This window comes from Tenrec ecaudatus, chromosome 7 (assembly GCF_050624435.1).
Source record: "Tenrec ecaudatus isolate mTenEca1 chromosome 7, mTenEca1.hap1, whole genome shotgun sequence".
NCBI lineage: Eukaryota > Metazoa > Chordata > Mammalia > Afrosoricida > Tenrecidae > Tenrec > Tenrec ecaudatus.
The window spans coordinates 76,705,230-76,777,318 of NC_134536.1; the positions used below are offsets into that span (position 1 = coordinate 76,705,230).

Sequence of the window (72,089 nt, forward strand, 5' to 3'; positions counted from 1 at the left end):
ATCCTTGCTGGCAGTTTGATGAGAATAGATCTTACACAGTAAGCATGGCTTGCTGGTACTCTCTCTACACCTGGTAAAGGCGTCTACGAGCTCCCACAGACTAAGTCCCATCGAAGTTTTCTCCTGTGGCAGAATGGATGTGTTCCCTGACTACCAGCATAAAGGACAAGGGCTTCATAATAAAACAAGAATACTTCACAAATTTCTGTGGTCAAAGCACTCTTTGAACACCTAAGGGGTTTCTCTTTTTTCTCTTTTAAAAAGCACAATTTAAATCCCTGCCTAAACTGAATAAATCTAAGATTGCCACAGGCAACCCAGTAAGAGAACAAATGAGACCTTTCCCTGGGATGAAAGATATCAGAAATTTTATTCTCTAAGTCAACATCTAGAAAGAAAATAAACCCAAACTGTATAATTAAAAAAATTATAATGTGGACAGGAGGGTCCTCGTGGAAAATTACTTTTACCTGAATTTTGGGGGCTAGAAAGAGGTATCACAGGGGATAAGGATTTGTGAACTGATTTTTTTTTTTTTAACCAACTCAGCTTTAGCTTTGGGGAAAATGCTTACTACACAACAAAAGTCAATGAAGGTCATTGCTCCTCTGCGACAGAAGACTTTGTGGATTTGAGAACGAGGTCTTTAATGGCCGGAGAAAGTTCCTGAAGCGCCGTACGAGTGCAGCTGGCGGTGTCTTCTTGTTCTTCGCATAGCTCCTCACTTGAGGGGTCATCTCCACGTCCGCCTTTCTCACTCTGACTGACCAACTGCTTTACAACCAAACCTTGATACTTTACCAACAGAGCATGCTGATCCTGTGGAAAGAGAGTTGAAAAGTTAACAAATATAATGTATTTTCTGCAGGACGTAATGATTAAAGGAAGATTTGTTCAAGCAATTTACATTGAGGTTCCTCATAAAAATACGAGGGTTAAGTTCAAAAGTACTTCTACTAGGTTTCCAATTAATACATGGATGTTTGTTCCAAACAAAATGTGTTTAAACTTGTTTCTACAATCAGTGCAGGGTACACACCAGTTCTTAGTACACTTTCCTTAGTCTCATTAGGGTGCCTTCCAAAGACAGGTCCAATCCAAACAGTGGTTTCCAAGGGGACCCCTGGCTCAGCTGTATTCAAGGCAGAGAGATGAGCTGTGGGGCGATGAAGAGTGTTCTGGATTCCAAATGGGTAACCTTGGTAAGTTTGCTCAGAGGACAAAAGACATCCATGAGGCTAATCCCTAAGAAACTGTAAGAATTTTACGACAGCACTGATGACAAAAGGCCAGCAGAGGTGAAAGCAGAGCACTCAGTCCTTGATGTCTGAAAGGGACAGGGGAGGCCTGCACATGCAGTGCACTATTTAATGTTGTTCTTCCAGCCAGTCTCTGTGACGCCAACCCAACGACCTTTTCCTGGCTAGGAAGGTGGGGAAAGATACAGGTAGGATTTACCTGTGAGTATTGCTAATAGGAATCACTGATTAGCAATCTGCTGATTATAAAATGAGTCCTCTTTGAAACAGCAGGGGAGATTTCTCACTACCAGCAAGAGCCAGGAGTGGAGTGTATCCTTTGGACCATGAGATCCCTGCACAGTAACTCTCCTTGATCTAGAAGACAGCTGTAGCATCAAAGGAGCAGCAGTGGAGCCAGGAACCAGAACTGAAACAGACTCGGGGGCTACTCAGCCCACAGAGCAAACAAAGCCGAGCGTTTTGGACAGGAGGCTGGCTGTGGCACAGGGTGCCTCGGGCACTAAGTGGAGGAATTGGGCTTGCTGACCCATGGAGATGCAGCTGAGTGCCTTCAGCTTGTGGCTATTTGGAGTAGGGTGCCTCTGGGCACTAATTTGGAGCGGGGTTCACTGGCACCTGGAGCTGAATGCCTTTAGGGTGAGGCCTTTAGGGTGAGGCCTGCAGTGGAGTGACATATCCTTTGGGTACTGGCAGTCCTGAAAGAACTCTGTAACATGTCCTGAAGAACAACTGTATCCTGAGCATTTCTCACTTCATTACAAACTGTTAACTTACTAAATAAACCCCTTAACCATAAATATTGTCTCTGAGTTCGGTGTGCTCGTTACAATGGTTGCTTATATGGTCTCTCTCAATAGAAAGCGCTACAGGATGGAAGAGGAATGTATTCCATCACGTCCATGCATCTGCTCATTCTTTGATGGTAGCAGAGGCTGTTCTATGAGGATTTCATTGGGAAATATCACCCTACCAACCTACTGACTCTTCAGATTTCCTTCTGTTCCCCAAGTTCAAAGAACTTTTAAAGAACAATTCTTAAAAAATAATAATTTATAAATTATCAAGGGTTTGTGAGGGAGGGTTGGGGAGGAAGGGGGAAAAACGAAGAGCTGATACCAAGGGCTCAAGTAGAAAGAAAATGTTTTGAGAATGATGATGGCAACTAATGTACAAATGTGCTTGACCCAATGGATGTATGATGTATGGATTGTGATAAGAGTTGTACGAGCCCCAATAAAATGATTTTAAAAAAAGAACAACTCTTACCTGACTCAGTTCTTACCTTTCTGTTCCCCAATTCAATAATGTAAGGATGCCCCAGTTATCATTTTGCTGTAGAATCTACTAAAGGGTGCAGAGTTTTTCAGGGAAGGGCTAGAGCTATGGAAACACTGCCTTTAGAAGTGTACAGGCCTAGATGGAGACTATATTGAGAAACAATAGCTTCTCGTTTTGATATATACATATATTTTCAGTTAAAGGTTTCTATGATTTTGTAGCAGTATATGTTTTTTAAACTAACCCTCAAAAAAACCCCCCAAAGACAAATCTGGCAGTGTCTCTGCTCTCAACAGCATGTAGTTTAGGAGGCATAAAACACAAACACTGATCACTTCGCGCCAAGCTCAGCTGGGCTTCATCATCAAAAACGGCTGCCGTGACTTACACAGGACAAGACTCTTGAGCTGCTCCTTGGAGGTGGAGTGAAGGCGGGATAAGGTAACACCGTGCGATCAAGTGGAAGATCTCATATTCTGTGTCTTTTCCAATGCTTACATTCCCATTTCAGAATACTCTTTACCTTATGTTTCACAGGATCCCGAAAGACTCTTCAGCTATGCTAAGGTTTTAAATTCAATCCTCTAATTCACTGCTGGCAATTTTGGAGACAGTGGGTATTCACAGTGATTCATACTACCCACACAATATTCAGCATTGAAAAGCTTTAAAGGTTTCTACTGTGCTGACAATGTAATTACCTCTGGAATTTTACTGTTCAGAAAAGCAATGATCTGTGGAACGCATCTTCCAGGTGCATGGAGCATGCTGTGAGTTAAGAACTGAAATAACAAGACTGATGTGAGGTGCAGAATAAGAGCTGGGTCATCTGAGACTTTTAGCTGCTCTGCCAGTGCTTGTCGGTGTTGGAACAGTATCTGTCTACACAAAACAGATCCAGAGAAATGCATTATTATGAGATTCTCTTCCCCCTTCCCTAAATTCTTCAGCTGTACTTTTATTAAATACTTCCACAAACACCGTAAGTACATTTTAAATATGGGACATACGACCCCAAAACTTCATGAACTAGTAATGCTAGAAAATGATACACAATGCTGTAGAGCAAAGATAGTGTTTTCAGTTCACTGAGCTCAAATATGTCTGCACTGATTCTTTAAACCGTAAAGAAGACCCCAAGGTGAACGAGAAGTTCCTGGACTAGATCAACTCTAGGACTAAGGAATTCTGGTACCAACCAATATGGGCACCTACGTGTTTTAAAACTTTGAACATGCTTAAAGGCATTCAGCCATTTAGATCCAAGAGTTCTCCATGTAAAATCCATAGTCAAATTCAAATTTCATATACAAAAGGGCACACATTTACAGATTCATTGGTAAAGTCTATTAGTTTAGTAGTCCCTGGGCGACACATAGTTAAGCTTTGACTCTAGGTTAAAAGGTTGACAGAATCGACTTCTTAGGTGTCTTGGAAGACAGGCAAGGCCATCTGCTTTTGAAATGTCCCAGACCTGAAAAGCTTATGCAGCAGTTCCACTTTGCACATATGGGGACACTGTGAGTTGAAAAAGATGAAAAGACAACTAACAATATGAGAGCTTCAAAACATTCGTGTAAAAATAGAATTAGAAGATCATGGGATTTTTCTAAGTACATTTTGAAGGCCTTTGAATATTAAATGCAATATTACCTTTCTCTTTTTTTGTCTCCCTTTTTCACCATAATATCACAAGTTTCTGCTGCAGAATTCAGACAAGCAAGAAAGTCTTCTATGCTCTGAAAAGGTATGAAATATCATAGTTTACTACTTTATACTATTGCCAAAGAAACTTTGCCATCTAATGCTTTTCTGATTGTTAGTGGTTTTATTTTTTTAACCCTCTAAATGCACACATGTACATACCATATTTAAAGGTCTCTTGGTCATTCATTTATCATATCTTGTAATTTAGGACTAAAAACGGCAACATGGCTCAGCTTAGTTTTTCCCTTTGCCTCTCATGTAGTTATCTTAGTGAAGAATGCAAGTTTTGGACATGGTTTACAATCACTTTCATGATATCTAAATAGAATCAAACTTTACTTACCTTTTCATTCAGAGAGTTATGAAGCTTTGTGAGTGCTATTTTGGTTTCTTCTGATAATTTACTTAAGATCTTTTTTCTTACCTGTAAAAATAAAAACAATCAACGTTGGAACTGTGCTGCTGATGATATGCAATGGATACAAGATCAAGAAAAAACCCCAAAACGTATTACTGTAATAGAATGCTGAATGGAACAAATCCTTATTGTGTATTTTACACATCAAACTAGGAACAAATACATGCTACAAATACTCTAGAAAAAGATATATACTACAAACATAAGATCAGAAAGCTAAACCAACGGCCCGTCAGCAAAGAGGCCAGGTGCAGACCTAGGCCTCCAACCTCCTCACACACATGACTTGTGGGAAGTACAGGATTTGGAGGAAAAGGCTGTCTTCCCTTTTCTACAGGGGTGGGAAAAAGAACGCGTTCCTTCCCAGTACTAAGGGAGGGGTCCTACACACATAGATCAGGGAAGCCTGTGAGATTAGCACAGCGGGTTTCTGTTCCCCAGCTGGATGTTTATTATACTTCTGCACGGCTTACGGAGCCTTTTCAACATCCTTCTCGACATACACATGTCCCCTGAAGCTTGGTGACACACTTTTGACCAGAGGCCATTTGCTGTTTCCAGTGGAAAATTTCCAAAGGAAGAAGCTGCTGAAATGGAAAGAGATGAGGGATGGGGGGCTAACTACTTTCCTGCTCCCAGCCCACATCAATCCTGGGGGCCTTGGAAAGCATGGCAGACAATTTTATATAGTATTCCCTATAACAAGGCTTACCCAGGAGTCTGATACAGGGAAATGAGGAGGAAGTGGTGGATTGACTGCTCAACCTACAAGAAGAAAACGCTCCAGTACTTTGCTGGGGTAAAGTATCTGGGGGACTGGAGAGTGGTTCCTACTATGAAAATCATGTGAAACTCAACAATATGCAAAAAAAAAAAAAAAAAGCCCAAACAACCCATACCATTGATGTAGTACATGTCACATCAGAAGAAATCATAGCTGAGGTCTGAGACTTATGTGGCTTGACCTAGGATCAAGGGTAACGATAACCTGCTCCCCTTTCACCACCATGCCTAAAAAGAGCCTCCCCAGACCCCCCCCCCAAAAACAAACAAAACAACTGAAACCCAAACTCACTGCTATCAAGTCAATGCTGACTCACAGTGAGGCGACAGAACAGCGTAGTCATGCTCCTGTGGGGTTCTGCAACTGTAACTCTTTACGGAAGTGGAAAGCCTCGCCTTTCCTGTACTGATCTGCTGGTGGTTTCAAACTGCCAACCTTGAGGTTCAGCTCACTATGCCACCAGGACTCCTTGATATCTAGCTAGTTACATGAAAATATTTTGTTTTCCTAATTTTTCTCAATATCCCAAACCTTAAAAAGACTTAAAAGACACTGAGGGGAAAAGGAGAAGGAATTGTCACTGTCATCCTAAGACACCACTTAGGACAGACCAAAACTAAGCGACTGAGAGAGAAATAGTTTAAGTTACAATGTAAAAGTAGAAGTAATGAGCTCTGAATTCACTTTGAGATTAAAATTTTAAAGAATGAATTGGAACTAAGTCTCAATAATGAGATAGTATTACTACTTGGAAATTACTGCAAAGTTAGGAATCTGGCCAGAATGTTGTTAAGGGAATTGCAATCAGCAATAAAAAAGAACTGTGCCATAAGTAAGGAAAGATGTAAAACTGTTTATGTTACCAATCCTGCTAGCATCTGTATAGACAGTACACTTAAACTGAAGAGAACTAAAAATCTTTTAGGTTTTCCCCCTAAAAATTCCATACTTTACTTCCCTTTTTTCACTATTTCAAATGTGAGAAAAACAAAACATGCTCATATTTCAAAACAAAACACATCAAGAGCGACACGAACATAAATAACATACTTCACTTGTAATGGCTGCAGGATCGTCTACTGCCATCATTAAATCCGAAGCTAAGAAGTTGAAAATGAGGTTAGTGATATCAGTACAAATCGTCTTCAGCAAGTGCTTAGTGAGAGCGGCCTGCGTTTCCTCTGGAAAGCAAGGATACTTTATTAACACGAAGTCTTAAAAATGATGAAAATCAATTTACAGAATAGTAGAACGTATACCTGCAAACAATCTCATCCCTTTTTCAAACAATCTAATATTATTGTACAGGTTTGAAACTTCTTCTTGCAAGTCCTTGAGTGTGCATTTTCTACCAGTTCCAGTCGCAGAAGAAGTTGAAGATAAGAATACTGATCGTACCACTTCAAGATAGTTTTTATTAAGAGGTCTGTGTATAAGATAAATACAGTTTTTTAGAATGTACTGGGATTTAGCAATAAAATATTTTCCTATGAAAAGAAAGCTTAAGAAAAGATCTTTACTTTCTTTGAAGAGTAATTGCAAAAATAGTTAATAAATAATAAGTTCCCTAACCCCAGGAATTATAATATAAATAGCACATTATTTTCCCCAACTCTTAAAGTACACAAAGTTAGTGCATTAAAGACAATACGAGCAACAACTTCACAACTCACACAAATTTTTAGAGGTAATCTGGAGAATATAAAAGCCAAAAACCAAACTCAATGCCACCAAGTCAACTGTAAAATAACTCATCACTGCCATCAAATGATGTTTCTTTTCTTTATTACAAATGAAATATAATGCATCCATATACAAACAATTTTTAGTAAATTGTTTTTTAGTCATGAATACTAAAGCTGTTTATATAAACAGTAAAAGTTAGATGAGCTGGATTCCTGAATTGCATTTATGAACGCGAACCTGGTAGACTAGCTTGAGGGATGGCTACGTTAGGCACGGTCAGGTAGCACACAATTCACTTTGCGCTAGCTACATTTTGCTTGGTTTAAAGTAGTACAACCTCATCTACTCTCTTTGAGGGCTGTTTTCTCCGTAAGTGAAAACAAGGAGCCCTGGTGGCACAAATGGTTAAGCGTCTGGTTGCGAATCAAAAGGCTGGCAGTTTGAATAGAACAAGCTACTGTGCAGGATCTGGCAACCTTCTCACCCACAATTAATAGCCATGCAAACACTATGGGGCAGGAAATGCCTCGACAGACACTGGACAACACAAAAGCAGAAGCTGTGTGTCTTGACAAATCAAGACAGCACATGGTCTCTTCTTGACAAATCAAGACAGCACATGGTCTCTTCTTCCCTAGAAATGCGGTTTTTCATGCTATGGCGCTAAGTGTTTAAATTCAGTCTGCATTTTCCTTAACTGCAAAATCTATGAACAAGAAGACCTGTTCCTGTTCTTGTCATTTACTTCTCATCCTGCTTGTCTAATTCACTCACTCAAACAAATGTTTGTTGAACGCCCTCAATAAGGAATACAAATCTGGACTTTTGGTGGCTAGAGGGAGCCCTGGGAGTAAAGTGGTTACGCATTGGACTGCAATCTGCATGGTTGTTGATTCAAAACCAACAGCAGCTCCGGGACAAAGGCTAGGCTTTTTACTCCTGTAAACAGTCTACCACAGGGATGTGGGGGTTGATAGGAGTCAGCACTAACTCGATGGCACTGAGTTCTTGTTGCAGATAAATTCTACACTCTGGAAAGAAAAAGGTCAAAAGTGATGTCTTCCATGATCTTGGTGAAGACTTTATCTAACAGCCCTTTGAAATTTTACCATAAAACTGAAAAACCAAAGCAGTGTTCTACTTGCCTAGTTAAGTGTTCAGCAAGTTCGGAAATAAACTCTTCAGGAGCATCCTGTATACGCTTCCTTAAAAAATCTCCAACCTCTTCCTGGGGCATGAATGTGATTTCAGGCTTCTTTTTTCCTATAATAAATATTAGGAACAACAAAAAAACCCCAAACAAACAAAAAAGGTAAGGTTGTGTTAACACTGCTGTTAGAATTTCATTCACTGCTGGCATAAAGACTTTGATGCTTATTTTTGGTCAATAAAATTGCAAACGCTAAAGGTAATAAAAAAGAGTTTTAACAAGAGTATATAGTAGCATTTCTTTTGTCAAGTTTCCTCAAAATGACTGTTTTCGTTAACTCAGAGAATTAAATATGATAAACTTTTCCTCTACTCTGGAAACCGTTTAGAAAGAACATACCCACACAAAGGCCACCGGCAGACTTTCCCTCTGTAAAAATGAGTATTTATCAAAAATAAAGTTACTCTTGCAATTTATATATGCTCTTCAGCAAGTCATTATAATCCTGTGAACCACAGTGAAAAATTGTTTAAACTAAATCCTCGCTTTTTGAAAAGGCACAGATGAAAAAAATTCTCCTAATTTTATCATAATCTATTTTGATCTTGCAGAGGTAACTAACATGGGAATTCTGCTATAATGGAGGTAAACATTAATTGTGGAAATGACATGCCTACTTTGCTGACTTGGTACTGGTTGCTGATAAAAGCTAACAATATTACCACCAGAGATTGTAGAGGCATAAATGTGATTAGCTAAATTAATTTACTGATCCAAAAAGTTACACCTTTAGAATTGAAAATAAAACAGCTCAGAGATCAAATCTCTGAAACGTGAAGCTATAGGGAGCTGAGACCACAGTTTGAGAACAGACAAGTATTAGCCCTCTCCTTGGATGAGCCTCTCATTCCCAGTCTTCCACACCAAACAGTCCAGTGATTTCCCTGTTTGCATCCTACAGACATTTTACAAGTTGTTAAATTGTATTTCTTTCTAGTAATCCTTCACACTGAGCAGATCCTACAGTTCAGCTGAGAACTCAATCTCACCCCCCATGTCAGAGATTCCCACACAACCCTTTTTCAACAGCACTGAAAATCTACATTTTTGAGGAAGAACAGTTTTAGTATTTTAGAACCCCTTTCTATAATCTATGTACAAACGTATCATATGCCTCACTTAGCAATTACTTAAAAGTAGAGCGATTAGAGTGTCATTTTTTGTAGATCCCTTTCCCCTCACCTGCAGTACTCTTGGGGAAAGGAATGTCCATTTACCAATGAAATTTAAAACCCATGTGTGAAAACCAAACACTCTGCTGTTGAGTCCTTTCCAAGTCAAAGTGACACCTGCAGGACAGAGGCTTTGAGGCCCTCAATCTTGAAAGCAGACAGCCACTTCCTACTCCTGGGGGGCAGCTGTGAGTTCAAACAGACAGCCTTCGGGTCAGCAGCTGAGTGCTTCACCACCACTCACCCAGGAGTCCTACAACCCATATTCAAAATCCACTTCCAGAGATGTGAGTCTTCACAAGTGCAAATGACCGCCACCTTTCTCCTGTGAAGTAGCTCGCAGGTTTGGAGGAAATTGTGGTTGGCTGATCCCTTTAACCACTTTCCATCAGGACTCCTCAAAACCCACATCTCTTATTGCTATTGAAGGGCAGTGCTCATAGTTTCTATAAAGATTCTTCTTCTTGTTTCATAAAGATTTGATCTTTTAAATCAGAAAAGTAGCTTTCATCAGAGGGCTGTAAATCATGACGCCATTATTACAAGTAGTCGCACAGTAACAACCGCCATCACACCAGTCACAGGTGCACCTCCCAGCTGTACACTCCTTGTAATTTCCACTCCACGGAAGTGGGAACACTCACGGCTCAAACTATTATCATCTGTGGGGTTTCCCCTTTTTTGTGTGTGAGACTGGCGAGGCTATCACTGTGGGAGCCCTGTGGGCACAGTGGTACGAGTTGGGCTGCAATCTGCATGGTCGGCAGTTGGAAATCACCAGCAGCTCCCCGGGAGAGAGAGTGGGCTTTCTGGTCCCATAAACAGTGACAGTCTCTCTCAGAAACCCACAGGGGGGTTGCGGTGAGTCAGCAGAGACTCGATGGCAGTGAGTTTGTTTCTGAGTTTTGGAACACTGTTGTATTAAGTTAAAACTCTTAAATAAATAAAAAAAAGAACCTAATTAAATTTAGAAAAACAAAATAAGATGTCCTTCCTTCTTTTAAAATAACCAAAGATTAATCAGTCTAGGACAAGGTTCATAAAAATTAATTCTCCCTAAAAAGAAAAAAAATAATTCTCCCACTCAGATAACAGAAACCAACCAGGTATGTGTTACCACGAAAATTAAACGTGTATAAAGTGAATGTTTCCATTTTAAATTTGAAACACTTAGTTTCTATAAAGCAGTGCATAGCAGTAAGGGACCATAAAAACACCCATGCAAGCTGAAGCTGTGCAAAGTGTCGTGACCATCCAATGGAAACAGTCATGATTTGTGGCTTGTACAAATGTTTGTAAAAACTTTCTGAGCTTTCCCACGGATGGTTATAAATGTATACGGGCATGAAAAGATAATAAAACTAGTAACTCAGTACCCTGTGATTAACACTTGCCATAGTACTCGTTTCTAACTTTAGACCTATTTCCAACAGTTTGCTCCTTGCCCTTTCAATGACATGAATTATTTCCTAGAGTTTCCTAAAGTTGTTTTGCTGGGTTTGTGTACTCTGAAATATCTGTGTCCTTTATGTCTCAACCACTCTCCGTTGTGGCGTGGACAGCCCCAAACAAAACCAACCCCAACACTGTCATCCAGTCCATTCCCACTCATCTCTCCGCCATCAGGACAATTCCAACGCCTACAGCCTTACTGGACACAGGAGCGCTGCCTCCGTGGGTGCTCGGGACTGTAAGCCTGGATGGGCGTAGAAGCCCCATCTTTCTACCGAGGAGCAGCTGGTGGTTTTGAACTGCGGAGCCTGCCAGTTAGCAGCTCAACTACGCCCCCAGGGCTCCTTTCTCACTCACAGAGACTCTGGATTAGGGCTTCCAGGACTGCACATCTTCACCTGAAATTGATGCACATCGGAACCAAGTAACAAACATATTTATGTAGTTACATATTCTGAAAACAAGTTTAAAAGAAGTATCACACACCTACAAAGGAAGAGCACAATAAAATCACGAACCTGGGTGAGATGACTGAGACTCCTCATCACTATCATCATCTTTTCGTCCCTTCTTCTTCGTTTTTTTAATTTTGTACTCTCTCGCATTGCTCCCACCTCCTCCTCTTACACTTCCACTGCCCTCTGGTGGAAAATTACTTTAGTTAGTACTATCTAATTAAACCACCTCTTTTAAAAGCTCTAAGAAATTTTTACTATCTTCTAAAATGTGGTGCTTCGGTATAAATTTAATAAATGCAATCAATAAACAAATCTATAATCTATTGAATTTGAGGAACTTCCTCAGAAAGCCTATCTATTCTGAATGCATTCTTTCTAATTTCACCAAAACTGTAGCTTTGCTGACCCTTTCTTGATCAGATATATTCTTTCCTATCATGTAGCTCCCTTTTTTACCTTCCCCAACGAAATAGGCCCTCTTCTAATCATTTCATGACAGTCTAAATAATATCTCCCAGTAAGACACATATTTAACACACATTTATGTGCCTTCTATCTTGAAAGATGGCTCATGTTTATAGGGGTAGCCTGACTCATCTATCACCTAACCAGTTCATGAGGTCCTTGAGAGCAAAAACACACTGTCTCATTAATGTATGTGTCCTTGGGTTAAAGCAATGCTTAATACATAACGAGCCCTCAATAAATACTGACTGGGCATACGGAATTTCTTAAATAGAAAAATACCATTATCAATTACCTACTAGATATATAAAGATTAAAACATGACAACTTATGAAACAAATACTTAAAAAATTTAAAATGTTAGAGGTATTTCTCTGCTGTGGCACATCACATTTTAAAAAGCGTCTGTTTAAAAAGACCTTTATAGTATTTGTTCTACAAAGATTGAAAAAAGTTCCCATTATCCGCTTCTTCACAAAAGGTGGCATTTTCTCAATAGAGTGCTTATTAAGAAGCTTTTCTAAATGCTAAGTAGAATTCTCTTTTGATTTTATCTTATTCTATATTTAAATGTCCTAGTAATTTATCATTCCTTTTTATTATGGGAAAATACTATGTTCAAAAGTACAAGTCTAAAGCAAATCTGCTTTTATAGTTGGTGCTGTTTCTTATGGGAGGACTCTCATACTTGACATTATTCCACACACTGTAAGCAAATGATTACAATAGCACCATCAATGAGAACAAAACATCTTCAAGTAATATGATGCAATATACATGGTTACAAATGGTACTATGATTTATTATAGTGCTTGTTTCTTATTATTGCTTTCAGAGGAATAAAGAAGAATCCCAAACATAAGGTTTGGAAAGAAATTTTGACAGAGGAAAGAACTTTCCTGAGAGTAATGGGAATGAATTCCCACAGCAACTAATCATGTTCTTAAAGACTATCCAATGAAAACTGTTGAGTATCTAAATCTTTAACTTTCAGATAACATCAATAAAATAGTTTCTTCCATAAAAAGTATGGAAAAAATATATTACTTTTTAAATGCAAGTTACTAATAACCCAGATACCTAGAATAATTTACAGCGACTCCGCATTTTAAAAGAAAAGCACATTTCTTAGGAAATGTATTCATTCAATAAATATTTTCAGAGGCCCTAAACGATGATCACTGGAAGTCAAGGTATGGGAGCTCCAAGCAATGAAATACACGATGACAAATACACCACGATGACAAATACACCACGATGACAAAAGCTATGCAATAATCTTGCAAGATAACACAATGGAGAGTGGCCTTGGCTACTAGTCTGTACAGTTAGGGGGGTCCTTCTGAGATAACAGCACTTTAGTTGAGCTCTGAATGACAAAAAGGAACCAGCAAGTTGGTGTTCCAAGTAGAAAGGTACACTTAGTGTAAAAGTTTAACAGAAACAAGAGCTTGGCACGTTTGGAAATCAGAAAAAAAAAAAGGCGACTTTTTTCTGGGCTGGAAGTTGAGAATAATAAGAGTTGGGCAAGATCATAATATTAACTTAGTTTCACAAAAGAAAACAGCATAGTCAACATTTACATTTTAATAATTAAAATCTAATTAATAAAAGTTCAAATTAAAGATCAACCAAGAAAACAGAAGTCCTTCCAAAAGACCTAGGAAATGCAAAGTTCATTGAACTGAATAATAAGACACTACTCTCTTTGAATCATCTGGTTAGTAAAATTCATTACCTGTTGCTTTTCTTCTTCGTTCCTCTTTTTTATCCTTTTTACCTGTATTACTGCTTTCGAAAATAGAGACTTGTTTCAGATCTTCTTCAGTGATTAAATGGACAGGATTATTTTTCATTTCCTGAAATATAAGTTTTGGGGGGGGGGGGAGTGGCAGGGAGAGGGCACAGATATATAAATAAAGGTTATTTTTTTTTTAACACTCATATCCACTGTTCTCTTTTGATTTTGCTGTTCTGAAGAACCACAGAACGTTAAAGTCACAGCTGCTACACTGAGGCTGTTTCTGCTTGCCAAAAACCACTCTTTTTTCTTGCTGTTTTTGGCTTGTTGTGCCCATTACTGGTTAATGAGAAATCCCATCTGAGCACTGAACTATTTTATCTGATTGCTTAACATCAGATGCAATTTCTTCAGTTGCTATTGTTTATTACTTGTGAATAGGTGGCCAATGCCCCGTTCTATTCTTTTTTTGAGTAAAGATCCAACTGGATACTTGGGATTACCAGAAAGATAAGTACTGTCCACCTCTGATACCACCCAATTAACCATATATGAGTGGTATTTCAAGAAGTAGTAAAAGTGTGTCCTCACGACTCCCTCTTGATAATCTCTACTTTTAAAGAGCTTGATGTCATCTAGTTACCCTGACTGCACAGCCAAATCTAGTAAAACTAATGTGAAATTCTTAAGAACAACTTATGCAACTTAATAAGAACATTATGCACTGATTAATAAATGTACCATTCACACAAGTCATCTACAGATAATTACCTTTGTACATTTTCACATTTTAAAGTTAGATGATTGCTCTCAGTTAACTGATAAGTATGTAATTTCATTTATGTCATTTCAATGTAAGGAGTCAGCCCCCTCAAAGTAAAGATATCAAATAAAATAAAGTGAAGTAAAAAGTGTTCCTTTTGGGCAGACTGATTATGGCATTTTCCCAGATACATTAGATAATGTTGTTGTGAAAATACTGTGAAGGTTACAATGAAAGGAAATCTGAATTACCTTTTCAGCTTTCTGGTGCATCAGTTCACTGAACAGTCCTATACAATCATTTATAAATTTTTCACTGACTACAACAGTGTCGCTAAAGACTACGGCTGAAGCCTGTTTGCTGAATGCTCTCATCACCTGCTGAAGCAACATTGCGGCATCTTCAACTGATAAAGAACTCGGCAGCAGAGGCTAGAATTACAAAAGAAAAAACATTAAGTATAGACGCGATATACGACGGATAAACCGTTTGCTTTCTATATGCTCTCTCTAGGTGATCTTAGTAAGTGCAACGGCTTTTAGAACCATGCATATGCTGACCCAAGTTGCCAGGTCCCGAGCCCTCTGCAGGAAAAGACGAGGCTCTCTGCTCCTGTGAAGATCCGCTGTCTCCCAAACCCTTGATGGGGCCACCATGAGCAATGATCAACTCAACTGCCATGGGTTTGCTTTGGTTTATCTACTGACAGAGGAGCTCTCATGGTGATCTGTGATAAACACTGGGCTGTTAACTGCAAAGTTAACACTTAAGCCACTAACTGCTCTGTATGAGAAAGAGGAGGCTGAAGGCTCCTTCCCATAAAGACTTAGAGTTTCAGAAACTCTAAAGAACAGTCTACTCTGTGTGGTGTAGTGGTAATGAGTTGGGATGCTGAACATGGTCAGCAGTTCAAAGCCACCAGCCACTCTGTGGGAAAAAGACCATTCTTTCTACTCCTATAAAGAGTTATAATCTCAGAAACCCATTGGGGAAGTTCTACCCTGTCCTGTAAAGTCGCTTCCTATGAGTCAGCATCAACTCAATGGCACTGAGTTTGGCTTGGGTTTATGAGTAAGGACTAGACAAAAGGGGCAGTGAGCGTTGGGTTTATATACAGATAACCACTCAAATTATGGATTTTTAGTTTCATCATCACACCGAGGTATGGAAACATACATCCTATTGCCTACCTACCCTCCCACTTATATGTTGGGGGTGGGGTCTTCTAAAAGTTTGTAGAAAAATTCAATTTTTAAAAAATTCTGCTTTCCACAAGCTTTTGGAAGACCTTCACCAGGCACCTGCCATCTACCTGTGTGAAACATTCATGATTTATGGCACTACTATCTCCCAGTCTCCATTTCAATTACTGGTACTACTTTCCACTTCAGTTGGCCAGGACCCAAACCTAAAAATCACATTTAGTTCTCTTTTTTTTCATAAACAATCCAACGGGCTCAAACATAAGAACAATTATGAGAATGGAGCAGGACTGGGCAGTGTTTCATTCTGTTGTACACAGTCCGCTTTGAGTCAGAACTAATTCGTTGGCACCTACAACTACAAACTAGTCCCAGTAACTTTACCTCCAACATATGTTTTCAGTTTTTACATGCTCTGAAATTATTATTTTCAATGACTTTCCCCCACTCAATGAAGATAGCCCTCCAGAGCAGGAACTCAGCTAGATGATTTTTCTCCAGCAAGTACAATGGTGTCATATAGATGATATTTAATAAAATTTGTGAATAGAAAATACAACACTTAAATCTGGTGTCTCTGGGAACTGGTGTCTGTGCTTCACAGAGACAGTGTGGGCCCTTTTCTTTCTTCATGAAGGCCAGCTCAACCTTAACGTAATGTACTATTAACGCTAAGGCGGATTGTTTTAATGTTAGCAGATATCAACACATACGAGAGAAACAAATGCTATCACATGCCTGACGTCAGTATAGTTTTAAATACTTCAATGAGACTATGAGGCGTTTCATCCATTTCTATGGTTTACAAGGCAGATGAAAGTGACTTAAACACATACATGCATTTTTAGAATTCTACATGTTGTCTATGCACACGTAGGATGTTACCATCTACCCGAAAAGCTAGAATGATTGTAGCGTAAAAGAATTATGATTATTTTTATTGGAACAATGACAGTTATAATTAGGCTCTAAAGCAAATTACCGCCAGTTTTGTGTATCTTAACTTTTAAAACAGTCATGTGTTAGTGAATTATCACTTGTCATTGGTTTAAAGAAAAACTAGTAAGAAAATGATAAAAACATACTGCAATATCAACCCATGTTCCAGAGCTGATGGCTTCCTCTACTGATGCTTCCACCTGGTCCACAAGTCCTTGCCCAACACAAGCTGCTTTCAAGAACAAGAGCTTTGTAGTCTTGTACCTTTTCTTAATGTAGCTTATAGCATCTGGGATTCCAAGTCTGGACAAAGCATCAAATTCTAGCAATAAATCAGAAGGTGGGACAGGGCAAAAAGAATTGTCAATTACTCATACCTTTTTTAGCTGAAGTCTTAAGAAAAAGTTAAATTCCAACAAAATATACTATATCTATTTTTAAAAAAAGAAATAAAGTACAAAGATATACCACAACCTATTCCCTGGTCATTTTTCCTTAAATTTTATTAAGTGTATTCTGACTCAGAGCAACCATATAGGACAGAGAGCTGTCCTTGTGGGTTTCCCAGATTGTAAATATTTACAGAGGAAGAAAGCTTCATCTTTCTCCCATCACCGAGGCTTTCCACTTCTGTAAAGATTGACAGTCTTGGAAACCCACAAGAGCGGTTCTACTGTATTCTACAGGGTTTCCTTTAGTCAAAAGACACTTCACATAAAATTTTAAAAAGAAAAGATGACCAGGGAGTAGGTGGTTTATGTTTCTCCCATATTTATGAATACATTAGTTTAAGTACAGCCTCCTCACTAACTAGCTTTGTCACTCCTTCTCCAACTGAGGAGATCAGAAGAAAACATGTAAGAACTAACAGGCAAGACAAGCAGAGATAGAAGTAATGGGCAGGGTACAGGTTAGTGAGAAAAATGATAACATCTTTTACATATTAGTTAATGAAGTAATGCTATTTGTTTTATTAAATGTTTCATCAGACAATTAAGAACAAAGTAATTTAAAGTCTAATTTAAAGTAGAAAAAGTTTTAATATTTAAGGCAGAAGTAAAAACTAAGAACTTAAAATTTTAGCCACTAAAGTTATGATAGATATCTGTCTTCCAGCCCGCAAATAATATTAAAGAACATTTTTCTGACAAAGGTTAATCCACATCCATGTTGGCTCAAATACTGGAAAACGTATCACAGAAAGTGAAGAAAACTTAAGCAAAGCACAGTATGAACATATATTTAAACTGTTTAACTGGACTAAAGACTTATACAGGTTGACTACTGATCAAGCAACTAATTTGTTACATGTTTTAACTTGGGTTAGGAACTTGATTAAAATATGTGTTCTACCTATCATATGTGCTTGTTTCTTCTTAATGACCAGATTCCATCAATCAACTTTGTCCAGTGACAGCAGGATGAATGAAGTAGGATTTGGAAAAACTTCAAATGCTTATGAAGTTTTGTGCAACTACTAAACATAAACATCGAAAATTGATAGCTGATAAAATAGTTATGAAATCATATAATTGAAAAAAATCGGCCATTTAATGAAATATGGGAAATAAGTATATTTAACTTATATGAATTAAAAATGCATGAACTCATGGTATTGCCTTAGTGTCACTGGAAAACTAGGAACAATCGAATAGCAGCTTTTGACGTTTCTACATAATAATAGTCCAGTGACTATAAAATTAACTTAGTCCCAAGAGCCATGGAACCCGCAGTGTGACTATCATTACACTCAAAGAGAACCAATAATCTGTTGGCCATAAGTAAACATACTATGTATAAATTTTTGAGGTTAGTGTAAGACTTTCTAAGAATGTGTGTTGTAGTGGAAAGCTGTTTTAGTGTTAAATAAAAGCAAAAGAGTTACCTAGATAGCCATTCTGCCTGAAAAAGGAATCCACCCAAGTATTCTGCGTTCTGGAGTAGATGTCGGGGACAAACACCGCCTTGTCCTGTCTCCCACCAACCACGGTGCCTCTTAAACGCCCAGCATTAACAAGTTCTTCAAGCACAGCTTAAAACAAACCCACAAATACAAACAAATCACAACAGGCATAAATCTCAACAAGCAAAATACTTCATACTTTAACTATTCCTATCGTTATACAAAGCAGATGGAAGTTTTGTAGCACAAATAAAGGCACCGTATCTTACTCAAAATGTCCTGCCACTAAGAGGACACACAGGTCATACAGCAGGGGGAATTTTGGTTAACGAGCTAGAGATGTAAAGCTGTAACTCAAATCAGTACTATCCTAGTGGATTTTAATTTGATTACTGTGTGCACAGCAACAGTCTGCCTTAATTTAGCTCATAAAGAAACAGATAATACGCAATCGAGTGTTATCAAGTTCAAGTTTCTAGTATTAAGAAAGTTCAAGGTAACTAGATCATCTTAGAATCATCTATTCTAAACAAAGCCATCACATTTTTACAAGTTACTGTAGTTCATTGTTTATACTGCAGTAAAGCTTTGGTTTGCTAAATGGACGGTTGGCAGTTGAAACTCACCAGCAACTCTGTGAGAGAAAGATGTGCCAGTCTGTTTCCATAAAGATTTATAGGCTCAGGAGTTCTAAGGAGAAATTCTACTCTGCCGTATTGGGCGGCTATGAGTCAGAATGGACTCACACAATCAATAGCAGAAATATAATGCAGTGACTAAGAGGATAAAGTCAGAAGTCAGGCAGATTCTATCAAAACTGCACGTCTGCCACTTACTAGTTTTAAAGCACTGACCAATTCACTTTCTTATGCCTTCTTTTTCTCATCCATGAAATGAGAGAAGTAACATTTTCATTTTCTTTAAAAAATCATTTTATTGGGGGCTCATACAACTATTATCATAATCCACACATCCATCGTGTCAAGCTTATCTGTATATTTGTTGCCATCATCATTCTCAAAACATTTGCTTTCTACTTCAGTCCTTGATATCAGCTCATTTTCCCCTCCCTCCCCATTCCCCCTTCCCGCATGAACCCTTGATAATTTGTCTCCCTTCACCCACTTTTCTGTTGTCCATCCTCCAAGAAGGGAATTATATGAAGATCCTTGTAATTGGTTCTCCCTGTTTATCCCATCTTCCCTCCACCCTTCTGGTATTGCCACTCTCACCACTTGTGCTGAGGGGATTATCTGTCTTGGATTCCGTTTCCAGCTCTTATCTATACCAGTATACATCCTCTGGTCTAGATCAATTTGTAAGGTAGAATTGGGATCATGATGGGTGGGGGGGCAGCGGGGTGGGAAGGAAGCATTAAAGAACTAGAGGAAAGTTGTATGTTTCATCGTTGTTACACTGCACCCTGACTGGCTCGTCTGCTTCCCCACGGCCCTTCTGTAAGAGGATGTCCAGTTGTCTACAGATGGGCTTTGGGTCCCCACTCCACACTGTCCTTCATTCTCAATGATAAAATTTTTTGTTCTTTGATGCCTGATACCTGATCCCTTCAACACCTCAGATCACACAGGCTGGCATGCTTCCATGTGGGCTTTGTTGCTTCTGAGCTAGATGATCACTTATTTACCTTCAAGCCTTTAAGACACCAGACGCTATATCTTTTGATAGTAAGGCACCTTCAACTTTCTTCACATCATTTTCAACGAGTTTTTAATTTAATGTTCATATTGTGAAAAACATCAATAAATCAAACACTGATTTTTATTGCTATGATTAGTTTTCTTCTCCAATGTTAATCTTAGTTTTAATATTTGCACAGATATATGAGTTAAAAGACTGAGCTGTTATCTTTATGGGGGTAGAGCACTAGGTTTTCTCTTCCACCGAGTAACCGGTGAGTTTGAGTGCCAACTTCTTGGCTCACAGCTAAGTTTCTAACCATGGAGCTACCAGGCTTCTTTCAGATATCTTTGAAAAACAAGCAAACAAACAAATAAGAGAATCTAAACCTCCTAAAAGAGTTTTGCACGAAATAGTAAGACATATAATGAATTGAGATATTTGGGGGATGTACTATTATGCTGCTTGAATGCTTAGCATCTATTTTCATTACTATAAATGCTTAGTAAAATATTTTAGTAATTAAACAAATATCTATGTTCATATTAGAAAATACAGGGGGAAACTAAGATACAAAGTAAAAATTATGATTAACCTCACATTAAAAATTCTTATATAAATAAGGAGGCCTTAAAAATTTTCATGGAAAAAAATGATAGAAAGATAATGAAATTTTACCATGAAATAGTTTTAAGCTCCCTCATATGTATGTACATGCATTATTCATAACAGCATTCTGTTTGTTTCTATACATAAATTACATCCATACGTGCATATATAAGCATGTATATACGTAATTTTTCGTCATTCTTTTTTTTTCAGGAAACAAAATGCTTCATGGATTTAATACGTAGACATATAAATGAAAATTGGCACAGATATACACCTCCACCAATACTGTGTTATTTACAAATTGATGTCAATTGTCAAACATTTGTCTAACAGCATGTGCTCACTTTGTGTCTGTGTCACATTTTGTGTCTGTGTCACACTATTTCAAAATGCCATTGACACTTTCACTATTTAACACAACTGTACACTTATTAGACTACAGTGTAGTATAAAGACACTTGTGCACATAAAGTTCAAGTAACTAACTGTTTAGCATCTGGAATCAACCTAGCAGTATCTCAGAGATACGTCTGTATATACAAACTTTTTAACACCAAGAAATACTTTAGTCAAACTTACTTTTAAGGCTAGTAGAGGGCAGAACAATAAAATCAAGATGGTTTACAATCACCAGTAATTCAGTAGCTAATTAAGTGAAATGTGATTTAAGCCAAACTCACAGTAAAGGAGCTGCTCCTGAAATCCAAATTTTGATATCAAAGGACTTACTGCTGTTGGCCTTTATGGACAGGAAAAGGACAACAAAAAGACAGACTAAAAATCTTCATATTTATTATTTAGTTCTAAATATTTATGAATTCAAAAAACAGGATAGAATTTATACAAACACCAATTAACTTAAAGGGAAAGGTGAAATAAAAATTACACTAAAGTTTACACACTGAAACAAGATAAAGTTACGAAACACCAGGGAATTTTTCTATCTTCCCAATCTAGGATCAATTTACTTTGCTCTTTACCAAATTTGAGCCTCAGATTGGGTTATACGTGACTATCTGCCCAGTACATATATTTTCTTCCACCCCTGTTCTTTTTATTTGGGAAGTTCTTTTCTTGACGAGGAATATTCCAGTATTTGTTAAACATGATTTCATTTTGAATAACGAAATTATATATAAACTGGATCTGGAAAGATATACTAGCAATTTAGGGTGCATCATGGGGAAAGGCCTGCTAAATGCTCTTTTTTCCTCCAAAGTATTTTCTATAATGATTATGCCTATCTTTAAAAAATTGCTTTAATAAGCAATGACTTTTAAATTCCATAAAAGGGGATTACATTCAAGTTCACATTTAAGAAACCAATTCTATGATGTTATTAAATTTATAATTATGCACTCATCATTATAATCTAGTTTTAGAACATTTGCAACATCCTCAAAAGTTCCTGTACACCTGTCAGCAGTTAATACCTGCAGGCAACTACTATTCTGCTGTTCCATAAATGGAATCAACACTCGGTCTATGTCTTGCTTCATTTACTTAGCAAGATTTTCAGGTGCATCCACTGCACCAGGTGGACCATTTATTAGTTCCTGCTTATTACTCAATAACTTCCCATTTTATGGATATAGCACAGTTGCTTATCCGCTTACCAACTGATGGACATTTCGACTGTTTCTAGTTCGAAACTGCCATCAATACTGTTGTGAATGTTTCTGTCTGTGTGTGGTTATGTTTTTGTATCTTTTGAGTAGATTCCAATAAGTGCATTTCCTTTAAAATAATTCTGTTTTTGTAAAGGTACGCTGAAACAGGATTCTGAATCTTTCTTTTCAACCATGATTTTCTTCTCTACTTATTTTAAGTCAATTAAATCTGTCCTCTGGTTTAGATTTGTCTGCTTTTACTTCTGTGTATACAACTAAAAGATACTTAAGTATTCCAACTATACTAAGTCTCTCTTGCTGATTTATTAAGATGTGTGAACTTTCTCTATAAAAGGTGGGAGAGCAGAAATGGCTGCTTGAAATTACTGAATATTTAAAAACCCTGGATTTTGGATTTCTTGGAAATGATAATTTTTGAGTGAATCAATTTGTTAAACCAATTTTCAGGATAGTACTAGCAATGTCTCGATAGCAGATTGTGAAAGGAAAGGAGAAATGACAGGAGAATAAATCCAGTTCAGGAAGCAGGTCGTGGTCCAAAGTTGGTGAGTTCTTTTTGTATGTTGTGCTTGAGACAGTTATAAAATATTTAAGGAGAGGTAATAAGGAGATAGACCAGTATGAATCCAAAATGATCCAGAAAGGTGAAATTATCTAGAAAGACAGTTTATAGCGGAGAGGAAAAAGATGGTCTCGCACAAAACTTTCAAGGGGATGGAAGGAGAGCTAGAAAAAGTGGAGATGAAACCTGTGATGTGTGGTTTCAGAAGGAAAAAAGGAAAGAGAAAATCTCAAGAAGACGTGTTAAATCCTGCTTCTACATCAGCAAGTAAGTATCTGAGAGATTTGATGACAGTGAGTGACTTTTTTGCTAAGTCAGTGGTAGAAGTTAACCAGTGGTAGAAAGTGAGTTAACTGAGATGATGAATGAAGATGTCAAGTCCCAAGAAGGTTAACTATTAAGAAGAGCAGACAAGGGGAGAAGTGGAATGGAATATGAGGCTCAGGGAAGTCTGGGCTTTCAGAGGGGAGAAATTTACACACAATGGCTGGAGGGACACAAAGTCATTGAGCTAAACTGATGACAGGTAAAAAGGAATAATTGAAAATTCAGTTTTCTGAATTCTAAGGTTGAGTTTGTCACACAAATACAGCCATTTCAGAAATTTTTGTTTTAGATAAGTTAACACGTTAGAAAATAAACACTGTAATTAAGTAGAATTGTAAAACCTTATTTGATAAGTAAACAAGCAAACAAATGAACAATCTCCAGGCCACCAGGTTGACTCCAACTCATAGTGACAGTGTGAAACCACTTCCACTCCTTCAGATTTCTGAGACTATAGATCTTGATGAGAGCAGAAGGCCTCATCTGTCACTCTTGGAAAGGCTAGTATGTTGCAGTTGTCAGCAGCCCAATGACTAACCAGTGGTTCTCAACCTGTGGGTCGAGACCCCTTTGGGGGGGCGGTGGTGTAATGACCTTTTCACAGGGGTCTCCTAAGACCATCAGCAAACACATATTTCCAATGGTCTTAGGAACCAAGACACGGTTCCTCAACTGTCTCCAGACGGGTCTGCCCACAAGCAGATATGCTGATCTGGTGAGAAAGAAGGTATCTCAACCTTCCCACTGAAGTTGGCTTTTTACACATACTGTCACAAAATGTAGCAATGTAGTATACTGTTGTTATATAAGACTGTTACCCATGCTACACCATGTTTCAAGACAAAATTTAATTTATTTTTAATTAGAAATAAATATTTCACAACGTATAATTACATATTGTTTGTGATTAATCACCATGCTTTAATTATGTTCAATTTGTAACAATGAAAATACATCTTGCATATCAGATATTTACATTATAATTCTTAACAGTAGCAAAATAACAGTTATGCAGTAGCAACGAAAATAATTTTATGGTTGGGGATCACCACCACATGAGAAATTGTATTAAAAGGTCCTGGCATTATGAAGGTGCAGAACCACTGGTTGAACCCAAAGCACTAACCAGGCCCCTTTACTTGGTAAACAACAATAAGGGCAAACTCACTGCCATTGAGTTAATTCTGATTCATAGTGACCTTATAGGACAGCACAGAACTGCTCCTTTGGGTTTCTGAGGCTGTGAATCTTTACGGGAGCAGAAAGCCTCATTTTCCTCCCAAGGAGCTGCTGGTGGGCTTGAATTGTGATCTCAACGTGAGCAGCCCAACACATGAAGCCCTTATAAAAGTTACCTTTTCCAGATGAAGAATTGGAGGCCCAAGGAGGCTGTAACCAACCTGACTGACCTATCTGCAAGGTTGTTTGGGTTAATACACAATAGAACTATGATCCACAGGTCTTCTGAATATATTGCAGGCATTTGCCATCATTCCAGGGTGACTGTAACTGTTTATGGGAATTGAAAGCCTAGTCTTTCTCCCGTGGAGCTTCTGGTGGTTTCCAACGGCCAACGACGTGGATCGCAGCCCAACATGTAACCTCTACACCACCAAAAACAAACAAAAGCTTCCACCTCCAAGGAAAAAAACGATTGCAAACCACAATCTTAGAAACGCAAAAAGACATCTGCTGTAAATAAGCTTACCGGGTAATAGCACTGAAGAGTCCACGGATGCGTGCTTTATGTCGAGACACAAAAGCTTCAGTGAAAATCACTCCTCTGTTATCGAGATCGATGTGTCCATTAATGATTTTACCTAGCCTCGGAGTTAGTGCCTAGGAGTAGATGCAAAACACACTGGCAAAGTCACACTGTGATCATTTTGCATGCTGCTGAATCATACAATCAAGAAATTTCAACAAGAACAAATTCAAGAGATAGGTAAGCTAAAGATTCAGATTCTAGAAAAAGTCCTTATCTTGAAACAACAAATGAATGGGTCAAAAGGCTTGGCTACTTGGAGTAAAGTCAAGTGCTCAAGCAGTTGAATAGGTAAAAGGCAGCTCTACACAACACAGATAGCGATGACATGGGCTGCAGGGAAGACCCCATCTGGAACTTGCAGTAGTAGTGAGGGAAAATATATTTCCTTTCAAGATTCTTAAAAACCAAGAAAGCTATCTTCTATGATGTAAACACTTACAAGTTATATCCATAAAACTACTGTGATGGACAGTCTGGTTCTCTATTCTACAGCAAGGAGAGAGTTTACTTGACAAGACACTTTGAAACTCAAGCACACATTTCTCCAGAACTGCACTATGACTGGAGGCAGGCACAGCGGAATTAAGTCTGGATACATTAAACATCCCATCCATGTCAGCGCTGTTGCTACTTACACGATACAGAAAAATTCCTTTCAGACAACTTCTTAATGAGCTTTTGGAAAATATTATGAATATAAACTGGTAACTGTAAAGTCCAGAAAAATTAGAACTGAAAAATATCAAGAAACCACAAATTTCTAAACTGTACTCAGAATGATAGTTTTACAAGAAATCTGGATCTGATTTGGTATTTTCTAAGTGTTTTTTAAAAAATCCCCCCCTCCTCCACTTACTGTGATTTACATTTGTTCATGTAAAACAGAATTTAGGCTCCTGAAGTGCTATGTAAAATGTATAATTTAAACCTTATATAGTATATTAAATGTAACTTAGGAGAGTTTACTCTTAAAAAGTAGGTGACCAAATTGATTTGTGTGTTATAAATTAATCTCGTACACCTATAGCTTGGTAAATTTTACAACCTGGATTTTCTAAAAGCAAAAAGACTTATCTTTTCACTTAATGGTTTTAGGAAATTAAAAAAAAAAAGAGTTATCATTCATTGAGGACATCCTTTGTGACAAATATTTTCACCAAATACCAACAGAAAAGCATACTGATTCCCAGTTTTCATACATGTGATCTGATGCACCGACTAGAAAAATCAATTTTCTTAAGGTCAAACAAGATTAAGTGGTACAATCAGGATTCAAGCCAAGGTCTATTTTAACTACAAAGGCCATGTCTTTTTCACTGTTCTAAAAAGACTTCAGAAATCCTAAAATGTCAATCCAAAACCCAAAAAACAAAGACACAGTGCGCCTCTACTTTAGGCCCCATTGTTATTCCATTGTAAATCAAGATGTCTGACTCCCAATACCAGTATCTAAGGTAAAAGATATGTGAGATTCCTTGTTTATGTTCCCTCCTATACTGTGTGTATAGTAGGGGAAAAAGTCACAACAAAAGAAAAGAACAGGGTTTCTCAATCACGATACCAGTAACATTTTGGGCCCAAGAACTCTTTATTGAGTGGTAAGTAGGTGCTGGGGAGTATCCTGTTCATTGGAGGATGTTTGGCAGCATCCCTGGTCTGAGTGCCATCAGTGTCCCCCCTCCTTCTCTTCCTAGTTCAACAATCACAAATGTCTTTAAACACTGCCAAATGTCCCTGGTTGAGAACCACTCTTCTAAATCATAATCTTCATCAGCTAGTTCTCACACTATAATTAGGAGACAGAACTGTAAATATCCCGGATAAAGTTTATGTACTTGATAGCAAAAGCACTACTTAAACCCATAAAATAAATGGCTTATTAGCTATTATATCAAGAGCTTAGAATTTATTGTTTTTAGGTTTTCTCTACATTCAGGAAGATTGACATCATTTTTATGCAACAAAGTCCGCCCGTCACTGAGACATGGTGGTCACAGTTAACCACAAGGTCAGCAGTTCGAACACACCTTATCCATGGAAAAAACATGAGGCTTTTTGCCCCTGTAAAGGCCTTTAAGTTTCAAAAACCCAAACAGCAATTGTAGTCTGTCCTAAAGGGCTACTATGCGTAGGAATCAACTGGATGGCAGTGAGTTTGATTTGGTTTTTATAGTAGGAAAAATCAAGGTTTAAGAAGGATTCCAAAATACTACTACACTGCTATATCAATATTAAGAGTTTTACAAGAAACAACTAAAGAGGCTAGCTTTTCTCTTCCATTAAAATTCTGTATATATCTAAAAAGACATATTACATTATTAAGAGAAATACCTGTGTCAGAAAGTTTCCAGGAAGATCGTAGGTTTTACACAGTTCTGATATGGTTACCTGGCCACTTTCTTGCAATTTGTCATTTACCTCTTCTGCTAACCGATCCAAATAGTTCCTGATAATAAAAAGCAAGGGGGAAAAATCATAATAATATTTTCCTCTCTATTTTTTCAATTTATATTGTCATAATATATGCCCCAAAGGAATATACATTTCCATTTTCTGAAATTTATATATGTGTATGTTAACATTCATTATTCACAATCTGGCGTTTTTCATCATTGTGACTGAATGTATGGTTAATCAGAAGACAAATATAATATTTTTAACAGTGACAATTTTGCTGTCAAGTTTTAGCGTTACTTTTTAGAATAAATTTCCTTTCAGAGATAAGGTCGCATAGAAAGTTAAGCTTTTTGTTGCTTGAAGATAATAGAAAATATTTCATACCATACTCAAGTACCCTACATAACTAGCTACTTACTTTTTAAGTAGAATTATGCTCTAACAATAAAATTAAGCATTTTAAGAATCCTTAAAGGTACCTAACTGGCCACAATTAGCCTACATTTAAAAATAAACTGTATTAAAGAAGAAGAAACACCAAGTGCTCCTAAATAGTATACTTACTCATCTATCAGTTGTCCCAACACTAGCTGCACCTGCTTTTCTGATTTAATAATGTCACCAACTCTATTTTCAATATGAGTCAGATCCACATTAATAACCTGGAAAATATACACAAATTCCTATAGGGTCAGGTTCATATTATTTTAGTTCTATATTTAAACCACATTTAGTAAGACTTTTAATACTTATTCTCAGATGTAAAATTCAAATTGGTTGAAATGTTGTAAAAGCTTCAATCAAAAATTAGAGGCTTACTGCATATCTACTTTCCATTCTGAACAGCTGCATTTCAACATGCGTGCAAGGTTTATATGTAGTCTATAACATTTTCACATGATTATTTCACACAAAGTTGGACAATCTTCTTTTTCACAGGACAAAGTATACTTTAGTGATGGCGTGCACTTATATATTTTGAATATATTTTTTACAGTTGTTTTATATTTATCTACTTCTTTCACATACTAAACCCATGTAAACATGAAAATCTAGTGATTTCCCATGCCAAATTTAACAAATCTCACAATCACATAAAATGGTCTATTTAGAAGACTAAAGAACAAGTAGGTCAATAGAGAAAGAACCTGTTATATTAATTCAACATATCAGTTAGGGTTATATAATGATTCCTTCAAAATTATTTTAAAAATTATTGTTAAAATGCTACTAGTCTTAGTGAATACTTTTTAAGCATTGAAAGAATTCATAATATCAAAAAATTTAAAAACGGGAAATTTTGTAATTAAAAAATTACCTGTTGTAGATCAACAATGTTTACTCGACCTTTCAAGAAAACACAGATCATTTATTTAATATACAGAATATATCACTCAAAAATTATATATTGCAATAGGTATAAATTTTGAATGCAAATAATACGTTTTCTATTAAGGATACTCATTTAGGACAATGTTTTCAAATCCAAAACCAAGAGCTACATGGCTGAAAGCATAAGCAATATTATTTTCAAGGTTTTATTTATTGATTCAGAATAAATAAGAACATCACATGACATACCAAGTTGGCCAGACTTTACAGAAAGTGCTTAGTTTCTAACTATCAGCTGAAGAAAATCTGCTAAATATTCCAAGTGCCAGCTCATATTATACGAGTACTATGTAAAAAGGTAAAAAATAAAGCTAACATCAGTCATACTTAAAAAACAAATAAATGAAGTTACTTTTACAGTTGCTTCCATTTTAATCAAAGCATTCACATAGGCTAAATGGGTTTTTATGCATAATTGTAATAGCAATTCAAATAATCTGATGGGCATAGCACCACTCTTGTATTGAATTTCTTAATTTTCAAATAAAGGTAACTTTTGGGTTTTTTTTTTTAAAAGGGCTGGTAGTATAGTCTTGAGTGGGTGATAGACCTATTAAAAACAACCAAAAAAACCAAACCTCAATTTTCTCCTGAGTACTGGCTGGTGGTTTCAAACTGCTGCCCCTGCTGGAGTAAGCTTGACTGCTAACAAGACCAGCAGTTTGAATGCATCAGCTCCACCTTGGGAAAAAGATGAGCGTTCCTACAGCCATAAAGAATTACAATCTCAGACACCCACAGGGCAAATCCAGCCTGTGCTGCAGGGTTACTATGAGTAATAAGGCATGACTCCACGGCCCTGAGTTTTTTGCCACGGTCCTATAACATCTGTCCTCCTTTACTATTTTGCCAATATTATAACAGGCAGCTAGGTGCCTATTTTTACGACATGTAATAATTAGTGAATCCTAAAATAGCCAATTCACAGAAAGTAAATGTAACTAAAAAGAACAAAAAAGGTAATTCTGTAAAGTAATATTTAAACTCATTTAAATTATACAAATATTCTTTGCCCTACCTTACTAGAACTAGTAAAGCTAATGGTCACATTAACTGAGAATGGTTATCTGATTATTTATATATGATATTAATTATGGTTTTAAGATATTGTTCTATTTTCCCCCTTTTAATAACAAACAAGAAAACTAAGGAATGACTTACCACCCCGAACATGGAGTTCATCTCTCATTTCTTTGCTGATTTGAGCTGGAGTTATATATTCCTTTCCATCAAGTGTGTGAACTACTTCTAGCTGTTTCTGAGCAATCAATTTATTCACAATTTCAATGCAGTTCCTTTCTGACAATCTGCAGGAAATGAGAAAAGTACTGTTCTCAAAACTGCACTGATATATTTGATGCTCAATAAAAACGTGACACTGAGATATATGAAAACAGGGTTTTTAAAAACAGTTGAGGGCAGAGTTACTAAGTCGGATATAAATGCAATACATTTTCATTAATATAGCAATACTGATTCAGTAATTTTTTAAACACCCGTAGGAAGTATGCAAGTTTACGTGCACTTAAATAATTTATTCAATAGGTCTAAATCATTAAATATGTTGTTTTTCGGTTTGCTTTCCACCTTCAAAGTTGAATAGAGAATTGATGACGCGTAATTTGGTGGGGGGGGGCTGTCCTCTGACTTCAATTTTCAGTTTAATTGTAGCAAAAACCAGAAATTTCTTTTAAATTAACCAGAATTTTCTTTTAAATTGCCTCATTCACACACTTGGTCTAGACAGGCTAACAGGAGGCTCGGACCTAAGCTGCTTTTGTCAGGTAACCAATCACTTCACTTAGTGCGTGTGTCTTAGTTTGCACCAATGCTACAAAACACAGCATTAGGGGGCTAAGGAATAAAAACACTGCGGGCAAAAATAGCCACTAGCTACACAGGGCTCTATGATCATTATACCTGTGCTGTTTAATACTCAAAGGCTGAGTCTGGGTGTTTCAGACACAAGCTCGCAGCTCACGTCCGACGGGGGCATGCATCTGGCCTAGAACATCTGTATGATGCACAAAAGGGTGGCGCAGGGTTCGAAGGGTCAGTATTCACACGACAGGGGCTCAATCTCTCCCGTCAAATCTCATTCTGTGGGCAAACGTCGGGTCGGGAGACACACCGATGCCCTGCGCTGACTTGGGTGACTCCTCCCGGGCGCACTCCAGGGAGAGCCGACGCCACCGGCCTCTGCCACCGCCGGGGCGTCCCGCGGGAGGCTGGGGCTCTGGGCGCCTGCGACGCACGATTCCCCGCCGACAACTGGACTAGGGACCGCGGTCGTGGGACTCGGGGAGAAGGGTCTTGGGCCGGAGGTCCGCTCGGGGCCTATCGGGGGCTCCGGTACGGCGCGGGGTCGGGCACCTCTGCGTCGCCTCAGCGAACTGCGCCCGCTGGAAGTCAGCCGCCAACCGCCTAATCTCCTCCCAGGCGTCCGCCATCACGGCCCGAGCACCAGGCCGCGGAAGAGCTGAAGACACGTCAGCCCGAAGGCGGCGGCAGGCGAGGTGAGGCGGGACGGAACGGGACCGGACGGGACGGGGCGGGGCGGGGCGGGACGGGACGCGCGGAGGGACAAGAGACCCCCGTCAGACGCCCGAGGCGAACGCGCTCGGACGGGGCGGGGCGGGCGGACCGGAAGTGCGTCAGCCCCGCCCCGCCGAGCCTGCGGGCGGGTTCCGGGAAGGAGGGCTGGGATCAGGCGAGCGTCAGAGCACCCTGCAAGTGCTCAGAAGTTTGCAGCTGGGGTGCGAGCGCGGACAGGAAATATTAAAATGTTATGTCAGATCTTTGCATATATCCGTGTAGTTTTTGGTGCAGCAGCAAACACTGCCATCGGTTCCATTCTGACTCGTAGTGACCACCCTATGGGACGGAGTGGGTTTTCCAGGCTGTCCCTCATGAAGGGAGGAGAGAGCCTCACCTTATCCCCCACAGAGCAGTTGGTGGTTTCAAATGGCTGACCCTGTGGATAGCAGCTCAACACGTAACCCTAACCCACTATGCAGCCAGGACTCCAGACAAATTGACCACCTTATTTTTGTGTGCTTCTTTTGTTGTTATGTGCCTGTCACTGAGTTGAAAGCTATTTGAGGGCAGTGAGATCGGTTAGTTTGTGTTTTTGCTGCCTTTTCATAAGGAAGGGTGGCTTACTGCCTTATAAATTGGGCTGCTAACTACGAGGTCAGCAGTTCTAAACCACCAGCTGCTGAGTGGCAGGGACATAGGCTGTGAGGCCATCAAGATGTATATTCTCAGAAACGCACAGGAGCGATTCTACTCAGTCCTTCAGGGTCATTCTGTGTGGGCACGCAACTCAATGGCAGTGAGGACTCTTTGGCTTTCTTTGGTTTAATAGGGCATTGTGTTAAAGACTGAGCCTAGAGAGATGTACCTTATGAGGAACGGGAGTGAAAGTAGTTACTCTGATTTTTGTTATTTAAATTTGATTTCATGTTTTAATGAGAGGACATTATTTCTCTTACGGCAAGATTAGGCCATCAAATAAAGAAGGAATAGCAACATAAGGTAATATGTGAACATGGCTTAGGATGAAGTGGGACGGCCAAATGGGATGTTATTCTGCTCTCCAGTGTTGATACCAATAAAGGCACTCTGGAATGTTCTCGTTTACTTTTATATCTCAATCCTTTTAAAATGAATTTGTTAAATAGTTTAATGAAGCACATGCCCTTTAGATAGAGTGGGTGCCCTGGTGGCAGAGGGGGCTATTTGTGGGCCTGCCAACCACAAACTCAGCAGTTCAAACTCACCACCTGCTCTTCAGGAGGAAGATCAGGCTTTCCACTCTGTAAATGTTAGTCTCAGAGAGCCAAAGTGGCAGTTCTTTTCCTGCGGCTTTGCACCTGTAACGGTTTACGGTAAATGATCACTCTGAGTAGCAATGGATTAGATGGCGGTAGGGTTTTGCTTTTATAGCTAGAATTGATGAATTATTTCAGATCCTTTTCCACCACAGTGCCATGACTTGGGTGACTTCGCATTCAACCCCATACGTGCACCGACCTCCTAAACCTGAATTAAAATTCAAGGAACTTTGTCGTGAAACTTGCCAAGGGCTACGCCAAACAGTGACTGACGAAATAATGGCTGACCAAGAAAGAGGTGGAATACTGGAAGTCAGCAGCCAACCTGAAAAACTGACAGGTGGTTCCAAAGAACAGCAATCATCAAAATGAACAGACACGTTCTAAATCAACAACATAATAAATAATAAATAAATAATAGATTTATTGATTTCCTATCAGATGCTTTTGAATACACTGATGAATAAGACAGACATGATCTCTTTCTAAAGAGCTTATAAATCTAATGAAACAGACTTTAAAAATTTAAGCTAGTTCCTCCAAATAAGCAAAAAAAAAAAAAATCTAACAACAGTACCAGGGGCACTACGAGACCATTCAGCAGTCAAACTGCTTCCTTCTCTTAAGACCATATAATCAAGACAGAAGCCTACTCTCGGGCAGCATCCTCTGAAGCATAGCAAGTGAGAACTGGCTTGAAGATTCCAAAGTTTTCTGAAATACCCTGCCACTTCCTTCTGCTCTTTAGCCTATGTATTTGATAACATTTATTTTGCCCCAGGAAATCTGGTAGCACGGTGGTTAACTGGTCAACTGCTCACCAAGGTTGGTGGCTAGCACCTACCAGCTGCTCCATGGAAGAAAGATGTGGCAGTCGGCACCGTGGAAACCCACTGGGACAGTTCTACTCTGTCCTATTGGGTCACAGTGAGTAGAAATGGACTTGATTGAAATGGGCTTGGGTTATTTATTTATTTTACAATTCTTCTGTGAGGTTCCAACTTAAATATAAACTTCTCAAAGAAACTTTTAAAAACATGTATAGGCAGTTATTCTACACTTCATGCCCCCTAATAGATATCTCTAATGAAACGAGCCTGGTAGTGCAATGATTAAGCACACAGGAGCTAGTAGAAAGGCAGGAGGGTCAAAGCCCATCACTGGCTTCACAGGAAAAAGACCTACCCATCTGCACTTGCAAAGATTTCAACCCAGGAAGTCCAGTGGTTCTCTGTCTTACAGGATTGCTTTGAATAGAGGCGCCCTGGAGTCGATTTGACTCCCAGTGACTCCACGCATAACAGAAGAAAGCACTGCATACTACTCACTGCCCACATTAGTTTATTTATTTGCGAGTGCCTTCAGCACAGCTTGGACTTCTTTTTTCAGTACCATTGGTTCTTGATCACATAATAAATTCCTCTTGAGATAGTTGACTGTTGACTAGTTCTTTTTGGTACAGTAATTGTGTATTCTTCCCATCATCTTTTAATGCTTCTTTAATTGTTCAATATTTTGCCCATAGAAGCTCTCAATATTGCAACTTGAGATTAGAATTTTTTCTTTACTTCTTTCAGTTTAAAATATGCTGAGAGTGTTCTTCCTTTTAAAGTTTTTAACTCTACGTCTCTGCACATTTTATTATAATACTTTTACTTTGTTTTCTTGAGTTGTTCTTTGAAATGTTCCGTTCAGTTCTTTGGTGTCATTGTTTTGTCCATTTGCTTTTCCGGCACTGCATGCACGAGCAAGTTTCCGTGCCCCTCTGACATCCACTTGATCCTTTCTTCCTTTCTTGTCTTTTCAGTGACCTTTCGCCTTCTTCATATATGATTTCTTGGTGTCCTCCAACAGCAGCTCTTCTGATCTGCTGTCATCAGAGTTCAATATGTCAATTCTGTTCTTGAAATTCAGGTGGAAAGTACTCAAAGTTATATTTTGGATCTCATGGATCTGTTTTGAGTTTCTTGAATTTTATTCCACAGTCATCTCCTGGCCTGGTTTTGGCTTCTGAATAGTGAGTTTCTCCATTGTCTCCTCCCTTAGCTAGAGTCAGTTTGATTCCTGTGTCTTCTGTCTGATGACGTCCATATGTGTGATTGTCATTTATGTTATTGAAAACAGGGATTTGAAATGAAGAAGTCACTGGTCTTTCAAAATTCTGTTACACAGTCTCCTGCTTTCCTTCTGTCATCAAGGCCGTACTTCCAAACAACTGTCCTTTCTTCTTTGACTTCAACTGTAGAGTGCTTCAGTTTCTTCATCACTAACTTTAGCATATGGTACATAAATTTGAGTAATAATTGTATTAACTGGATTTCCTTTGCGACATACAGATATCATCCCATTGCGGCATTGTCCTTCAGGATAGATCGTGACATATTATATTTGACATCACTGTTAAGCCATTCTTTTCTAGCTTGTCCTTCCCAGATTAGTAGATCCTAGGATGATCTCTGAAGCAAAACTGCCAGTACCAATCCATTTCAGCTCACGAATGCCTAGGATATTGTTCTTTCTATGGTCCATCATTTTCACAACTTCCAATCTTCCGAGATTCATACTTTGCGCATTCCACATTTTGGTTGCTAGTAGATATTTTCAGCTGCGCCTTCTAATTTTTAGTTGTGTTCCATAAGCAAATGAAGGTCTCAAAAGCTTTACTCCATCTACACCGTTGGGGTTGACTCTAGTTTTAGGAGGCAGTCCTTTCCAATCATTTCCCCCAGATCATTTTATTAGGACATGATCCAGACATCATGCCATCAATAGTTCCAGTCATGTTTTGAGTGCCTTCCAACCTGAGGGGCTCATCTTTGGAGGCTATACTAACAATATTTAGCTGCTATTCATAATGCTTTCAGTGGCTAATCCCTCAAAGTGCCCATTTTCATCACTATGTCTAAGGATGCTCTGCTCTTATGCATAAGGTTTCAGTGGCCAACTCCTCAAGAGTGGACATAAGCTGTTTAGCCTAGAACAGCAGCAGCAAGTACAGTGATAATTTATTAATTATAATTTATTTATATAAATTATTTTCCTATTTATTATGGCTTTCAATGTTCTCAGAACTCCAAAGTGAACTTTTTCGGGGCGGGGGTGGGAGGGAGGTGGGGTTTGTTATAGTTTATTTTAAAATAAAAAAAAATCATTTTATTGGGGGACTGTACAACTCTTAATCCAATCCATAAATGTATCCATTGTGTCAAGCATATTTGTACATTTCTTCCAATCATCATTCTCAAACCATTTGCTTTCCACTTGAGCCCTTGGTATCAGCTGCACAGTTTTCCCCCTCCCCCAAAGGGAACCTTTAAACGTTTCTCATGATTTGGTATAGTACCTGTTAACTGGAATTTTCAATAACTGTTTCTTATCAGTCCGTGAAATGTTTTGTTGCAATAATTACATTTATTCCTATAAAGATGATCATAGATAAAACGTATGGTTGCATCTTCAAAGATGCGAGACTCGGCTATCCAGTGAGATAACCACAGCCACACGGAGCTATCTAAATTTAAAATTAAATAAGATCTGTGCTCCAGTTGAACTGACCACATTTCGAGTGTTCAACGTATTCTTGGGGATATCTTGGATGGCAATTATAGGAAAACATTTTCATCCATTCAGAAAGTTCTGTTGAACATTCTGGACTAGACTTTAAATGTTGTTGTTGTCAGTTGTGGTCAAATCTGACTAATAGAGACCCCAAGAATAAAACATACGCGTTCAGACTCTGAGACCATGTGACTTAAGACACATGCTTTTGCTTTGTTATGTGTTAGGTTCTCTCAAGTCAATGCCAACTCCTGACAACCTTATGTTGCTGTGTTAGGTGCCATTTGGCCAATTCTGACTCGCAGTGACCTTACGTGCAGCAGAACAAAACCGCCTGGTCCTGTGCCATCCTTACAATCGTTGCTGCTTGAGCCCATTGCTGCAACTAGTACATCCCTTCATCTCCATGATGGTCTTCCTCTCTTTCGCTAGCCCTACACTTTCCTGAGAAGGAGTTGATCCCTCCCAATAACATATCTGAAGCATGTGAGACAAAGTCTTGCCATCTTCGCTGTGCTTCTTTCCAGGCAGATTTGTTTGTTTTTCCTGCAGTTCGTGATACTGCCAATATTCTCCATAACACCATAATTCGAAGGCATCCATTTGCTTCTGGCCTTCCTTACTCACTGCCCACTTTTCATATGTGTAGGAGGCAATCAAGACTCTCATAGCTATAGTCAGGGGCGCCCCCATCCTCAAAGTGACAGCTTCGCTCGTCAACACTTGATAGAGGGCTTGTCCAACAGATTTGCCCAACGCACTATGTTTGATTTCTTGGCAGCTGCTTCCATGAACATTAATTGTGGAGCTAGATAAAATGAAATATTCGACAACATCAATCTTTTCTCTGCTGATCATGAAATTGCTCATTGGTAAGTGTTTTTGTATTCTTTACATATAGATGTAATCTACATTGAAGGCTATGATCTTTGATCTTTATCAGTTTTGCTTCATCAGAAATGCTTCAGGTTTTCTTTGCTTTCAACAAGCAAGGTTGTGTCATCTCCATATCATAGGTTGTGATTGAGCCTGCTTCCAATCCTGAGTCATAGTTCTTCTTTATATAGTCTAGTTTCTCGATTATTTGCTCAGTAGATGGAATAAATATGGTGACGATACAACCTTGATAAACAGTTGTCCTGATTTTAAACCACGAGGCATTCTCTTGTTCTACTCATACAGCTGTTTCTTGGTCCCAGGTTGGTATAGGTTCCATATGAGCAGGAATTCCCATTATTTGCAATGTTATCTATAATTTTTTATGTTCCACATAATTGAATGTTTTTGCGTAGTTAATAACACACAAGTAAACATCTCTCATCTTGCTTTCAGCCAATATCTATCTGACATCTGGCTTCAGAACTGATATCCCTTATCTGTATTCTTTTGATGTACCAGCATTTCCAGTACTTCTCTGCTGATGTTCTCCTGTGATTGCTTTTAAATTATCTTCAATAAATTTTTACTTACATGTAATAATATTTTATATTGTTTGATAAATCCCACACTGTTGAATCACCTTTCTCCAGAATGGGCACAACTAAGGGCTTCTTCCCTTCGGATAGCTAGGTAGCGCTCTTCCAAATTTCTTTGGAGACATGAGTGAATACTACTAGCATTGCAACCATGTTTTGAAATTTCTCAACCGGGACTTCATCCATTCTGGAGCTTTGTTCTTCTCCAATGCCTTCCACGTGGTTGGGACTTATTTCTTCAATATCATCATTCTTCATCATACAGTGAATCTTGAAATGGTTGAATAAACCCATTATCTTTGCTAATGTGACTCTGCCTATTCCTTTAAGCTTTTATACCCCTGCTTCATTCCATATTTCCTTGTAGAATCTTTTGGTAGTACACCTCAAGGCGTGAATTTTCCTTCAGTTATTTCAGCTTGAGCAGTGCTGAGCATGTCCTGACCTCTTTGTTTGTTAATGTTAGACCTTTGCACATTTCATTATAATGTTTGATATTCTGTGGTTGCCTGCTAAAATATTCTGATTTGCTTTTTCATGTCATTTCTTGTGCTTTCTCTAGCTTTCCTACATTCAGGAGCAAGTCTCAGTCTCTTCTGACTTTTTCCCCTTTCTTTCCTGTCTTGTTGAGGATCTTTTCTTCATGATAGAGAAGAGGGAAAGGGAAATCAAGGATTGGATGAATAGTAACCTATTGGGAAATTTGGTTAGTAGTTTAATTTGTTGAATACAAAGTTGATAATCTGGATTGTGAACTCCCACAAATCTGGAGAAAAATAAAATTACTCGATTATTTGTTCTACAGTCAGCCCCTGACCCTGTTCGGATTGATGACATTGAGTTTCTTCATTATCTTTTCTATAGAGGTGATTGTGTTTCCACCGAGCAACTGCATACTCTACCTGTACTTTTATTGTTGTTGTTATTTTGAATGCAGAATATGTATTTGAATGGTTGATATTTTAATGTTAGCTAGCACCAAATACAAAATAGAGACCCATTAAGCAGCATAAGGTATGAATAGAATAAAGATAAAAAGATCAAGCAGCCATTTGATAAGGGGCGGGGATTTCAAGAACAAGGCTTGAGAGAAAACACTTCTTTTGTTTAGAAAATTTTCTAAAAGCAGTGGTTTTACTACAAACTTAAGCCGAATGTTGACATGTGTATTCTGTACTCACTACTATTAAGTCAACTGTGTAAAACTCCTTGGGGTATGCTTAATGAAGCATACAACTTTATCTTTTTCTTACCAAGTGACTGTTGGGTTGAATCTCCGGTTTTGGACTTAGCGGCTAAACACCTAGCCTACTGCACAGACAGGGATATTTGTGTATTGTATAGGGAAGACTTGAATATAATATAGGAAGGACTAATGGTCTTTTGTGTACATCAGGGCAGTGTAATCTCACTTCTGACACCATCTATTTAAAAAAAATGATGTGGGTACTATGGCCGACCTCCTCCAGCCTCACAAGTGGAAAGGAAAATGACCATCAGCGGCATCAACTGGCCAAGGCCAATGTCACTGAAGCTCAAGTCAGGCCTACTCCCACCCTCCAACCTCGTTTCTTACAAGTTTTACAGCAACTTTCCCTCCCACAGCTCTCTCCACTTTTTTCAACTGGGTTCAGGAATCCATTACACTGACTACATAGAAATCACTAAAAGTACTGACAATTGTGGGGTTTATTAAGGAAGTTAACAGTTAAAAGTGTTCAGCATACAATAACATAGACAGACGATCCTCTGCTAAGCTATGCCCACAGGCAGGCATCTTGCTGATTTTTGACCTCTCATCCACATGCCCCATTGGCCTCTGCCTTGCTTATGCAGTGTTACAAAGCTCTTTTGGGGCTGACAATGAATGCCCTAAACGACACACCACTCAACTATAAGACTCAGCCTAACGCTCCTCAGTTCTAGCTCAACGAGTCAGCACATAGAGCTCCTCTAGGTAAGTACCTGGAGGCACCCCCTTCACACGCCAGCCTGCTGCCCAAGGCACTCCGCTTTGCTTGCTCTGTGTGCTGGGAAGTTGACTCATCTGCTCCTGACACGCCTCTGGTGTTGAAGGGATCTCCTGGACCAGGAGGTTCAATGTGCAGAAATCTCAGGATTCAAAGTGTGTGCTCTGCTCTTGGCTCTTTTCTCCTCCAAATTAACAAAATTCACCCCCTCCAGCTCTTCCCCACTGTTGAGTTGACTGATTTTATACCCAAGAGGATGTCCATCACAAGTAACCCTGATAATCATCACTCACAAACTGAATCATATAATCAGCATCTTCCCCAACTTTTTCGTTCAGACCCATCAAGAAAAAAAGGTTATTTGGTGTGAGTAATACAGGCAATCACTAGAAGTGCCACATTCAATAATACACTGCCCTGGAACTAAGGACATGATTTGTGACACCATGCTCAGCCTAATTTTCAAATGGGAAGAATCATAATAAAATGTCTTTAAATTTGTTAGGAGAATTGATGGCTTCACTAGTGTGATATGAAATGATCTGCTATAAAGTTCCTATATAAGATAGCCTTTTTTTACCCACCAGGAAAACAAAATAGCCAACTCAACTAAGCATATACGACATAACAAGCGTGCAATGGGTATGCTCAGGTAACTCAGTGCTTACTATTGGCCATGTAGAAGAATTTCAGATCCCTTCACTCTTGTTAGGTCCCATCAAGTCGGCACTGACTCCAAGCTCCTTCAGAGATAGTATTGATGTCAATACTGACATTGTTCTTTTGTAATGAGGGATTTGAGAATCATCTTATCACCACTCTCCAAAACGGTCTTAGAAACGTATAAATAGACAATCTCAGGCCTTAAGAACCCACTGTAATTCATGGTGAAAAGGAGAGAAGGAAAAGTGAAAAAGATACAAAATCGATTGAAATAGCATCTGAGGTCTTACAGGGTTATCTTCGAACAAACATCTAATTGAGGAGTCAACGTGGAAGAAGCACACCAGCCTGTGTGATACGGGGCTGCAAAGAATGAAACCCAAATCCTAAGGAGGAAATCATAGCTTAAATTGTGGATACCTGGTTTGCAGAACACTATGGATGACAATAGAAACCCAAAATCCATTTGCAGGGTCCACACATGAATTAAACTTTGGATTGATCCCTTTCGATCATATGTGGGGAATGTGAATAGTCTTGTTGTCAGACAGAAATCATTGTGAAGTCGGTTATCACAGATGTAGTTGGGTTAAAATGTAATATTTACTCTCCCTTTTCACCCATTTTAAAGTTGTTGCAGTTAAAAAAAAACACGTGAAGAAGGAATACACATAAATTAAGCTTCTGGTGAATCCCCTCTCACCACAGACCAACGATGTAAGTAGCCTTGCTATGATGCAGAATGCACTGGAAGGTGGATTATTGCAGATGTGTCTAGATTAAAAGTTAGCACCTTATCATTTGATCACCCTTAAGATATATTTTAAATTTGCTCTAATATGTAATATTTTATGCTGTCCTATCTATTGAGATTTTACTTGGTTATTGTTAGTTTTTTGTTCGTATGCTTGTTTTTAGTGTTTTTCTGTTTGTGAAATCCAGAATAGGTAAATCTGTAGAGACGGTAACTGGATCAATGGCTTCTTGGGGGTGTGGCAGGCGAGGTTGGGGGAAATGGAGAGGTAATAACGACGAGTACAAGAATGAAGAAAATGAGAGAGAGAAATTTTTGAGAATGATGATGGCAACAAATGTACAAGTGTGCTTAACACAATGGATGGATGTATGCATTGTGATAAGAGTTGTATAAGCCCCTAATAGACTGATTTTTAAAAAAAGAATGAAGAAAATTTTCTAAAACTGATTGTGGTAATGATTGTAAATCTTTCCTTAATGTGATTGAATTATTGAATTGTATGATATGTAAGTTATATGCCAATGAAACAGTTTTGAAAAAGACCTTTTGGGTATTTTTATTTTATTAAGGGGCAGGGAGCAAGTTTCTCATTGCAACCTTCAACTTCATCAATAAAGCACTAATTGCCATTAGTTTCTGTTCATATCACTTTATCATTTGTACAGGAGTTTTTTAATCATTTTATTAGGGGCTCATACAACTCTTATCACAATCCATACATACATCAATTGTGTAAAGCACATCTGTACCTTCACTGCCCTCATAATTCTCAAAACATTTGTTCTCCACTTAGTCCTTGGCATCAGGTCCTCATTTTACCCCTCCCTCCCCTTACCCCTCCTTCATGAACCCTTGATAATTTAGAAATTATTATTTTGTCATATCTTGCCCTGTCCGACATCTCCCTTCACCCACTTTTCTGTTGTCCATTCCCCAGGGAGAAGGTCACATGTGGATCATTGTAATTGGCTCCCTCTTTCCAACCTATTCTCCCTCTACCCTCCCAGTATCACCACCCACACCGCTGGTCCTGAAAGTATCATCTGCCCTGGATTCCCTGGGTTTCCAGTTCCTATCTGTACCAGTGTACATCCTCTGGTCTAGTCCAACTTGCAAGGTAGAATTCAGATCATGATAGTCGGGGGTGGGGGGTGGGGGGGGGCGAGTTGGGGGTGGGAGAAGGGGCGGGGCAGGGCAGGAGAGAAGCATTTAGGAGCTAGAGGAAAGTTGTATTTTCCATTGGTGCTACATCGCACCTTGACTGGCTCATCTCCTCCCCTAGACCCTTCTGCAAGGGAATCTCCAGGGTCTCAATGCAAGAATACTTTCTTCTAATAAGTTGGCATTCTACGATGCTCACCTTCCTGACACAACCATAGAAGACAAAGTGGGTGAATAAGCAAATGTGATGAACAAAGCAGATGGTGCCCGCTATCAAAAGATACAGCATCTGGGGTCTTAATGGCTTGAAGGTAAACAATCAGCCATCTAGCTCAGAAGCAACAAAGCCCACATGGAGGAAGCATACCAGCCTGTGCAATCACGAGTGTAGAAGGGATCAGGTATAAGGCATCATCAGAACAAAAATATCTTACCATAGTGAATGAGGAGGGGGGGGTGCCCAAAGCCCATTTGTACATACGTTTTATAGTTTGAGCTATCAAGTTAAATAATGTAAACATTCATGTGGATGCTTATTAAAACAAGTCTGCCCCAATTTATGCAGTACTTGTGATTATGTTCAGAATTGCATTGTTCAACACACTCTGGTGGAAAAAGTGTTGCAAATATATTTATTATATTTTCCCCTAAAAGCAATAAGTATTCTTTTGTTTCCAAGGGAACAAATTCTATATTAGTCCTTTCTGGTTTGGGTTTTTAAAAGTTCCTTCACAATGCTGTATTGAGAGCTGGATTTATCAGCTCCAGGCATCTCTTGTTTTAACTCAAAGGCAAAACGACTAAAAAGCAAATTCATAAAGGAACGAGTTACTGTTCTTGTCAAGGCTTGGGTCCTATTCTCAGAGGACCTGAGAGTTCTTCTGTTTCGTGAATGATTTAAAGCAATGTATTGCCAGTGTGTGTCACTGCTAAGGCAATGGTATGTCCCTCTCGAGCCAGTAGTCACGGAAGCACATTCTTAAAAATATATATAGCGTCTTTGCTTCCTGCCAAGCAAGGAGAAATCAGACCTCATTTCCCCCCATTTATTCTGCTCCTCCTTCTTCACCCATGCATTATTATTATATTTTATGTGCAAGAAAGAGCTTTATATCAAGAAGTAATCGTATATCAGGAAAGATTCCCAGCCCAGCGCAAATCAAGTCCATAAGGCTAATATTTGTCTATAAATCCCTCTTCAGACTCACATAGCAAGCAGTGATACAAAATGCAGGAAGATCGCAGGCCGGTGGGTGAAAAGTCTTGTGGGTGAAACGACAGTGGAAGTATCACAGGACTGGTGCAGGTCTCTTGAGTGGCTCGCCAGCAGACAGATGAAACAGAGAGAGCCATGAATTATTAATTACATAAACAAGATAATATATTGTAAAGAAATCGAACATTTGTGGCAGCTGCTTCCTTATACTAGCAACAGTGCCAACATCTGGAAGGTGTCAGAGCCACAGATGGTATGCCTCCAACTCACCTTCCTAGAGTCTGTTCTGGGAACATTGCTTCTGAAAGACAGTTTCGGCTGGGCTCCTACATGTGCCCACATCAAACATCGATCCAAGCTCACTGGAAAGGTGGGGCTGTTTTCAGATACATAGATACACTGGCTATGTTATTATAAACCCTCAAGGCAATTCTTATGCTTAAATTTGTTTTGTTTCTTTTAATCCTAAAATATATACGTAGTCATCTTAAGTGGATCAGATTTGTTTATAAGAGATATACTCTTGCTAATGTGATTATTCATCATAGCGACTACATTTCTGTATAATTTTACATGGACTGGACATTAGTTGTTTGGCTCAACAGTTGTTTGACCATAGAAATCCCAAATGATTTCAAAGCTCAGCAAATACACCGCACATAAACCAACACTCTTTCCCCTAACACCAGAGTAGATCACCAATCAATTATGGCATTTGTCTTGCTGAGCCTGGAAACAGCTTCTGACTCTTTCTCAAACAGTGTTCCAGCCAACTCCCAAAAATGTATGTGGGTTGGCATTTGCTATGAAATATGTTTGCCATTCTAGAGCAATGGCAAACCTTTGAGAACTAGTCTCATGTAAAGAGACCTCTGGGCAGCGACATCAGAAGCACCAAGGTCACCAAGGTATGTCGGCAAGCTCTCTGAACAGGGAATGTTGCCTGTGCAAAGAGGCACAGAGAGGACCTCACTTCTTGGGAGCTGCGGAGTGAGAAAAATTAAATCTGGTTTTACTTTTGGGTAGATGTAGGACAGAAATCCAAAAAAGGAAATGAGCAATGAGCATTAAGTTTCTGTTGATGGTGATGGGAATTTTGGCATCAGATTTTGGTGATGGTCGCACTGCCTGGTGGACAGAATCAGTGTCAGTAAATTGTGCCCATAAGAATATCAAAATGGCAAATGCACTGTGTATATTTTTGTAATTAAAACAATTACACGTTTATGTCAGAGCTGTACCCATACATCTATTAAAAAGGCAAACTCACAGCCATCAAGTCAATTCTGGTTCGTGGTGAGCCTATGGGTCAGGGTGAAGCTGCGCCTGTGGATTTGGGAGACTTTACATCTTTGCAGGAGAAGAACGCCCCATCTTCCTTTGACAGAGCGGCTGGTGGCTTCACACTGCTGCCCTAGCGGTTAGCTGCCCAAGGAGTAACTCATCACACACGAAGGCATCTCTTATCCATCTGTAGGTTTGTAGCAGTTTGTTCCTCCAGAGCTCTTTTTTCTTTGAGCTTTCTTACATTTCAAAGTGCTGCCCGATCGTGACATCACGGTTGTCCCCACAGTGGTCCAGTGGAGGAGCGAAAGGGAAACGTGTTTTTGTTCAACAGAGTAAAGGGAAAGCCCCTTCCTTTAACCTAGGAGTTCTTATTTTTTGGTTTCAAGAAAGTTTTGCACTCAAAATATTTGAGGGTTCCTCTGAGAGCTTCACGTGGCGTTTGTGGAAGGCTGTGTCTATTGATGTTTATCATGCTAACAATTGAAACGAGTGTTTATGGAACTCATGCTCACAAAACTAACATATTTTTATGAGAAGTAACAGTCTCTTCCAAGACAAAATGTAATGAACATGGTATTGTTTTACCTTTTGGTATGTGTGTGTTCACTTAAAAAAATAATTTTATTGGGATCTCTTACAGGTCTTCTACCAACCCACACATCATTTGTAACAACCTTTTGCAAATCTCTTTAATGTTTGGTTTAATAGACTATAGATTACTGTTCCACTCAAGCTGCTGTTATATCGCTCATCTTATAGACCCAGGCTGGAAAACTTTACTGTACACTCATGAGAAATTAGCCTTTAAAAGCAAGAGGATATACAAAAACACTTCAAAAAGGTTATGGGGAAAATTCCATTATTTTCTAGTTAAATTTCCCCCCAAAACTTTTGAAGTTCCTCGAATCAGCATTCCCATGAGAACAATTTTCACCACATGAACCCTCTGAAGGATTTCGGGGATGCCTGGTGTCCTTGGCTCACACTTGGAGAACGAGAACTGCTACTTTAACATCTTCTGTGATGACGGCTGAGTTGATGTAAGTTGAAAGCAGAAAACCTCTTGCTTGGGCTAGCTCTGCTATTTTATCATGAAAAAAAGTATTAGACCTGTAGAAAAAAATATGTCAACTGAGACAATTAACTTAATTCAATATTTTCAGAAGATTTCAGAACAGTATGCATATATTCATGATTTAGATAAATAAATTCTGAATTGACTGAGATTAGCACTAATTAGATCACAAACTGAAAAAAAAAAAAAACCAAAAAACTCCATTGCAAGGTGATGCCAGCGCACGGTCACCCTATAGAGCTGGGCAGATCTGAACTTGTGAGTTCAGAGCAGGAGTGAGAAAGTGAGGTTTTGCTTTGCAGAGTAGCTGGTGGTTTCAACTGCTGACCTTGCAGTTTGTAGCCCAAGTTGTAATTACTACGCCCCCAGGGCTCCATACCCCATAGCGAACTTGTAGACATGAATAACTCAGGTGCAAGTCACAGAAAAGTCAACATCATGGGAAAGAGAATGTGGCTCTTCCAGCCAGTGGGCCCTATGATGTAGGCTCAGACATTTATTTTCTCACTATTCATGCACCATGTGTTCTAGGCATAGGAATATGACAGGCACAGGTGTTACCCTCATTAAGCTTACATTCTCATTGTAAATATTTCCATTGAGGAGTCTTAATCATAGGCAAAAACAAACTAGCAAAAGTAAACACAAAAGAGATAAGCCAGAAAGAAACAGATACACCAATTGTAAATGTGTCACTGAGCAGAAGGGGACAGAGAATCCTCAGGGGAAGCCACTTTGGGAGCTCTATAAAACAGTCTACCTGCAGTAACTCTTAGAAAAGGACTCTTAGAAAAGCACTCTTTCTTAGAACCTCATAACCTCCATCAGTGCCAGCTGAGGGCATGAGACCAAACTGAGATTACATAAACTGCTTTCAAATATTTTTATAAAGAACAAGATGCACTCTGTGTTCACAGTTTTATGAGACTACAGTTCTAAAATTAAGTTGCTTTCCAGTTTTATATCTAAATTTTAATAGTGCAACCTCATTAGAAGGACAATATTGTTTACCTCAAATTTGCCTGAGAGTTCTATTGTACTGAAAGAGGGCAGACCAGGTGGGGGAGCACAAGGTATTTGATGAGAAATAAATGCCTGAAACAGCCGGTAATTCGAGGGAGTGGATGGAAGATTTTTCCCAGGATGGGAAAGAATGGCATGCTTAGAAGATAAAGGAAAAGCGCCATCAAAAGGGGGGTGAGGGTTGAGGGGAGAAATCAGGGAATAGATGGGGCATAGGAACTGGAGCAGTGGTTTTCAACCTTCCTAATGCTGCTACCTTTTCATACAGTTCCTAATGTGGTGGTGATTCCGCCCCCCACCATAAAATTATTTTCATTGCTACTTCATAACTATAATTTTGCTACTGCTATGAATTGGGCAACCCCTGTGAAAGGGTCGCTCGACCCCCCCCCCCCACACACACACAGGGTCTCGACCCATAGGTTGAGAACCGCTTAATTGGAGGGATACAAGCTCAGAGGGAGTTGGTGACTTTGGGATTAAACCACCAATAACTGATCTATTTTGTGGTAGATTGAATAGTAGTTCCTTCCCCCAAGGATAGCCACATTATTACAGGCAAAAGAGCAAATACAGAAGAATGTCATTAAACGCCTGAAGATAAACAAGTGGCTATCTAGCTGAGAAACAACAAAACCCACATGAAAGAAGCACACCAGCCTGTCCCGACAAGATTGCTGAAGACAAAGTGGGTGTATAAGCAAATGTGGTGAAGAAAACTGATGGTGCCTGGCTATCGAATGATATAGCATCTGGGGTCCTATAGACTTGAAGACGAACAAGCAGCCATCTAACTGAGAAGCAACAAAGCCCACACAGAAGAAGCACACCAGCCTGTGAGGTCACGAGGCGTCAAAGGGATCAGGTATCAGGTATCAAGACCAAAAACATCATAACATTGTGAATGAGGGGGAGTGTAGAGGAGGGACCCAGGGCCCATCTGTGGGCAATTGGACATCCCCTTGCAGAAGGGTTGCAGGGAGGAGACGAGTCAGTTGGGTTGCAGGGCAGCAATGATGAAACATCTAATTTTCCTCTAGTTCTTGAATGCTTCCCCCCCACCCCACTATCATGATCCCAATTCTACCTTACAAATATGTCTAGACCAGAGAATGTACACTGGTGCAGATAGGAACTAGAAACACAAGAAACCCAGGACAAATGAACCCTTCAGGACCAGTGGTGAAAGTGGCAATACCGGGAGGGTGGAGGGAAGGTGAGGGAGAAAGGTGGAACAGATTCCAAGGATCTACATATAACCTCCTCCCTGGGGGATGGACAGTGGGGAAGTGCATGAAGGGAGATGTCAGACAATGTAAGACATGTCAAAATAATAATAATTTATAAATTATCAAGGGTTCATGGAGGAGAGAGGAGCGGGGGGGAGGGGAAAATGAGGAGCTGGTACCAAGGGCTCAAGTAGAAAGCACATGTTTTGAGAATGATGAGGGAAACAAATGTATGAAAGTGCTTGACACATGGATGTTATGTGTGGATTGTGATAAGAGTTGGACTAGCCCCCAATAAAATGATGTAATTATTAATTTTTTTTCTAAATGAGATGCTTGTTCTGGATGATCTAACTCATTGCCATCAAGTCCATATCGACATCATAGTGACCATTTGAACAGAGTGGAACTGTCCTTGTGGGTTTCCAAAACTGTAACTCTCCAAACAGTAGGAAGTCTCCTCTACCCCCACAGAGCAGCTGATGGTTTCAAACAGCTGACCTTGTGGTTAGCAGCCCAACATGTAACTACTACGCCCCTGGGACTCCCTGTATCCAGGTGGATTTTTTTAAATTACTAAGTAATTTTATTGGGGGCGCTTTACTGCTCTTGTAATAATCTATGCATCAATTGTACAGGTGGATTTTTAATCTAAGCACAGGTAATATTTTAAGAAAGAGACGTGTGAGCTTTTCAAACAGACACAGAGGAAGGGCTATGTGAAGAGGCAGAACTCCGATGTGTGCAGCCCCAAGCCAAGGAACCGGTGCAGCCTTGGAAAACTCAGGGAACTGATTCGGCGAGAAACTAGAAGAACTGTGAGAAAATAAATTTCTTTTGTATAAACTGTCAAGTATGTTATAACAACCATAGGGAACTGAAACAGATGAGGGGGGGGGGAATTTGGTTTCAGACTTTTGGTACCAAAATAAGAATGTTTATACATTGATTTTCTTGCAGGTGACAATGACAGAGCAGGGGCATATTTAGGAAATAGGAGTAATGGTGGCATAGTGGGTTACAAGCAGAGGCTTTCTACTCCCACAAAGACGTGCATCCCTGGAAATGCACAAGGGGCAGTTCTTGTGACCTACTGGGTCGCTGAGTCCAAATTGACGCACTGGGAGTGAATTCAGAGAGGGTGAATCTTCATTTGAAATAATGTACCAAGAACTTCTCTAAATTTTTATTTGGTTGAGAAGCTAAAATTTGGATTGAGCCTCAAATAAGAGAAAGCTATGATCTTGTTTGTTTTCAAACACTTGTACGAACAAACAGAAAACTTCTTATTGTTGTCTGATTCTGCATCTTTGGGTTTTTAGTTATAAATAAAAATCAGACAGTAGAGAAAAAGATCCCTAATTACACACATAATATAACTCCTCATGGTATGCATGCTTTTTCATAAATAAAGTTAAGGGGTCCCTATTGCTGTTTTGAGATTCAAATAACTTTCATAGCAAGATGGCTTCTTTGAAACACTTTAATAACACAATGTTCTAAATGATGCTATATTATAGCATATTAAAGCCTGAGGAATTTTCTCTCAGAAAAATCTATAATGTTTCTATAATTGAGCACTGTTTCAGAACTTGGTAAATCTTTCTTTTTGACATCATGCTTATTTTGACAGTTCGGAGGGAGGCATTTGAGTGAATGTTTGCTTGAAAGAAGGTTGAATTTGGATTGATGCAAGAGTTACCTTACCCAAAATCCGTTCACAGAATAATTGCTTGCTGGAGTTTTCATCAAGAGAGGCCCATCTGTGCAGTCTGCAATATGAGGCATTTGCCTCTCTAGCAAATGATACTTGCTAGAATAGATTGGTATGTGGGATCCAGAAACATGCAGAAGTTCTACTTGAGTCTGTGATACCAAACACTAGACTCTAGTGACTAGAAGCAGGTTTGAGACTCAATTCTACAGCTATCCCATGAGGAAAAACGCAATAGCCAGGTGAAAACTTCACACAGTTGACCTCTATTCATGGTAGAGGGGCAGTGGATAAGAGGATGTTTCTCAACAAGACCAATTGACACAGTGGCTGCGCTAATGGGCTCAAGCATAGTAATTGTGAGGACCAGAGGATGAGGCAATTCTGTTTCATCCTGCGGCACACAGGGCCGCTAGGAGTCAGAACCGGTTTGATGACAGCTGACAACAAGAGTATGGTCGTTTTTCTCTGGATAATTTGACAGAGATAGATAACTAAAAGCAAACAAGCCTATTTAGGATTCCTGAAAGAATTATTAAATATATTCATGGGTTGGCTTCAAAGGTTAGTTTGTCATCCTAAAGAAAAGCAATTGCTCTACTCATATTCTGAGCTTAAACTAGTGGGATTTTTTTCCTGCTTCTTGGTGGCATTTGTTCACCAACACCAGCCAAATGATGGAAATGAACATCGTGTGTGTGTGTGTGTGTGTGTGTGTGTGTACACACAGAACTAACCACCTGGGCATCTCCAGACACCTTTGGAGCCCCAAAGGTTCTTTCTCTTTAATCTCTCCAATCACCATGAAATATAGAACAATTAAATATCTAACCAGTCTTATAAATTACCTGGGTTTAGGGACCACGTCTTATTAATTTTTGTACTCACAGATGAACATAGTGCCTTGAGGTTCAAATATTTAATTGCTGCTGTATACATTGATTATCCTAATAGAATCTTAACTGTTTTGCAGATTCCAATGTACACTTCCACTAGAGATTTGATATTAAAACACAATTGAATTATAAACACAATCCAAGCTATTCCATTTGTGCTGCAGCCTCTATGTATTTGTGCGTGATGATTTATCTTGCTACAATGCCTTTTCTTCTTCACCCCTGGCCAAATAGGTTTCTCTCTCCTCTTTGCTCATTGTACGTTGTCTGCTCCCTTCTGGAACTATATAAGGACCTTGGGAACATTTAACTTTTCCATTTACATGTTTTTAGAACTTTATTCTACTAATTAAAAGCAACCAAACACGGAATTGATTCTGTCTCATGTCGTTCTACTCTGACTCGTGTGTGTCAGAGTAGAACTGTGTTCCCTAGGGCTTTCAACCACTGGTTTTCCAGAAGGAGATATCCAAGCCATTCTTCTTAGGCATCTTTTGATAACCTTAAATATCCAACCTTTCAGTGACCAACCAACCAATCATACTAATTCCATCACTCTTTACACAACATGGATACTCTACTCCCCACATGGTTCTTGTATGCTATTCCAGTCGTCCACAGTGACTCACTAGGATCGAGAAGACTGCCCTATAGTTTCCCCTGAACGGTAATCCTTATGGGAACACGTCTCCAGGTCTTAGCTCCCTGGGAGCTGCAAGCTGGCTCAAACCACTGACCTTCTAGTTAGCATTTAAGCATTCCATTATCAGGGCTCGTCTTTTGGAGCATTAGGAGACTTTGTACTCCTTTACAGAGTTACAGTTTTAGAAACCCACATGAGCAGTCCTATTCTGTCCTGTAGGGTCGCTAGACTTCAGAATCGACTCCATGGCTGTGAGTTTGGTTTTTCGCTTTGGTTCACTCCAAACATTCCTTGTGCTGCATACTTGGTATTTATGCTCGTTCCCGCACTCTGGCCACAGACTTCTTGTTTTCCTCCACCCTGCTCGCCAAGTGATTATGCATTGTACTACTAACTAGTAGGTGTGCAATGTGAAACTATGAGTTACTCCGCAGGAGAAAGATGGTTGTTTTCTACTCCATTAACAGTTCACTGGAATACTGCATGGCTTAAAATCAGGAGGGGTGCAAGACAGAGCTATATCCTGTTACCACACTTATTCAATCTGTATGTTGAACAAATCAGCAGAGAAGCTGGATTATATGAAGATGAATGTGGCAGTAGGATTGGAGAAAGGCTTATTAACAACCTAAGATATGCAGATGACATGGCTTTGATTGCTCAGAGCAAGGAAGACGAAGCACTTGCTGTTGAAGATCAATAATTGTAGCTTTCAGTATGGATTGCAACTTAAGTAAAGAAGACCAAATCCTCACAATTGGACCAATAGGTCGCATCATGATAAATGGAGACCACGTTGAAGTTGTGAAGGATTTTTGTCTTGCTTGAGCCCACAATCAACATCTCTGGAAGCATCAATCAAGAGATCAATAGTCACATTGCATTGGGTAAATCTGCTGCAGAAGACCCCTTTCAAGTATTGAAGAGCAAGGAAGTTACTTTGAGGACTAAGGTGCACCTGCCTTAAGCCATGGTAGTCTCCATTGCCTCATATGCATGTGAGAATTGGAAATTGAATAAGGAAGGCAGTAGAAGAATCAATGCATTTGAATTGAGGTGCAGGATAAGAATATTGAAAGTATCATGGACTGCTAAAAGGACAAATCGAGCTATCTTGGAAGAAGTACGGCCAGAATGCTTCTTAGAGGCAAGAATGGCAAGACTTTGTCTTATGTTCTTTGGGCACGTTGTCGAGAGACAAGTCCCTGGAAAATGACATCAGATTTGGAAAAGACGAGGGGCAGCGAGAAAGAGGATGGACTGACCCAGGGGCCGCAACAATGAACCGAGGCATAGGAACAAGTGTGAGGTTGGTTCAGGGGCCAGGCAGGATTATGTTGAACGAGTCACTAGGGGTCAGACCTGACCCGATGGTGCCTAACAACAGCAAGCGGTGAGTCTTGGAGACTCACATGAGGCAGTTCAGTTCCACCCTGTCCTACAGGCTCACTATGAATCAGCCTCGACTGGATAGCAGTGAGTTGTTGAGCATGGGCATACTTCAGATCTTTTGCACTTAAAATTTTTACTTCTAGAATGCCATTTCTAGAATGCCATTTCCCTCGATGACAATGTGGCTGTCCTCACTTTCGTAGATTACGGTTCCTCAGCGAGGCTTTCTGGGGCTACCCATCAGGAGGAACGCCCTCCTGCTGCTTCACCCACTCACAGGACCCACTCAGCCTCCGGTGTCAGCACCTCCCAAAGGGAACCATTATACTAAATTTGTCATCCTGCGACAACTTTGCCCGTCTTGATGACCTTTTTTGACTCTGTCTTCTTTCATTTTTCATTATACAATTGTATCAAAGAGTTCATGGAAAGATGGAATTAAAATATAATGGAATTTGTCCACAAACACATTGAAGCCCCCTCATGTTTGTGTGTTTTCTACTGGTCTCCTCACACTGGCCATCTTTTCTCTGTGTCTGTCTGTCTGTCTGTGTCTCTTCCCTTTTTTAGAAAGACACCATTCAGAATGTAGTGGGGCTCATCTTATTCTATTATGACATCATGGAGATATAACTAATTATATCTACAAATAAAACATTTTATTGCCAAGTATCACCTTCACAGGTATTGAAGGTTGTTATTGTTGTTAGTCGCCTGAGAATTATTTTTGACTTATAGTAACTATGTGCAAAAGAAAAATAAAAACCACCATCCCATCTTGGTTCACCTTCACAATTGTTATATTTGAACCCATTGTTGCAGCCACTGTGTCAGTCCGTTTCATCATGAATCATTCTCATGTACATTGCCTCTCTGTAGTTGCAAGCATGATGTTTTTTCCCAGGGACTGGTCTCTCCTGACAATATGTCCAAAGTAGTTGAGATAAGTCTCAACATTCTTGCCTCTAAGGAGCATTCTGGTTGTACTTCTTTTGAGACAGCCTTATTTATTCTTTTGGTAATCATTGGCACTTTCAATATTCTTCAGCAGCATAATTCAAGCTCTTAGATTCCTCTTTGGTCTTCCTTTTCCAAGGTTCAACTTTCACATGCCTATGAGGCAACTGAAAATACCATGGCCTTAGGTCAGGTGAACCTTAGTCTTCCAGGAAACATTTTGCTTTTCAATGCTTTCCAAAGGTCTTTTGCAGCAGATTTACCCAATGCAATGCATCACTAGACTGCTGATTCCATGGAGCACTCATTATGTATCCAAGCAACATGAAATCGACAGCTTTAACTTTTTCTCATCTATCACGATGTCCAATTGTGAGGATTTTGGTTACTTTACATTGAGTTATAACCTACACTGAAGACTGCAAACCTTAATCTGGAAGGTATGTCGCACCATGTCTTCTGGAATGTCTTCCCATGCATCTCGAACCCACTTTGCTATTAACTCTATGTCAGTCTTCATGAGATTTTCTCCTTTGTTAGTCAGGCTTGACCAGATGACATCCATTCATGCCATATCCTTCACACAGGGTCTTTAAAAGGCTTATTCAAAGATACACGTCATAGGACGGCTCTGATTGGTTAGAGGTGAGTAAACAAACATTCAAAGCCCTGCAGTGTCAGCGGGGCAATCACCCCGAGATAACAGGTGCTCGGACCTTTACTTCAGGGGGCAGGGGGGTATGAGGGGCACACTCGCTGGGGTACCACTGACCCGTGTATAAGCCGAACCCCAGTTTTCAGCATATTTTTTGTGCTGAAAAACTCAGTTTATACACGAGTATATATAGTGTGTATATATATATACATATATACTGTACACATATAGGGATACTATTATATATATATAATAGGGATACTTTAGATCAGCGGTTCTCAACCTGTGGGTCGCAATGCCTTTGGAGGTTGAACGACCCTTTCACAAGGGGTCACCAGATTCATAACAGTAGTAAAATGACAGTTATGAAGTAGCAACAAAAATAATTTTATGTTTGGGGGTCACCACAACATGAACTGTATTGAACGTTCGCAGCATTAGGAAGATTGAGAACCACTGCTCTGGATCTATAATGATTTTATCCTTCCAGAAAGGATTACTTAGTTTTATAGACTTTTTGTCGTGGATTGTGTGAAGATTTACAGAGCAGATCATTAGTTCGATATTGAAAGATTCACACACATTTTGCATCATCTCCTTCTTAACAATTCTGAGGATGGTACAGAACAGGACAGTGTTTTGTTTGCCACCAGTTGGAACTGACTCGATGATTGCAGCATTAGGAGTTCTGACAGAAGTCCTTTTTTATTTTTTGTGCATTTGTTCTTTTTAATAACATTCTGGGGTTGTCTTTTAAATTTGTACAGGAATTGTTGTGTGAACTTAGTCAATTTGCTTAAGTTTTCAAAGCTTAATTTCACCCATCATTTTGAAATCGGATATGTGTTCTGTGATTTCTGTGGCTGCTTGTGCATTATAAAAAATTTAAATTATTCTATTAATATAAAAGGTGAGAACACTAATAATTTGTTTTCAGTCAGAAAAAATGAGTCATGATACAAATGTTTTGCAGGTATATGGTACTTGATACTTGGGATTGCCCCATAACCATAACGTTTCATTCGTATCACTGTCAGAGGGAGCGTCTCATCTTTACTTATAGAACAATGTGGGAATTTTTACTTACAGAGAAGTCTGCAGGATTAAGTCACTTACAACTAAATGTGCTGGGTGTACGAGAACAAACAGCCTTGTAAAGCTTACAGAGGAATTTTTCATAATTCTTAAATCAAGTGAAAGTATGAATCTGGAGTAGCAGCCAAAACCAAATCTATGGTTACGTGAAGGTGCTTTCTTGTACGAGAAGCCACACCTTCATGGTTCCCAACGTCCTTGTGCTTTGACAAGGTGATTTATATAGTCAGTTCCTTCAAAGGGATACTTTCTCAGTGAAATGACAGACTAGATTACAAAAAGAAAACCTTATCATGCAAAGATTCATGACAAGGTCATTTGTCCATCCTTGGCTCTAACACTAGATAGTGCAAAAAATACTACATTGTTTGTTATGCCACAGCCCTGACTTCCCAACACAACCTTTGCTTCATGGCAGTTGCACCTAGGTGCATCCTGGGCAAAGGTCAGGAATTTGTTAAATGCGGCCATGTGTATCTGGCAAAAGCAAATGAAATTATTCTCTACAAAAATTCCTTTCTAATTCAGAGCCCATCTTAATTGTACAGATATAGATCAATGACCTGTTATTCAAAACTGATAAAAAACATAAGAAACAAACCTTCATTGTTGTGAATGAATACAGTCAACAATAGTATTTGAAATGGAGTACACACAGCATTTTAATAAGACTTTTAGAAAAAGAAATGAAGTAGAATTATGTAATTATAAATGAAGGGGGAAAACAGATGTAGGTTGTAAGACTGTGTGAAACTTGCTAATGGAAATCCTGGAGTAGACAAGAAGACAGAGGAACCGGAACAGAGATATGGATCAGCGGTATGGAACTGAGACGGGGAAGCTGCTGTTGGAAGGTTGGATTAGGAATGGACAAGAACTTGAGGATTCGTGTGTCGAGGTTCTCAATGTAACAGAAAGAATGAAGGAGGTGAGAGTGCTGTTAGACTAGAAGCTTGAGGATATGGATGAAATTTTGGGTAGTGCATGGAGAAGGAGAAAAAGATGAACCACAGCAAAAAAATAGAATGACTGATGATTAATGATGTGATATTACGTCCAAAACTGCAATATAATTAGTCCACGGGCTTGCAGTTTTTTACTGGCACCCATGGGAAAACACCAAAACCAAATTCACTGCCATCGAGTCAATGCCGGCTCCCAGCTACCCTATTGGACCCTTGCATTTTGGAGACTAACTCTTTACTGGAGTAGAAAGCCTCATCATTTAGCCGAGGAGTATCTGGTGGTTTAAACTGCTCACTTGGCAGTTGTCAGTCAACATGTAACTATTATGCCACCCAGGGGATCATAGGGAAGCTGTAACATGCACAGTTCAAATAGAAAGCACATTTGTAGCAAGGACAAAGGAAATAGAATCCTTGCATTATCCAAAACATGCAACAATTCTTACCTTTAGAAAAACATTTACTGTGATTTCAGTGAAGGTTTACACAGCAGATCAATGTTTTCAGCAAACCTCCCACTGTCTTGCCCCGTTTCCATCATTTCCCCCATCTCTCTCTTCTTGGTATTGTTTCCCCTTCACCCAGCTAACACCTGCCTATTCTCTGCTCTGTTATCTGTCCTTCTTTCCCACTCCTGGTAATCATCAAAGCCCATTTCATACACTGTGAAACCCTCTTATATATATATATATAATTTTATTATATATATCATATATATCATTTTATTGGGGGTTCTTACAGCTCTTATAACATTCTATACACCAATCATTATTTTCTGAAGGTTTACTTTCTATTTGAGCCCTTGGTATCAGCTCTTTTTTCCCTCCCTCCAACCCTCATGAGCCTTGATAACTTACAAATTATTGTTGTTTTTATGTCTTACACCGACCGCTCTCTGTTTGCCCACATTTCTGTTGTTCATTCCCCTGTGGGTGGGGGTGGGATTAGGTATCAATCATTGAGATCGGTTCCCCCTTCCTACCCTCATCTTGTCTCTACCTTCCTGGGTCAGATAAACCCCCAATTCTGTCCTTGAGGGGTTTATCTGACCTGCATTTTGTGTCATGACCTCTTATCTGTGTGTCATGTGTCTGTGCGTTGTGTGTCATGAACTCTTACCAGTGTCCATGCTCCAGCCTAGTCAGAACTTAAAGTCAGGACTGGGGTCATGATAGTTGGGGGTGAGGAAGCCTCAAAGAACCAGAGGAATATTATGTGATTCAACAGTTCTATACAAAGCACTGGATGACTCATCCCTTCCTTGTGACCCTTCTTTGAGGGGATGTCCTATTGTCTACAGAAGGGATTTGGGTCTCTGCTCTGGCTCCCCTCATTCTCAACAATATGGTTTTTGCTTGTTTATTTGTTTGTTTGGGGTCTTCTGGTGACCATTACCTGATCCTGTCTGTACCTCATGGCTGGTGTGCTTCTTCCATGTGGGCTTTGTTGCTTCTGATCTAGATGGCTGCTTGTTTAACTTCAAGCCTTTAAGACCCTAGATGCTATATCTTTTGATAGCCAGGAACCATCAGCTTTCTTCACCACATTGGCTTTTGCTCCCATTATATCTTCAGTGATTGTGTGGGGAGGGTGAGCATCACAGGATGTCAGGTTGTTAGAACAAAGTATTCTTGCATTGAGGGCGGGCTTGAGCTGAGGCCCCAAATCTGTCCACTTCATCAATGTATTTCCCTGGGCCAGTACCTTTATTTGCATGAATTAATATATTTATATAAGTGCATATGTATATTTACGCTTTTATCCATAGCTTTGCTTCTTATTTACTGTTTCCGTTTACCTTCCTCCTGGCCCACCATCACGGTCGCCCTTCTTCTGCCTCATAGTAATTCCTCTCAGCTAGATTGCTGTTGTTCCAACCCCACTGGAATCTACATCTTCCTCATTGTTGATTTACTTCCCTAGTTGTTCTCCTGTCTATGGCTTTGTTTGCTCACTGCTCCTTTAACCCTCCTCCTCCTCCCCCCAGGTCCGTATGAAACCATCAGTCCAGTGCTTTCTTTTCAGACTTGCTGCCCATGTCTATCTTATATTGGTAGGCAAAACAACATTAACAGAGACAAAACAAACAAAAAAACTCACAAAAGATTGAATACAAGGGAAAGAAGAAAAAAAAATCCTAGCAAAAATATTCCCCCCAAAGCATACATAATTCCAGGTCTGGCCGCTGACCTTCATGACTATCTTCCCATCGGTCCTGGATAGTTCCAGGAACTGCCCCTCCCTGGCCTAAAGTCTATTTTGGGGGCTTCTCAGGGATTCTGTGGCTTTGCTTTTTTCACATTGCGTGTCTATTATGTTCGCTTCTTAGTTCATTTTTTGTTACCTTGTCCCTGGGTTTTATAACACCCACTTCCCTCCCCCTGCCGCCCCCCATCCCATGTTCTCCCTGGAACCATCTGTCCTGTTGTTTTCTCCTCCAGATTGTTTATCTTGCCTATCTTATCTAGATAGACCTACAGAGATAATAATATGGACAAAAACAAGACAGAGCAAAACAAAGCAACAAAAGAAAACCAAAAAAATAGACAAAAAAGAGAAAAGCCTGTAATTAGTTCAAGGTCTGTTTGTTGACCTTGAGAGGTGTTTTCCTGTTGATAGGGTGCCATGCCTGGCCCCAAAGTCAATTTTTGTACTCCCTCAGGACTTCCTTGCTCTGCTCCCCTTACTGCTCTGTTACATGCCCTTAGTGTTTTCCCTCGGTGTGGTGGGGTCAGATCGGGCACAATTCCACACTGTATCCCCAGTGTTGTCGTAGGTCTATGAGTTAATGAGGGATGTCTCTCACACAGGTGTTGTTGCCTTAGTACATTCCATTCGTCGATTTCAACTTCATCTGTGTGTTTTCCCTTCACTGTTTCAGATAGCCTATATTTTCCCTGCACCAAGGTACTTAGCTTTGGCCTGATTCCTTTGTTGATGGCCCTGATTCCTTTGACGTTTTACTTCTAGGTCTGTGATTCACCTTGAGTTTGTTCTTGTGTATGGGGTGAGGAAAGGGTCTTGTTTCATTTTTCTACAGATAGAGATCCATTTTTCCAGCACTACTTGTTAAAGATGGCATCCACCTCCTGCTTGATGCTTTTGGTGCCCTTGTCGAAATCAGTTGTCTGTATGCTGATGGTTCTATTTCTGGGTTTTCTGTTCTTTTCCATTGGTCTGAATATCTGTCATTATTGCTGTAACATGCCATTTTGACTACTGTGGCTGTATATTAGGTATTAAAGTCAGGTAAGGCAAGTCCTCCGACTTAGTCATTCTTAAGGAGTTTTCTGCTATTTCTGAGCTTCTTCCCTCTCCATATGAAATTGGTGATCAGTTTTCAAATTCTTTCAAGAATGTTGTTGTTATTTGAATCAGGACAGCATTAAACTTATATAGTGCCTTGGGTAAGATTGAAATATTTACTCTATTGAGTCTTCCAATCCACGAGGATGGTATGTCCTTCCATTTGTGGAGATCTCTTTTGGATTCTTGTAGCAGGATTCTGTAGTTTTCCTTGTATGTCTTTTTTTGTTGTTGTTGTTAGATATATCCCTAGATTTTTCAATTTGTTCTTGGCTATTGTGAAGGGTATTGTCTTCTTGATCTCCACTTCCATGACCTTGGCCAAAGTATGTAGCAAACCAATAGACTCCTGTTTGTCGATCTTGTATCCCAGCACTCCTCCATATTCCTCTATCACTACCAGTACTGTTTTGGAGCTTTTGGAGTTTTCAATGTATAGAATCATGTCTGCAAATAACGATAGTTTCACCTCCTCCTCTCCCAGATGGATCCCTTTAATGTCCTTCCAGTGTCTTATGTTGTTAGCTAGGACCTCCAGTACGATGTTGGATAGAAGCGGGGGACATGGGGTATCCCTGTCTGGTCCCCTTTTTAGTGGGACTGTTTTCATCTGTTCTCCATTGACTATAATGCTGACTACTGTTTTTTTGTAAAAAGCTTATATTATCTTGAGGAATTCCCCTTCCTTGAGTGTCTTAATTAGGAATTGGTGTTGGACTGTGTAAAATGCTTTTTCTGTGTCTATCAATATTTTTATGTGGGTCTTATCCATATTCTTATCAATGTGGTAAATAATATTGATGGATTTGGGGATGTGGAACTATCCCTACATCCCTGGAATGAATCCTATCTGATCATGATGGATGATATGCTTTATATACTTTTGGATTCTATTGGTCAATATTTTGTTAAGGAATTTTGCATCTATATTCATTAGAGATATCATTCTATATTTCTCTATTCCTGTGGGATCCTTGCCCTTTTTGGGTATCAACGTTATACTGGCTTCATAAAATGAGTTTGGGAGTTTGCCATATTTTTCTATGCTCTGGAATAATTTGTGGAGGATCAATGTCAGCTCTTCCCTGAATACTTGGTAAACTTCTCCTGCGAAGCCATCTGGTCCAGGAGTGTTTTGCATTGGTAGTTTCTTGATAACTGTATCTATTTCTTCTTTTGCTATGGGCCTGTTGAGGTTCTTGACCTCTTTCGGCTATAATCTAGAGAGGGATTGTTTTTCCAGGTATTTGTCCATGTCTTCCACACTGTTTAAGTCATTAGAACACAGACCTTCATAGTACTTTTTGATTATCCTTTTAATCTCATTGGGGTTCTTTGTAATTTCCCTGGTTTCATCCCTCATCCTGGCTATTAATGTTTTCTCCTTCCCTTCCTTGGCTAAGCTTGCCAGCAGACTGTCGATTCTGTTGATCCTTTCAAAGAACCAGCTTTTTTACTGCATTGATTCTTTACATTGTTTTCTTGTCTTCCTGCTCCTTAAATTCTGCCATGATTTTTATTATTTCTTTTCTTTTGCTATTCGAGGGGTTGTTCTGTCGATTCTGTTTAGTTGCTGGTGGTTTTGTGATAGGGTATCAGTCATAAGTCTCTCTTCCTCTTTCATATATGTACCAATTGCTATAAAGCTACTTCTGATAGCGCCTTTCACTGTACCCCATAGGCTTTGGCACATTGTTTTTCTCATTCTCATTAGTTTCTCGAAACTTCCTAATTTTCTCTCTAATCTGAGCCAGTACCTATTCATATAGCAGAAAATCATTATTCATCCTCCAGTTGTTTCTCCCTTTTTTCTGGTTCTTCTACTGTTCACTCCAGTTTATGGCATGGTGACCCAAGAGGGATGTCTGGGTGATCTCTATGTGTTTGAATTTACTCAGGCTTGACTTGTGTCCCAGCATGTGAGCCATGTACACTAGAAAAGAATGTTAATTATTTTTTGCATTTAGATGGAGAGCTCTATAAATTTCCATAAGGTCCAGTCACCTATTTATAGTGTTTAGCTCTATAGCCTCTTTGCTGAGCTTCTTTCCCATTGATATATCTTTCTCTGACAATGTATTAAAAGGACCTGCTTTGATTGTTGAGTCTGTGTTTTCTTTTTTAATCTTTTGAATAATTTGAAGAATTTAATGGGTCCCTCGTTTTTTACACATACACATACACACACACATATATATGTATACATATATATATATATATATATATATATATATATATATATATATATATATATATATATCATGCTTACTGGTTCCTGAAATACTACTGAACCTTTGAGCATCGTGTAGAGCCCCTCCTGTCTTTTGTTATGGTTTGCACCTTGAGGTCAATTTTGTTGGAGATTATGATTGCAACCCCTGCTTTTTTGAAAATCATTTTTAAAGGCTCATATAACTCTTATCACAATCCATATATACATCAATTGTGTAAATCGCATTTGTACATTCATTGCCCTCATCATTCTCAAAACATTTGCTCTCCACCTAAGCCTCTGGCATCAGTTCCTCATTTTTACCCTCCCTCTCTACTACCCCTTCCCTCATGAACACTTGATAATTTATATCTTGCACTGTCCGTGAGCTTAAGATGTATAAATTATTATTTTGTCACCACTCACTGGTCCTAAAGGAATCATCTGTCCTGGATTGATGGGTATGTTTTCTGAGCCAGCCTGCTAACCTTGTGTCTATATACACCAAAATGTATGCATTCTTCTACTGGTGGGCATTTATGTTGTTTCCTCTTCTTGCTATTGTGAAGAGTGGTGTTACGGACATGGATGTGCATATATCTGTTTGTGTTACAGCTCTTATTTCTGTAGGATATGTGCCAAGTAGAGGGATTGTTGGGTCAATAATGTTTCTATGAACAACTGTTTGAGGAAGTGCCACACTTCTTCCCACAGTGGGTGTACAGTTTTATAGTCCCACTAGCAATATCTGTGACTTCCAGTGTCACCACAGCCTCTCCAGCACTTGTTGTTTTATGCTTTTTCAAACTTTGATATCAGTACTGGGGTGAGATGGTAGTTCATGGCTGTTTTTATTTGCTTCTCTCACATGGGTAATGCTCTTGAGAATTTCTTCCCATGTTTGTTGGCAGCCTGATTACCTTCTGTAGTGATCTGTTTATGTTCTCTCCCCATTAAAATATAACTATTAGTCTTTTTCTTGTTGAAGTGTTGAAGTTTTCTATAAATTTTAGAGATTAGTCCTTGTTTAGTGTGCTGGTGCCAAATTTCCCCTTCCAAGTTTAGGGTTTCTCTTTTTACTCTTGTGATAAAGTCTCTGAAGCATAAGAATGTCTACTTTTTAGGTAATCACACTCAACTGTCTTGTCTTATGTGTGTACATGTTGCATTAGGTTTGACAGTGTGCTATGCCATGCATTAGGACCCGTTAGCTGATCCTTTTTTTCATTAATGATCTTTGAAGGTCTACATTTTACATTTAGGTCTTTAATCCAGCTTGAACTCCTTTTTAGTATATGCAGTGAGGTGTGGATTCTCCTATAATGGAGATCCAGTTTTTCAGACACAATTTGTTGAAGAATCCTTCTCTTCTTCTCTACGTAACAAATCAGTTGTCTGTAGGTGAAAAGATTTGCTTATGGGCATTCAATGTTGTCCCCTTGGTCTACATGTTGCTCATTGTCCCAGGGCCAGGCTGTTTCACTACTGTGACTGTGCAGTAGTTTTGAAATCCAGAAGTGAGAACTCTCCCACTTTGTTCTTCTTAAGCTGTACTTGGCTTATCCCGGGTCTCTTTACTTTCCATATCAAGCTCCTGTTTTGGGATCTGGATCAGAATTGAATTTTATTTATAGTTGCTTTGGGCAATATTGCCGAAGATAGAAATATTGTCAGAATTTGAGTTTGGGAAAGAAAGGCATTTTATAGATGTTTTTAAAAAAGCCTTTGTTGAAGATATTTGATTAAAACAATTAAACAAAATCTCTCCATGATAGAAAGGGTAAACATAACTCTTCAGAAAACTCACCTACATGGGTAAGTACTAGAAAAATGCCTTATCAATGAACCTCTTTACATTCTAGCTGATTAAATTGATGGCCATTTATTTAATTCATTGTGTCTCCCTAAACCTACCCAGCAAGCCTAAAACAACAACAAGATTCAGGAAGTGGTTATATAGTGCACATATTAAGTTTGAAATTCTGATAGCTAAAGACCAAGTGCATGTATGGATTCTAAGCAGTTTTCCTCTATCATTATTTCAATGCCGCTGGAATCATTCATTGTGTAGGTGCTCTAATCATTTATTGATCTTCTGGTGACAAGCATGGCAGCTGCAGCAAAAGTCTCACCATTTTCCTGTCCAGAATTGCTGCCGCACCACAGCACCTGCTGTGAAGAAAATTAAGTATGGATGAGAGATCCTTGTTGATTTCACTCTCAGCAGGTTCCACATGAAAAACTACTTTGGCTTGGGAGATCCTGAAATAAGAGAGAAAATATAAAGAAATGAGGGTGAATCTAATACAAAAAAAAGTCTTCATATGGGTTTAATATTTCCTCGCTGCTACATTGTCCTTGATTGAGCCCTTCTAGGCAACTAGTTCACTTGTTGCTCCCTTGTCCCTGGCTTGGTATGCGCACCCCACCCCCGCCTGCTTCCTTTCTCCCACCTCCTCTTCTCCTGTATCTCCCTGCAACTATTGGTCCTGTTATTTTCATCTCTGAATTGTTTACCCCACCTATCTTATCTAGATAAACATGCAGATACATTAATAATTGCAAAAACCAGGCAAAGCCAAATAAAATAATAAAGGTAGTGAAAACCAACCAACCAAACAATAACAACAAAAAGCAAGAACAAAATAACAGTAACAAAAAGAAAGCCACTGACAAAAAAGGAAAGGTCTATAAATAGTTCAAGGTTTGTTTGTTGGCCTTTATGAGTGGTTTCCAGTCGAGTCTGATGGGGTGCCACACTCTGTCTCCCAAGTTTATTTTTGGTATTCCCTGGAGATTTCATCACTCTGCTCCCCCTGCTTCTCTGCTGCACGCCCTCAGTGTCTCGCTGCAGAGTGATGGAGCTAGACCCTGCATTATTCCCACACTGTGTCTCCAGCGCTGTCCCTGCAGCATCATGGTTCAGTGAGGGATGTCATGTCCTGTGGTGGGGTGGCCTTGTAGCTGAGAATCAACAAAGCCCACATGGAAGAAGCACACCAGCCTGTGTGATCACGAGGTGTCAATGGGATCAGGTATCAGGCATCTGAGACCCAGAATAAAACCATACCCAAGGTGAATAGGGTGGGAGGCATGGAGTGGAGACCCAATGTCCACCTGTAGACAATTGGACATCCCTCACAGACGGGTCACAGGGAGGAGATGAGCCAGTCAGAGTGCAGTATAGCACTGATGAAACACACAACGTTCCTCTAGTTCTTTGGTGCTTTCTTCACTGCTTTGATGACCTCAATTCTACCTTACAAATCGGATTAGACCAGAGCATGCACACCGCTACAGATAAGAGCCTGCAACACAGGGAATCCAGGATAGATAAACCTCTCAGGGCCAACAAGGAGAATAGACATACCAGGAGGATTAGGGGAGGGTGGGGGAAGAAAGAGGGAATCAATCACAAAGATCAGTCTAGAACCCCCTCCCAGGTGGGGAAGAATCATGAAAAAATGGGTGAGGGGCAATGGAGGACGATGTAAGATATGGAAACAATGTAAGATATGGAAAAATAATCTATAACTTATCAAGGGTTTATGAGGTCGGGTGGGCAGGGGAGGGAGGGGGTAGAAATGGGGAGCTGATATCAGGAGCTCAGGTAGGAAGAGAATGCTTTGAACATGATGATGGCGGCATATGTGCAAATGTGCTTGACACACTGGAGGAATGTGTGGATTGATAAGCGATGTAAGAGCCCCCAATAAAAGTATTTAAAAATGATAATAAAATAAAAATTAAAACAAGGACTAAAGTCAATTGAAAAAGTGAACAAGACAAAGTTTAAGAAACTGAAAAAGTTAAAAAAAAAAACTAAAAGAGGAAATGGGCATCTCCAAAATATAATTTGGTGAGGGAGTTAGACTTGGGAAGTTCCCAGAGACAAAGGAAGCAGGGACATGATACAATTCCAGTGCTGTTGGCGTCTCGGAGAGCTCTTTGGCAAGTGAGGCTCCTCTGGTGGCTTGTTATCTGCTTACTACTCCGAAGGGGGAGTTTATGAAGAACCCTAGGTAACATAAAGCCTTGTTTAACTTAGTCGCTACATTCAGTTTGGGTACTGAGGATTTCATAAGTCACTAATATAGTCTTTTTGCTATTATGTTGTTTGTGGTGAAAGACATAAAAAATTAGAACGAGGTAGGGCGTGAGGATGACTTACGTAGGCTCAAGAAAAAAATGTCTCTTTAAAATTCTGAATTTACTAGCGTGGTTCAATTCTAGGAAGCTGCTACTTTATTATCAAATCAACCTTCATTATGCGTGAATCCCTTGATAGCCTCTTGCTTTAGTATTTCTCTACCCCTGCTTTTATGTCTGCCTTAGGAAAAAGAAGCGCCAGCTGTAAACTAACCGAAATACATAGAAGCATGCGCAGGGAAAATATGGTCAAAAGACTGTGCTAGTCTAGGTTGACAAGAACAAATTCATGGACACTCATTTGTGTATAAGAAAGAGCTTTATATTAAAGAGTAATTATATATTAAGAAAACATCACAACCCAGTCCAGTTCAAGTCCATAAGTCTAATATTCTACTACCAGCCTATAAATTTCTTTTCAGACTCACGCAACACATGCAATGATGCCAAATGCAGGAAGATCACAGGCCAGTGGATGGGAAGTTTTGTGGCTCCAGTGGCAATGGAAACAATTCATCTCAGCGCTGGTGTGGGTCTCCATGTGGCTCTTCCAGCTCCAAGGCTCTGGCTCCATCAGGGTAACTCCATGTGTCCTGTCAACAGGAATGTCTCATAGGGAGTATCTTTGTGTATCTGACCTCCAGTCAGCTATTTATCTCTGTTGCACCTCCAAATGAGGTCATCCAAATGAGACCTGATTGAGACGAGACTCCAGCCCTTCACAAATGGACAGTATATTATGTAACTGCCACAAAAATGTAAGCTATTTTATTTATTTTTAAAGTAGTTTTATTGAGGGCTCTTACAGATTTATTCCATACATCAATTGTAGCATGCACATTTGTACATAGGTTGCCATCATCACTTCTAAAACATTTCTTCTTGAGCCCTTGTTACAAGCTCCTCTTTCCCTCTCCCTTTCACCTAAGTTATTTTAATTTATTTATAAAAGTGACAAGCTTATGATTTCTTACAAAATGAAAATGGTATACAATAGAAATATAGGATCTGAAATGAAAGGAAAACAAATATCTCAGTTGCTTAAGCTTAGCCTCTGAGGTGGAGTGATCTTCCTCAATGTGCTTCTTTCATCCATGTCTCTGTAATTCACACCAAATGATTGGGTGGGAACATGCAAATGTTGTTACTCTGTGTTGTCTAGTTGGTTCTCCTGCACAGCGACCCCTATGTCCAACAGAACAAAACACTGCCGAGTCCCGCCCCATGCTCACGATTGTTCCTGTGTCTGAGCCCACTGTTGCATCATTGTGTTGATCATTCTTGTTGAAGCTGCCCCTCTGCTTTACCGTATGGAGCCCTGGGGGTGTAATGGTTAAGCACTGGACTGTGATCTGCATGATTTGCAGTTCAAAACCACCAGCAACAAAATGGGAGACAGACTGGGCTTTCTACTACTGTAAACAGTTATAGTCTTGGAAACCCACAGTGGATCGTATGAGTCAGTTGAGTCCATTGAAGTAAGAGTCTACTTTACCATGCAAATAGGGTGTGGGAAACACTAATAGAGGGAATTGAAAAGTTTTATTTGACATTTACCTGTGTATAATATCCATCTCAGAAGCAGGGGTTGACAGAATTTTCAGGACCATCAAGAAAGAATGGGCATAAATGGAGCATGTTTGAGGTCACTGCCTAAAGCTGTAAAGCCTGTAGAAGTATTGGGACTTTCGTATGCTTGTGCAGCATAACCGAAAGTGAGGATAAAAATCTGCTCATAATGGGAATTTGGAATGTATAAAGTAGGAATCTAAAAAAACTAGAAGTCATCAAAAATGAAATGAACACAAAACTATCATTATGTTAGGTGCGAGTGAGCTGAAATGGTCATTTTGAATTAAAAGATCGTATAGTTTACTATGCTGGGAATGACATGATCAAGAGGAATGGTGTCACAGTCATCTTCAGAAAGGACCTTTCAAGATCTATTTTAAAGTAGAATGCAGTTGTGATAGTATTATATCTGTCAGAATTATAGGAAATCCAATCAATACAACTATTGTTAAATTTATGTACCAATGACCAAGCTGGAAAATTTGAAGAATTCTACCAATGTCTTCAGTCTGAACTTTATCAAACTATTAAGATATATTGATAATTATTGATAACTGAAATTCAAAAGTTGGAAGCAAAGGTGAAAGGATAGTAGTGGAAATGGGTTTGGTGATGGAAACCAAGTTAGAGAATCACAAGATAGGATTTTGCAAGATCAGCCACTTATTCATAGCAAATACCCTTTTTTCCCCATAATGCAAATGTGATTATACACATACAGTTCTCCAGATGAAATACACAGAAATCAAATTGACTACATTTGTGCGAAGAAAATTTAAACAAGTCCATGAGAGCCAAAATACAACTTTGTTTCTATCCTACCTGAATTCAAGTACAGATTTTGTGCATTGAACACAAATGACAGAAGACCTGATGAGCTACGGGATGACATCAAGAAATCATTCATAAAGAGAACAAAAGGCCATTAAAAAGACAAGAAATTAAAAAAGAGATCAAATTGGATGTTAGAAGAGATTCTGAAACTTGTTCTTAATCATACACTGCCAAGGACAAATGGAAGAAGGGATGAAATAAAATAACTGAATAGAAATTTTCAAAGGGGAGCTGGGGAAGGTAAAGTAAAGAATTATAATGAAATGTGCAAAGACAGAATTAGAAAACCCAAAAGGAAAAACACATGCAGCATATCCTAAACAGAAAGAACTAAAGAAAAAAATTCAAGCCTGGAGTTGTAATATTAAAAGATTCCATGGGCAAAATATTGAAAAATGCAGGAAGCATTGAAAGAAGATGGAAAGAAGACACAAAGTCACTATACCAAAAGAACTAAACAACATTTCACCATTTCAGGAAGAAACATAAGAATAAGAACCAATGGTACTGAAGGAAGTAGTGCAATCTGTACTGAAACAGCCTTAGTCAAAAAAGAAGGCTCCAATAATCTATGAAATATCAATTAAAATGTTTATGCAAGCTGATGCAGTACTTGAAGCACTAGTACCTATGCCAAAAATTTGAAGACAGCTACTGGGTGACTGAGTCAATGAGATTCATAGTTGTACCCTGTCCAAAGAATGGTGACCCAACAGAATATGACAATTATAGAACACTATTGTGAATACGACATGCAAGTAAAATTTTGCTGAAGATCTTCCAGCAAGCAGTGCAGCAGTACGTTGACAGGAAGCTTCCAGAGGTTCAAATTGGATCCAGAAGATGTGCAATAAGGATTAAAGCAGAGAATACCAGAAAAATTTTTATTTGTATTTTATTGACTATGAAAAGACATTCGACAGTACGAACTATAAGAAACTCCATGGGGGCTTCTCCAGCTCCCAGGGCTCTGGCTCTATCAGGGTAGCTTCATGTGATTTTTTTGTCAGAAATGTCTCGAAGAGAGAGAGTGTGTCTCCTGCCTCCAAGGAGGAAATACAGGATTTCTCAGACTCCTCAGGAGAAGGCCACACACAGACCTCATGACCTGATTGACAGGCTAGACTCTACTACTACACTTTAATCCTCTCAAGTCCCAAATTGACACCAGATTATTTAACTATCATATTCAGAGACAGTTGAAAAGAGGAAGACCATCAAGGACACATTAGAACCTCCCTTTTAGAATTCTGAACCTTTAAATCTTTATAGGAGTAGACGGAATCATTTTTCTTCAGTAGAATGACTGGTGAATTTGAACCATGGACCTTGTGATTAGCATTGTAATGCATAATCCATTATGCCACCAGAGCTCCCTTTCTTTAAGGCTAAATAGCTCCTAAAGGAATCCACAACGCTTAAGCTTTTGAGGTATAGTGGTTGAATCTTGTTTTCCAATTTTCTCAACCAAGAAGAAGGAAACTGGAATTTCAGCATTCACAGTGTAGACTTTTGCTGAATACCCCTGTCTTCAGTAGCCCCGTCCTTCATAGTGTTTGTCATTTCCAAACCTTGACCTTCTCTGGCTCCGACTCTCGAGGGAGCAAGGGTCCAATCATTTATCAGTATTTGGGTTTATACTCATTTGGTGAGTGGTTTGTGGCAGAGGTAGATGATGATTAGATCTTCTTACATAGATTTTTATACAATTTTCCTGCCAACATTTTAACCTATACTTCTGCTAAAGGAAATACTTTTACTAAAGGAAATATTTGACCTCTCAATTCCTATGCCTTTTATCAGGTCTGAAGCCTTGTTTGTCAGAAGGTCTTTGAAATTATTTTTTACTCATCTACACACTTTTTCATATTTCTAAGAGAGAAAAAAGTGTGTGTGTGTGTGTGTGTGTGTGTGTGCATACGTGCATGTGTGTGTAGTCATGGATTGAATTGTATCCAAAGGGTGTGTCTTCTTGACTAGACCATAATTTCCAATCACGATCTCACTTCCGTCGAGTCAATTCTGACTCATGGCCATCCTATAGGACAAGGTACGACTGCCTGGTGGGTTTCTGAGCCATTTACTCTTTTGTGAGTAGCAAATCCCATCTTTATTTTATTTTATGGAGTCTGGGTTGTTTTGAACTGCAGACCTTGCAGATCACTGTGCAGCTCATAACCAATCTGCTACCAGGGCCCCTTCATAATTCCCAGTATGGTGTACTTTTCGGGGTTTTTTTTTGGTGATCTGATGTAATTATCCTCCATTTTGTGTTGTGTTGATATGTTACTTAGGCAGGATCCCCATGAGATGTGCCTTGAGTGACCTTACCGAGGTCATATCCTTGCCCAAGTCACCACCTTTGCTTGTCACTTCCTTGAATGGGTCACACCTTTTATCTTAAAAGGCCCAAAGCCAAAGTCACTGCTATTGAGGTGATTCTATTCACAGTGACCCTAGATAGTGTGCTTTAGGCTGCAAATCTTTATGAGAGTAAATAGTCTTACCGTTCCCGGAGAAATTGCTGAGTTTGAACTGCCAACCTTTTGTCTAGAGGCCCAGTGTTTACTGACACCACCACCAGATCCACCTTTTATCTTTGGAGAGAGAAAAGGCAATTGAGTCAAGAAGAAAGGATAGAACCTTGCTATCAATAAATAAGAGACTGGAGCCAGAGCAAACCATGCCCTTTGGACAGGTGGGGTGTCTACACTGAGAAGCTCTAGACCCGGGGGAAAATTGTACCAAGACACATAGAAATCTCCAAGGCACTCTGAGCCACAGATATTAAAAGGAGACAAGGGTATGTTCTTTGAGCCAGTGCACTAAATCTGCCTCTTTAGCCCCCTGAGCTGTGAGAGAAGAGATTTCAGTTTGTTAAAGCTGTTCACTTGTGGTATTTCTGTTCTATCAGCACTAGCTTTCATTTCTTCAATGCGACTCTTCAGTGTTTAATTCCTCCTTTAGAACTACTACTTTCCTTAAGCATGAGCAGATTGGAAGTCCTTACAATCTGGTTTCCACCTGTGATTTATTTGTGTGTTTTTCATGTTGGTAATGGATGGCACACACACACACACACACACATATCTTTTTTTTCTTTTGTTTATGAGTGAGTGAGAGAGAGACTGAGAGAGTGAGTGGGTGAGTGAGTGAGTATGAGTGAGTGGGTGAGTGAGTGACGTGAGTGTGAGAGAGAGTTAGACTGAGTGAATGTGAGAGAGAGTGAGACAGTGAGTAAGTGAGAGAGAGCGAGTGAGTGTGATAGAGTAAGTGAGTGAGAGAGTGAATGAGTGAGTGAGAGAGAGACTGAGAGAGTGAGTGGGTGAGTGAGTGGGTGAGTGAGTGAGTTACATATCTTAACTATACATGCAAAACTGAATATATGTATATATATATTTCAAAATTTTTAGGAAAAAATGGAATGAAGAGATAATGGAGTTTTTCCATGAATTTTTTGAAGCTCCCTCATGTACATTAACTGACTAACAAGATCCATGAGATTTATCTAACCTATTGTTTTTGTGGAATTGATATTTAGGTTTCAACCTGAAAATGAAGTGAAGTTATCTATATAGTGAGTCCAAGGGATGTGATGGTTCTGAGTTGCTTGCTGAGTTTCATTTTATTGTGTGACTGAAATCTAAGAGGCAAATAGGAGGGCAGGTAAGATGGGTAGGAG

General features: G+C 39.3%; 1 protein-coding gene across 2 annotated transcripts; it reads right to left on the reverse strand.

Moving 5' to 3' along the window:
- Positions 1–351: 351 nt before the first annotated feature.
- UFL1 (UFM1 specific ligase 1) lies at positions 352–31,308 on the reverse strand. Of its 2 annotated transcripts, none has more exons than XM_075554756.1 (19): positions 31,141–31,308; positions 29,929–30,074; positions 28,694–28,722; positions 27,940–28,037; positions 27,310–27,424; positions 24,919–25,049; positions 21,371–21,429; positions 18,423–18,569; positions 16,684–16,859; positions 14,648–14,827; positions 13,631–13,751; positions 11,488–11,610; positions 8,285–8,398; positions 6,709–6,879; positions 6,500–6,630; positions 4,591–4,671; positions 4,194–4,279; positions 3,242–3,422; positions 352–819 (listed from the first exon to the last, which is right to left on the reverse strand). In XM_075554756.1, exons 1-19 carry the CDS (start codon positions 31,215–31,217, stop codon positions 598–600), a joined length of 2,388 nt encoding a protein of 795 aa, XP_075410871.1. In that variant the 5' UTR covers positions 31,218–31,308; the 3' UTR covers positions 352–597. The 2 variants fall into 2 exon arrangements, with proteins under 2 accessions (XP_075410871.1, XP_075410872.1); XM_075554757.1 differs by lacking the exon at positions 31,141–31,308 and adding an exon at positions 30,688–30,853.
- Between the last annotated feature and the right edge of the window lie 40,781 nt (positions 31,309–72,089).

Bases quoted from the DNA above. Each gene is read 5' to 3' on its own strand.
- UFL1 (XM_075554756.1), bottom strand. From the start codon at position 31,217: ATGGCGGACGCCTGGGAGGAGATTAGGCGGTTGGCGGCTGACTTCCAG. The intron at 21,430-24,918 runs GTAAGCTTATTT...CTGTCCATAAAG, and splicing joins CTCTTCAGTGCTATTACCCG to GCCAACAGCAGTAAGTCCTT. The intron at 14,828-16,683 runs GTATGTTTTTAT...TTGTAATTCTAG, and splicing joins GAACATGGGTTGATATTGCA to CCTCTGCTGCCGAGTTCTTT.